The sequence below is a fragment of the Sturnira hondurensis genome, unplaced genomic scaffold (assembly GCF_014824575.4).
Source record: "Sturnira hondurensis isolate 20B ecotype Veracruz unplaced genomic scaffold, ASM1482457v3 Scaffold0006413, whole genome shotgun sequence".
Lineage (NCBI taxonomy): Eukaryota > Metazoa > Chordata > Mammalia > Chiroptera > Phyllostomidae > Sturnira > Sturnira hondurensis.
In genome coordinates, this window is record NW_028079044.1 from 4,298,801 (window position 1) to 4,370,889 (window position 72,089).

Consider the following 72,089-nt stretch of genomic DNA (forward strand, 5'->3'; position numbering starts at 1 on the left):
ACACCAATTCTGAATGGCAAACCAATAATCTGATTTGTCCCTTGAGCAGTAAAAAGGGAGTTCAATAGTCTCATTAGAGACACAAGTGATATGCTCATCCAGTAAGAGGGGATTCTTAAGGAAAGGCATAGAGCTCTATTTAACTCACTAATTTACCTTGATTAAAAATGTGGACATGATACAGGCATTAGTGCTAGCTAAGGAGAAATGGAAGAGGTGAAATTAGAACAGCTACAGAGTGATTTGACTTTTCTTACTTGGCCTACCTAGGGATCCCATAATTCCTTTTGTCAATAAGACTTAAATATAGTGCAAAAAGAAAAGTTTATTTTTTTTAATCTTCATGAATCCAGAGGTAACTGTCTATACAACAGTATACATGGCTGCAACTGGCCTCACCAGAGACGTGTATGACAGATGGAGCATGCGGTGATGATGGCTACGCTGGCTGACAGCCCTTGAGGTAAAAAATATCAGAGAGAGCTGTGGGGACTCCATGATGACTCGGGTCGTGGAAGGTCTGAGGCCCCACTCTGTACTGTGACATGCCAGCAACAGTGACGGGAACGAGTGTGCCACGGGATCTGTGTGCTAAGGAGAGTTGTGCATGAAAGGTGTCCAGCATGCCGCTCCCTAAATTAACTGCTATTTGAAAAAGAGGATACTACTTCAAACAGCAGCCATGGTCTTCTATGGCTCTGAGAGCTCCCGTATAAAGCATTAAGAGAGTGATTTATGGGTTAAAGATATTTGCTAGATGTCTGGGCTCAGCAATAGGATCTGATTCTCTCCTATGAGACAAGGGTGTATACACTTTTTTTATCAATGAACTGGCTACCCAAGCCATTGACATTATGCAGTGGCCCTATGGCATTAGTTGTGTATTGAGGATGTAGACATAATAGTCTGGGGGAGTAATGACAAGAACTTGGAAAAAATGACCTCATATACTTTGGTCTATACAACCTGCAGGCACAAAAGAGGTGGTCTTAGAAAAGCAGTTCTCATTTACTCTCTCATTTGAAATAATAACCAGTTGATTGTCAAAGCAGGATGGCATTATGGATAAAAGCATGACCCACTGGGCAAGTTACTCGTCTCTGAAACCCTGGTTCCTCGTTTGTAAAATGTGGATAACCCCAACTACCTAGAAGTGTGAACGTCTACCCTTGAGTATTATATTAGATAATCCATGTGATACTCTCAGAGACATAATGGGCACCTTATAAAGTCTTCAAAAATTAGCTTAAACATTGTGACCAAACTGGTTATAGAATGTGCATAACCAATCTGCCTTGAGTGTCCCCTGTTGATGTGTAAAGATAGGTCAAAATACCCCAACATTGATATTTCCAGTCTCCAACTCTTTATGTCAGCAAGGTAATATGTTGCAGTTATTTTTGTACTGGAGAGCACTGAGAGTCCATGGACATGTGTAACTATAACCCTGTAACTCGACAGGTATTTTCAGGCGAGGAAGAGGGGGGTAGTCAGAATTCTCTGTGGGGTTCTAGCACATTGAGTCCAAGCCAACAGCCTCTGCCCATCTCTGCCTGCCTTTCTCAGGCTCCCAAACTCATTCTCTCTCCCCAGTTTTCTAGAAGTGAGCATCTGCTGACCAGCTTTTTCTTATACTATTCTAACAGCACAGCTGTTGAGACCCAGTGACACAGGTCTTGACTGTGGAGCTTGTAGAGGATTCTTCTTTCCAGAGACCACACAGCAAAGAACAGGTTGAGTGTAGCCCAACCTCGTAACATACTTAGCAATTCCCCTGCTTCCTCTGAGTAGCTCAGCTCTGATCATGTCTGGTCTATTCCACTTTTGCTTCAATCCAAGAAACTCTTGTGTATTTTCTTTTAGCCCAATCACCTCTGGGGTTCTTCCAGTCCATCAGAGTAGTCAGCACATCTCAGAAACTTATTTCTGGACCAGGCTCAGAATCCTTCCAACTGACTTCCTGGGACCCCGGACATGTGTTTCACTGTCCCTTAACATTTCATGGTGTTAGGAAACAGCCTGAACATTCTAGCAGTTAGAGGACTAGTTGGCTCAGAGTACACTGAATACTTTTAAGTAATTGCCTAACTTTAATTGTCTGACTGAGATCATCTCCCCTTTGGCCCAACGAAAACATTTTGTGTAATTGAAGCAAAAATAGTGTTTCATGAGTCTTTTTAAATAGGCATATCTGTATGTTTTATATATGACCCAAAATGACTCAAGAGAACGGACTAGACCATTGACCAGAAGGCCAAACCATCACAGATGGGTGGGTGCTGTGTCCTGGTGCACGCACACGTGCTGCCTGAAGACAGGTGGAAGGAAGCTAGTGGTGAGCACACCCTCTAATGGACAGCAAGGTTGATATGCAGATGACCATTAGAAGGAAAGACCCTGAGAACAGGTGGTGAGGAATAAAAGGTAAATCGAGAGCAAGTATAACTACCAGGAGGTGTGGAATATCTCTCAATGACCCTTCCTATAAATAAAGACCTTTAGTGACACCATCACATGCACAGCCGTATGATGGTGGCACTGAATGTGTGAATGCAAGACACATGCATGTTTATGTGTCACATTTGTGTAAATGCATATAGTTCATTGAAATTTAACTTTAAGTTAGGAAACTATGATAATTATATTTTACCATCTTTTACACATTTCAGTGGCTATCATCAATGATTAGCTGGATATCCTATAGGGAAAGTCTCCTTTATATCTGGGAAGTGCCAGAGGAAATTCAAGATTTGTTTGTGCTAATGAAATGTATATAAAAGCATTTTAAAAAATACTAATGACAAATGTTCCTTTGTCATATTTTTTTTAAAAAGTGAGGATAATAATAAGGGTGCTAATAACATCCTTTTTTTCTCTGCTTTTCTGAAAATAAACATTACTTCATGAAAAGGAAATAACCGGATAATAATTTATGACATATTATCTATTATCTTTTTTGCTGGCTTTTTAATGAGCTTCTCACATTTCTTTAATATAAATAACACATTTGATAATTTAGGAATGTCAATCCTACAGTAATAGGTTAGAACCAGAATAAATTTAGAGATGTATCTAGTCCTTCTCTCACTTCAGAGGTAAAGAAATAAGCTGAGAGAGAACAAGAAGCTTGCTTGAGGTAACCCAGTGAAACGGTGTGTTCCTCCCTCATTCCAAGGAGTTCACTTGTTATTAGTTAATTCAAAGACCACATCGTTCTGACTCATGGTCCTGCACTTCAAACTGATTTTTCTTTTTATTATCAGTGCTTCCAGATTGACCCATTTTAAAGATTAATTCAAATGAAAATGCTTCTAGAAAAGAATACTGCTCCCCAAAACCAAAGTATAACTTATTTGATAATATCTGAGTACTTCTGCTTTCTTAAGCTGCGTATCTAGGGAAGTTAAACGTAATCAGTTCCTCCCTGATTATAGAATTTTTATGCAGTTGATTGCCAGTGATAATCAAATTACCAGTCATGATAGGCACGTTGGAGGCTTGCTGTTCTGCTATAATTTGGCTCTGTCCCATTCTCATGATATCTTTCAGGGCTAATGACTTGAGTTCCTTCCATTCTTTCTCCTGTTATTTGCTGAAATCTGACTTTAAAATGGTAAGGGCATTAATTCAGTCAATGAAGATTTGTTGAGAACTCTCAGCTACCAGAATCCGAATCATCTTTGCTATATCTCTCCCTCTTATTTTCATGTTCAGAATCCAAATACTACTAAGGCTCCTTTGGGGAAACTTTCATAAACACCTTCTTCATTTTTACTATCATTACCACAGACTGGCATTTATATTCTCTGACAAATAGTGATTTCCAAACTTGTTTATCTGATTCCCAGGTACTACACTAGACTTTCAAAATCCAAATATCCAGGGATGGAGCCTGGCGATCTTTTTCTGAAAAAAAGCTTCATGCTGACATCATCTGTTTAATTAAAAGCATGTAATACTTTTAAAGATTTTATTTATTTTTAGAGAGAGGAGAATGGAAGGAGAAATGGAGGAAGAGAAACATCAGTGTGTGGTTGCCACCCACGTGCCCCCTTCTGGAGACCTGGCCCACAACCCAGACATACGATTCCAGACACGTGTCCTGACTGGAAGTCAAACTGACGACCCTTTGGTTTGCTGGCCCATGCTCAATGCACTGACCTACACCAGCCAGGGCTAAAAGCATGTCATTATAAAGTACTTTCCAAATTATTTTTCTCCTCCGAGATTTTCCCAAAACCAACTCATTTTTTAAATTTTTATCAGAAATACTGGAAAAATCCCTGATGACCATAAACTTTTATTTATCATTCTTTTTCTTGTCCAGAAAATTTAGAATGGTTTCACAGTTGATGATCAATTACAGATTCATAGATAAAGATCTTTGTTCCTTAGTAATGTCAGACCTTTTTTATCCAGTCTCTTGTCCCACTGCTTCCCAGCAGAGGCTTTTAATATGTGCCCTCTCACTGAACTCACGTTTCATACGTCCCCAACATGTTGTCCCCCCTGTGGCTACTTACCTCTCCACCTCTCACTTCTTCTCATGTTAGCTGTGTATCTTATTCTTTCAAAAAAATGAACCTTTTTTTTTTTACTTTTTTGAAGACAAAAACCTAGTTTTATACTTTATTCCTACCATTCTGAGCACAGTGTTATGGTCTAGGAAATCCTTCTTAAATGGTATTAAGTATGCTCACAGGACAAAAATGTGAGGATTTGATTAAACAATGGGTCCTTTTCTATTCTCAAAATTTCTCAAACACTGATTTAATTCTTCATTTTGTCTTGGCACCCATCAAATCTGTGCCCACCTTCATATCATCGAACTTGGGGTTCATCAGTGATGAAAGCAGTGTTTATTATATGATGTGATATGTAGTTGATATGTGAGGACTTGCTAAATGAAATGTAATAAGGTATGTCATCATTCTAACAAAGATGAAGGTAGAAACCCTAAGTTTACTGCTTACTTTAAAAAAATTTTATTGTAGACACCATTACAGATGTCCCCCATTGGCCCCCCAGTTGCCCCCTTCCACTTAACCCACACCCACCCCCAGCCTTCACCACATTGTTGTCTGTGTCCATGGACTATGCATATATGCATTTATGTTCTTTGACTTTTTTTTTAAAGCAAACAGTGTACCTAGGAAAGAAGAAGAGTAATCAGTTAGTAGATGAAATAATGTTTAAAACTATGCCAATGTTAAGTCCATGAGATAGATTCTTAGCAAAATGGCTAAACTTTTTAGTAAAATAAGTGAGTAAAAACAATTCTACTAGTGTTCTTTTGCCCCAGGCCTGGGCAGAACTAAAATCTGACTGTTTTCTAGGATGACTATAAAAGTGACCCTTTGGTATCAGGGTTTTCCCAGATCAATGGTTGCTTTCTTCAATCAAAGACATAAGAAATGTGTTGGTAGTTGTGAGGAAAATATCTACAGAACACAACTGAGCCAGAAATCAGATGGCCTTAGTCCAGAGTCAGTGCTGCTAGAAACCAGGGAATAGGCATACGATTTAGGTGAATGCTGTTGCACTGAGAACTTTATCCATTCTGTCTGTTTGTGTAAAGTGTCAGCACTCACTCAAGCCATGTTAAATATCATGTAAGTTCTGGCCCCTTTCTCTCCTTAAAGGAGCCATCCCTCTTAAATCCTCTCACTTGGATTATTAGAGTTTCCTGGGAGCAGAAAAGGGCAAAGACACTGAAATGCTGAACCGGTGTTGGCTACTTTGCAGCCCAAAGCCGAAGCTGGGTTCCCACCATCATGTCTAGTAAGTTGTTGAAGGTGAATATTAGCATGACCAATAGATCTTTATTGAAGGTATATTTGATATCAGCCTAAGAGAAAGATGACTTTGAACTTCAGGATAAAAATAAAAATTGATGAGCAGAAATAAATTCTATAGAACTGAAACTTCTGCTTCTAGTTATAGCAGGCTATGGGATTTAGAGTGACTATTCTATTCAGAACAAACTAAAAAAGCACCAGAGTGTTTTTTAAAAGTGCGGAATGAACAGGACAAAAATCCCGAAATAGATGAGAAACCAGAGTGGTAGGGTCAGGTGACCTTTTCCCTGAGGGCCTTTTCCCATTTTGGAAAAAAAGAGGCAAAGTAAATGATCTTTTATTTTGCTGGCCTTATGAGACCAAGAGGACAATACTTCAAACACAGGGTCACCTTGAGTGGAGAGTCCAACTGATATATTAAGCTTCTGAATGCCTATACTGTCAGGGGAAACTTGAACTGGAAATAAACTTCCTTTTATGTGAACTTGCAGCCAAGATACTCTCCCTCTGGATGAACTGGGAAGCGTCCTCAGACTGGTAAGGAGCCCCGACAGGTGCCAGAAGGAACAGCAGCAATCTTCCCAGTAAGAACAGAGCTATATGAGAATCCTCAAATTATTTCTGTAGTCCTCCAATCTTTGTGTAAAGCAAACAACAACAAACACTAAAGAAAAGTGCAGGAAAAAAAAAGGAAATAGATTGGAATGAGTGGACAAATATTAAAAACAAAGGATCATACTTGTTATCTTGAAAGAAATCCGGCACACTTTTAAAAATCTGCAGGAAATCATGAAAAGGAAAATAGTTTTCCAAAATAACCAAGTAGGAGTTCTGGAAGTTAAAAACAAAACATCCCAAATGAAGAATTTAATAAATGAATTTAAGGCCAAATTACACCATGCCGAAAAAAAATTAGTGTATAGGAAACTGGGACATAAGAAATTTTCTAGAACTTTGATGCTCAAAGTATAGGATAGAGGCATCATTTAAGGTGAACATGGCTGAAATTTTCCAGGAAAAAGGAGAGACAGAATCCCATGGCTCCAAGGGTCCAAAGAATCTTAATCAAATTAAGTAAACAGAAATTCCTACCTAAGTATATTATAATATACAACTGCAGAAAACTAAGGGCAAAGAATATAATCTTAAAGGTAGCCAGAAAAATCAAAGACAACAGAAACAAGAGTTAACAATGAGTTGACTCAGATAAGTAATTATCATTCTACCACAATGTTTTTTAATTGATTTCTTTTTATTGGTGTTCAAATACAGTTGTCTTCATTTTCCCACCACCACTTTCCCCAACCCTACCCACATCCACCTCTCATCCTCAATCTCACACCCCCTTAGCTCCATTCATGGGTCCCTCATTCATGTTCATTTACATCCCTTTCCCTTCTTTCCCACATTATTTCCCTCTCCCCTCCCCCGTTTACTGTCTGTTGTCTATTTCAATGTCTCTGGCTATACTTGGCTTGCCAGTTTATTAATTAGGTTCCACTTACAGGTGAGATCATATGGTATTTGTCTTACACCGCCTGGCTTACTTCACTTAGCATATAATACTTTCCAGTTCCATCCATGTTGTCACAGAGGATAGGAGCTCCTCCTTTCTGCTGCATAGAATTCCATTATGTAAATGTACCATAGTTTACTGATCCACTCATTTCCTGATGGGCACCTAGGTTGCTTCCAACTCTTGGCTATCGTGAATTGTGCTGCTAAGAATATTAGGATGCATAGGTTCTTTTGAATTAGTGTTTCAAGATTCTTAGGGTATACACCCAGTAGTGAAATTGCTGGGTCAAAAGGCAGTTCCATTTTTAGTTTTTTGAGGAAATTCCATACTGTTTTCCACAGTGGCTGCACCAGTCTGCATTCCCACCAACAGTGCACCAGGGTTCCCTTTTCTCCAAACTCTGCCAGCACTTATTGTCAATTTGTTTATGATAGCCATTCTCTGACTGGTGTGAAGTGGTAACTCATTGTGGTTTTAATTTGTATTTCTCTGATGGCTAGTGATGCTGAGCATCTTTTCACATGTCTCTGGATCCTCTGTATATCCCCCCCCCTACCTTGGAGAAGTGTCTGTTCAAGCCCTTTGCCCATTCTTTAATTGGGTTGCTTGTCTTAGAGTGGAGTCGTGTGAATTCTTTATATATTTTGGAGATCAAACCTTTGTCCAAGATATCATTGGCAAATATATATCTCCCATACAGTTGGTTTCCTTTTCATTTTGCTAATGTTTTCTCGAGCCATGCAGAAGCTTTTTCTTTTGATGAAGTTCTATTTGTTTATTCTTTCCTTTATGTCCCTTGCTTTAGGGTACGTATCAGTGAAAATATTGCTGCATGGAACATCTGAGATTCTCCTGCCTATGCTCTCCTCTAAGACTTTAATGGCATTGTTACTTATATTTAAGTCTTTTATCCATCTTGAGTTTATTCTTGTTCTTGTGTATGGTGTAAGTTGGTGGTCATGTTCCTTTTTTTTTTTTTTTGCATGTATCTGTCCAGATCTCCCAACACCATTTGTTGAAAAGGCTATTTTATGTTTCTGCCCCCTTTGTCAAATATTTATTAACCATAGAGACTTGGGTTTATTTCTGGGCTCTCTATTCTGTTCCATTGATCTATATATCTGTTCTTATGCTAGTACCAGACTGTTTTGATTACTGTGGCCTTGTAATATAGTTTGAGGTCATGTATGATAATCCTACCTACTTTGTTCTTCTTTCTCAAATTGCTGTAGCTATTCAGGGTCATTTATGGTTCCATATAAATTTTCAAACTGTTTGTTCTATATCTAGGAAATATGCCATTGGTATTTTAATAGAGATTGCACTGAATGTATAAATTGCTTTTGGTAGTATGGACATTTTGATGATGTGAATTCTTCCAAACCATGAACATGGTATATGCTTCCATTTGTTTGTGTCTTCCTTAATTTCTTTCTTCAGTGTTGTGTAGTTTTCTGAGTACAGATCTTTTACTTCCTTGGTTAGGTTTATTCTGAGGTATTTTATTTTTCTTATTACTATAGCAAGTGGGACTTTTTTCCTGATTTCTGTTTCTGACATTTTATTGTTGCTGTACAAAGATGCCTTTAATTTATGATTATTGACTTTGTATCCCACTGTTTTGCCAAATTCACTTATTATATTAAGTAGTTTTTGGTGGCGTTTGTAGGATTTTCTATGTACACTGTCATGTTATCTACAAACAATGACAGTTTTATTTCCTTCTTTCCAATTTGGATGCCTGTTATTTCTTCACCTCGTTTGACTGCTGTGGCTAGAACTTCCAATACTATGTTGTATAGAAGTCTACCATAACGGTTTTAATTATTTATCTGGTTTGTTTTAAAAGGCAACATGTGGCCTCTCAAAAGTAAGTCTATATTAACACATGAACTGGAATAGAATGCTTGGGTACAAAGCCTTGTCTACAACCAACTAATTGCTTAACCTTGAGCTATTTACTTACTTAGCCTTTTTATTACTAACAGTACCTTCTACAGAGGCTTATATGATGATTAGATGTGGTGGTGTAAACGAGCATTTATCATAGTGGCTGGCATTTAGTTACCAGTACTCAGTAAATGTTCAGTATTACCAGGAGTATTATTTTGTAACACATTTTAAACAGTATTATCCATTTACATTCCATAGTACATAGAGTTTAATTGGCAATATTTTAAAAGAGGAGATATTTAAGTTTTTCAGTTTGTATATTAACACAATACTTCATTTATGAGAGAGAGGAACATGTGAAATATGTCTCTGGCGAACATATGAATAATGCTCTGAACATTGTAAATCACCTTGAAAACCCTAGTTGTATTAATTTACATCACATAAAAGTTATGTATAGAGTAGGTGCAGTTATCATCTTCATCTTCCGGAGCAGGACATGAAAGCCCAGGAAGGAGTCAGTTCACTCTAGAGCTCGGAGTTCGCTCCTTGACCACCTGACTTGAAAGATTTTGCCCTTTATCTTGGATGAATAAGCCCTAGAGTCTTCCTAGGATGTAGTCAATTGGGATTTGACATCAGTGCTTATGGTATTCCAGCACACTGCCCATCCAAAGGTTTATAAATGGTCACAATGAGTATTTAGATCATGCAACATATTACTACATAAAATAGTACTAAAAATTAGCAATTAAAAGGATTTAAGTGGCAATATACTTACTTATTCCTCTTTGTTTCCTTATACATATATACCTCCTCCTTCCATTTTGATAGGAGGGTTTATTTATTTTTTGAGTCCTAGATTAACTTTCTTTTTTATACTTGAGTGAGTAGGCTCTGGTAAAGTGTCATTTTTTTAAAACAAAACCTGAAAATAATTATGAATTAAATAGGGGAGGGTTGCAACACTGCTCTTTTGAGTTTGATGAAATTTCTGTGTAGAATGATTTAAAATTATGAGGTAGACAACTCAGGGAGAAGATACGAAAATGTTTTAGTCCAATGTTTAGAACACGCCACCTTGCATGTATATGCAATTACAGACTTGACAAGAGTTGGGGTAGTTGAATTTTAAAACATTAGCAGAGAATAAGGGAGACCATGAGACAGGTGGTCAAAAAAGCAACTTTTACTAAAAAAAAAAGAAGCGTCAGAAAAACACCCTAGAGAAATGGCGAGACTGAAATAGCAGAACAAAGGAAGTTAGATGTGTTTCATTGGTGTGAAATGCTACTGAAGCACTTTTCTTGCTTGTGATTGCCAGCTTTACTATTCATTAAGTTCTTACTTCTGACAGAATATGATGGTTCATTATCCTCAAATGGCAGGGACGGCATGGAGCCCGATGTGTCCCAGGCAGGGAGGAAGTTGTCAATTCCAGAAAGCTGGTTAGACAATCATCAGTCCATTAGGGAATGAAAAAAGCGATACTTTCTGCTCTACTTGGCATTTATTTTGCTTATTCTGGGAGAAAAACTGTTAGCTAAATTATAACCTGACTTGGCCTTTATCAAACATTTGTGGGGAAGAACATGACAATAGCGTTAGCGGTGAGCATAGTCGACAGATCTGATAACTTTCTTTTTGCAGTTTCCCCCCACCACCTTATTAGTGAGAGCCCTTAGGACAAAATACTGTGGTAGAAATTTAAAAATGGCAATGATTCATAAAATTCATTTCTTTGTAAAAAGGCCGTGGTTTTGTGGAGCTCTCATTTTGTCTTCATTTATGCCTAGTTAGCAATGTATTATTGAAACATTTTTTAGGAAGCAAACACTAGCAAAACACTTCAGTACGGCAAAACAGAACACTTTCTCTAATCTATTACCGACATTTGTCAAGGGCAAGAAAGAAAGGGATGAGTAACAGGCACCCTAGAGATTCACTTAACTTGTTCACTCATCGTATTCACTTGTGAGTATGTATTTACCTCAGTATCTATTATGTGCTATGTATCTTGCTAGGCACTGAGGCAAAAAAGAAAAATGAGCCATATAACACCTAGTAAAAGAGAACTCACAGATGAGTGGGGAAGCTGCCGTGTAAGCAAGCAATTGGGGTGCAGCACGATCGAGTATGCAGTCTGTCACCAAAGGAAGGCAGGGACAGGGCAGGGAGGACAGAGAAGACTTTAGGAGGACTGAAGTTTTAGCAACCACCCCCCCCAAAATATGCCTTTTGGAATATTGATTTTAAGTTGGTTATTAAGAAAGACTCATAAAGTAGCTGTAACCCTCCCTCCTTACCTGCCTAAAGTAATTTCAATAGAAAAACTGCTTTGAAGGAAGGGAGTATCACCTCATATTATAGTATAAACATAATGTTGCCAAGAGAAAATCTGACAAAATCGGTTAGATTTCCTTCTGTGTCTTCTTGTTTCCAGCTGGCCCAGCAAAAATTTAACACGTTTGCTCTTTCTTGTCTACCTGTAAATTGTCTACTTTTCTTTTCAAATCCCAGATCTCTGCACACCCACTTCTGTTTTGTCCAAAATGGCACATAAACCTCAACTGTCTGATGTGCTTCAGGTCTCATTAAGGTGCCTTCACGTGCATACATGTAATATATTTTGGACCCTAAACTCCTCGTAGTTTATTTGATTATTAGCCCAACTAAAAGAACTTAGACAATGGGAAAAAAGGGTTTTTTTTTTGTACCTTCACAACTTCATATTAAGAGGAGGTAACCTCTGCTGGTGCCCAAAGGGTGATTTGGAAGGGGGCTGCCAGACAAGCAGGGTCACTTGGGAGGACATCGGAAGCATAAAGCAGGAGCTAATCGAGGCTGGAGGGAGCATTTGGAGCTGGAAGCAGAGTCAGCAGTGTAAATACAGCAGGAGTGGAGGGAGTCAGGGGACAGAGTGGACAGGAGTTCAGAAAGATGGAAGAGGGTGACTATAAAGACCTCTCTAGTTGAAAAAAATAGATGCTAGATGTGTGTACTTTGAAAGGATGTTCAAATAAAATAAAAAATAAATAAAAGGGTGTTCAAAAGAAAACTTTAATCAATGTAGACACAGGATGTAAAAAAAAGGCTATTGTAGTTTCCCTTTAGAGGAGGAAAGATTATGCATTCTTTTGAAAAAAATTTTATTATATTTTTCCCATTACCATTTAGCTCCCATATACTCCTGACCCCCACCCCCATAATCATCACACTCTTGTCCATGTCCATTAGGCCTTTTTCCTTTTTGCTCAATCCCTCCACCCCTAACCTCCATCCCCACAGCCATCATCCTGCTCTCTGTCTATGAGTCTGTCTTTATTTTGCTTGTTAGTTCAATTTGTTCATTAGATTCCACAAAGGAGTAAAATCGTATGGGATTTGTCTTTCTCTGACTGGCTTATATCACTTAGCATAATGTTCTCCAAGTCCATTCATACTGTTACAAGGGGTAAAATTTTCTTCTTTCTTACAGCCAAGTAGTATTCCATCATATAAATGTCCCATAGTTGTTTTATCAACTTGTATACTGATGGGCACTTCCATATTTTGGTGATTTTAAATAATGCTTCAATGAGCATAGAGGTGCTTATGTTCTTTTGAATATGTGTTTTGGGTTTCTTCAGATACATTCTCAAAGTGAGATCAGTGAGTCAAAGGGCAGATTCATTCCAACATGGATTAAAGACTTAAATGACCTGAAACCATAAAAATCCTAGAAGAAAACATAGGCAGTAGAATCTTGGACATTTCTCATAGCAATATTTTATCTGATGTCTCCCCAGGCAAGGGAAACAAAAGAAAAATAAACAAATAGGACTACATCAAACTAAAAAGTTGTTGCACAGCAAAGGAAACCATCGACAAAAAGACAGCCCATGGAATGAGAGAACATATTCACCAAAAGATCTGATAATTGGTTAATATCCAGAATTTATAAAGAACTTATAAAGAACTTACAAAACTCAATAGCAAAAAAAAAAGACCAACCAAATTAAGATGGGCAAAGGACGTGAATAGACACTTCTCCAAAGAGGACATACAAATGGCCAATAGACATATGAAAAGGTGCTCAATGTCACTACTCATCAGATGAAAGCAAATTAAAACCACAATGAGATACCACCTCACACCTGTCAGAATGGCTATCATCAATAAATCAACAAACGACAAGCACTGGCAAGGATGTGGAAAAAGGGAGACCCTTGGACACTGTCAGTGGGAATGTGAATTCGTGCAGCCACTGTGGAAAGCAGTGTGGAGATACATCAGTTCTCTTGAACCACCACTCTGTAATCCTACTTTCCCCAACCTCAGTCTACCTGTTAAGGACTTAGGACCCCTAAAGCTGTTTCTCACTGCCCTAGCCCACAACTTTCTTCTCTTTTCTCATCCCCTAATTACCTGAGGCATTCCTTTGATACCTTAGAATCCTAAGACTTTTAAACATTATGCGTACTGAAATAAGCCAGTCAGAGAAAGACAAATACCATATGATTTCACTCATATGTTGAATCTAATGGACCACCCAAACTAACAAGCAAAATAGAGACAAGACTCATAGACAGAGAGCAGGATGACAGCTATTGGCAAGGGTCAGGGGATTAGGAGGTGGAAGGATGGAGCAAAAAGGACTCATGGACATAGACAACAGTGTGGTGGGGGGAATGGGGGAAAAACACAATAAATTTTTTTAAAAAAACACAGAAATAGTAAACAAGGTTCTAAGTTTACAGATCAATATTAAATCCAAAGAGATGAAATCACTTGCTGAGGGTTTTGACATTTTGTCTTACATTTTGGGTTAACATTTTGTATGTATAAATCTTGTCTCCCAGCCAGATTATAAAGAATCAAGGGCTGACTTCCATTTTACTAATTTCTACTTTCTTTTCTACAGTCTCAACTAATTGCTCACATTACAGTTTTTCAATATGAGTTTGTAGATTGATTAGTAAGGACACGGCTTCCTGGAATACATTTCCCTTAAAAGTGGGGCAGGTGCTTTGGGCACTCAAAAATAAATTAATTCTTAATATTTAAAAAAATGAAAACCATCAAACTTTAGTCCGTTTTTCTGCTTTCAGAATCTCCTCTTTTCTGTTCCTACCCTTAGCAGAAACCATTGTCTTTTAGGAGGGAAAAAGGAGGTGTATGTTACATCAAGCACCCATTTATCTAGAAAAAAATTCTCCCCCTCCCCAACTTACATCTGCAATGAAACATCAAATCAAAACATGACTTTAAGAGCAATCATTACCCACCTGCAGATTACTGTCAGGCTTTCCATCCCTTGCTTTCACATGTAGTGAATTTCATTTGATCTTTTTTTCCATCCCACAATTTGTCAATTGCCCAGTATAATTTTCCAAGTCTACCGTGTTGCTCCCTTAACTGATCTCCCTTTATTTCAAAACATGGACTCTGCTTTACATCTATGTTCTCCTTAGGAGATGAACATAGCATCTCCTTTATATAAAACCAGCTCCCCAACCTATATTTCATCAAAGATATGGAAATATCTCTGTCTTGTGAGTTTTGCAAGACATAAGTATAGTTATCTTATCATTAAACTCCTTGGAAAAAAAGATGATTATATCCACTAACTACATACTGTTATTCAGAGAATGATTCTCTTTGGTCTTAATTTCGGTCAGCATGCTGTTTATTTTTTAGTCTATTTGCCTAATTAATCTTGCTTGTAAGACATTAGTTAAAACTTCTTCCATCCCTATAGATATAGACTTGGGATTCTATTTTCTTCAACATTAAGAAACATATGGTGCTTTTTTGATAGAGACCTTTCATTTTGAAAAGCTAATCTTCAAACATGGATGAATGTTTAAAAAATGAAAGTTTGATTTAAAAGTGGTTTCCATGAGGAACTAGGTCTCCCTTTGTTTGCTACATTGACCAGACTCTGGTTTTAGATTGCCCGACCTAGAGACCCAATATTGTTATTCACTAAAAGTACGCCATATCTCAGAGCCAGGCTCAAATTAAATAAACTCATAGACCAATGCATAAAGCCAGAATACCTATTTACTGATTTACAGTGAGAAAAATTGCTGCTACATGGACTGAACTAATAATGTCAACTTTGTATTCCAGCAAACCACGTAACAACTCCTGCATGAGAGGCTAAATTATAACACAAAGATTGCTTGGTGAGCATGGGGTCAGAACAGGGCGTGATTAAAACCTTTCAAGGCCATAAACACGTAGCTTGCCTCCCACTTCTCTTATGTTACTCGAAATATAAACAATACAAAACTATAAATATGAGAAAAGTCCAACAAAGTTTTGTTTTTTCCCCATGACTAATATCTTATATTTTTCTTTAAAGTGTCAAATACCATATTCTTTCTAAAGTAATATTTTATAACCTTGTTTTGTTGCTGTCCTAAATACATGATCCGTCTACTGGGTTCAGAACGAGAGGAGCTGGTTCTAGTACTTGGAGTTTGGGTTGCAACAAGCCTGGATGTGGCCCTTCTAAAGGGTACCAAAGCCCTCTCCTCTGGACCCTACTTGGACAGATAGATGCTGCCCAAATTTGCCAAGTGATTTTCAATGTGCTTCCGTAGACAGTTTGATGAACACGTTCTCCCTTTAACCATGTTAATGCATTCAATTACTTTATAGTCAAGGAAGGCTGATCTGAGAATACTGTGTCTAAGGAGAGTTTTGTATCTCTGATCTGCTCCACTGTGCATCGGTTTCATATTGTAGAGCTCAATCAGAGAAGAGAAAGCCCCCACCTTCTTGCATAAAAATAACAGTTGAGAAGGGAGAGAAATCAAGTAGAACCCCATGTCACAGGCAAAGCTAAAAGATCTGTTCAGGATAACTATTATTATCTATAGATATTATGCATGATGGGGTCAAATTTATATTGGCCTAGGGAAGGCCACAGCCACAGCATAAATGATCACCAGTCTGAAGACAGGAGTTTCTGGAAAGTGTCCTAAATAATTAAAAAAGGTATTCATTGAGTGAATAAGTGAATTGATGTTCAAAAAATTTAAAGTCTTCAAAAAACAAGCACAGTTAAGTAACAAGTCGTTTGACGCACTACACATTTAAAGACTTAAATAAATTGTTAGATTTAAGAAAGGCTGAGGACCTGTCCCCATGAATATTGATTACAGGAAATAATCATAACTTTATTGTTGAAAAATTTGGCAGGCACCGCTCTAAGTAAAATTGCTTTTAAGAAGACACATAAACATCATATCCCTTCCAATACAATACAGTGAGAAAGGCACACTATAGCTTTTTGTGATACACTTGTCAAAAGTGCGTAACTTTAGTCCTGGAAATGCAATGGACTAAAAACCAGTTTGAGGGGCATTCTGCAGAGTGGCTGGCTCTTCAAAAACACCAAGATTGTAAAATACAAAAAAAAGAAAAGAAAAAAAATTAGTGGGAGAATTGGTGGTATTCAAATAAGATCTGTAGATTAGATTTAGTGAAGCAGTGTTAATGTCCTCGTTTTGATGATTATACTATAGTTACATAAGATGTTAATATTAGGGAAGTTAAGTGAAGTGTATATGTGAGAACTGTACTATTTTTGTATCTTTTCTGTAAATCTAAAATTATTTCCAAATAAGTTAAGAGAGAACAAGACAAATTTCACGAGAAAACAATTATTTTTATGTGTCAATAACCGAAGGAAACATATCTTAAATTGTGTCTGTGCATGTGTATAAAGGGGGTGAAATAAGCTCTGAATGATGTTTCGAATCTGTCATTAGTGCCACAAAGCTATTCCTTTTCCCCAGAGCCATTGGTAACTTTTCCACCTCCACTTTTTCAGAGTTGTCATTATACACTTTACATTTTCAAAAATGTACTTTTCGAATTGTGATTAAAATGCACATGCTTAAGACAAATCTAAGACTACAAAAGACTGTTCATGAAAAGTCAGTCTCCTTCTCCAAGCTTCTGCCATTTCTCAGACCTCGTCCCCAAATGTAATCATTTTAACACCTGTAGGAACTGCTACAGTGGTCCCTTCTTGTCCCTAAATACCACATCATCTCCAGTATCCTGATGGTTTTAGACAAAAACTTGCAGCTTCTTGCCGTGATAGATTAGTTTTAGCTTTTTACATAACCTCTTATATCCCCTTGTCCATGTTCCAGTAAAATTATATCCCCATTTAAATGACAAACAATGATTAGAATATTATTATGTGTTTGGTTCATTTTAAAGATAAGTTGTATGCCGTGATTTACTTTTCTTGATACAAGTTTTTTTTTTTTCTGGATATTGCTATATGCTTTTATTCTTTTTCTTATATCTCCTTTTAGTAGTTTCCCTCAAACACTCTATTATACTAGGTATTTTGTTACGTCTCCCCCTCTTTTTCCTGGAGACCTGCCCTAGGACTAAAGCTTCCTGCTACGGTCTGGGTCTGCTTCTCATTAATACTGCCGCACACCTCTCTTCGTGGGCCCTCCCTCCCCGATCTTCTGCATTAAATCCAGTGACTCCTGAATCTCAAAACATTATAGCTGAATAATGATTTGACTGGGTTTACAAATATAGATTATGAATATATTTTTCCTTTGCACTTTGAATAATTCCATTATTTCCTAGCATGCAGTATTGCTGCCTTCATTTTTATTCTCTTTTTAGGAAATGACTTCCCACCCTTTAATCTCCCTCCAAGGTTAAGAGCATCTCTTCTTAGATGTCTTGAAATTTCATAGTTATGTGTGTAAGTATACTTATTAATTATTCTGGCACTCAGTACAACCTTGTACTCTAGAAAATAAGTCTCTCACTTGGCATTTTTGTGATATAATTTCCTCTCTGCTTCTCTGTTCTTCCCTGCCACAGTTGTAACTCCTAGAATGCTTCTCCATGCCTTTATTTGAATCCTCCCAATGCTTTTCAAGTAATTATCTTGACTTAATATTCTGTTGCCATGAATTTGTTATTCTGGTGATTATTGTCTCAGAAATGCTTCTTGTTTTCTTATTTCACAAGGCAGCATGATCTTAACATATGAATAAAATGTCTTCTTAGATTGCTTTGCTCTGCACTGAATATTTTAATGCTTAAATTCTCTATAGTCCTTAATGTATTTCTGATATAAAAGGTCATTTTTTCTTGTTTATTCATATCTTTTTTAGTGGGTAGGCTTTCATCAAATATCAGGAAATATTTGCTTCTGTGTTCATATTTAGGGAACAATACAAAAAATAAAAGAAGTTGACTGGGGGATATGTATACATTTACAGGGCTTGTACTTTGACGGGTCTGCCTCAGAGTGTACAGGCAGCAGACCACTCAGATGCCAGGGGATGCTACAATGCTATATTGTGAAGATCATTCTTTCCTCCCTAGAACCAATTCAAATTTCTTAGGTGGTTTTGTTTAGTTTTGTTTTGCCTTGGGAAAAAACAGCTGTGAAAAATGATGCCTGGAGAGTTGAACAATGTAACTGTGGTTGAATTCAGAACAGCTCTATCTTCAGGAAATTCTCAGTCCAGCTTCCATACTAGTGTGTGCCGGTGCTCTCCATGGTTTTAGCGGTCTGACCATCTCTCTCACTGAGTGGGTCTAGGCTTAAATTTCCTCTACTTTCAGCAGTTGCCTTTCTCCTTTTTGATCTTTATTATCTAAAAGTGTATTGAAACCTCTTTCACCAATAGCTCCCTTCTCATCCTTGACACCATTGTTATAACATGCGTGACCCTTTGCTATCATCTACTCTTATTTAATGGTTTTAAAAGGAGAGGAGAAATGTGGCCTATCTCACCCTTCTAGCTAGTAATGAAAAGCAATGAAGAGTTTGTTCCAAAGCACCTGAATCACACAGAGAAGACTTGGCTATAAAATGAAACAAAACTAATGGTGGTAGCTATTTAAAAACAATGGTTTAATTTTTATGTTTATCTGGATCATCTGGAGGGCTTTTTAAAAAAAGTCATGGCCAGACAATATTCCAGACCAAATGACAAAAAAAATGTTCAAGGTCCCAGCCTTTTTTAAGCTCTCCTTAAAAATATCATACAATATTGTTTCAAAACAATTTTTGGTGACCGTGATCTGCTGGCTCCCAAAGCACATGCCTATTTTATTGGGCTCTGTGCAAATATAGGTACTGAAGGATCTCAGAACGAGGTGACATTTTTGGTGCCAAACAAAACATGAGCAGGTAGTGAAGTCAATATGATACCTTATACATCCCCAAATTTAATTATTCTATAAGAAGTGTAAAAGTCGTATTCCATTTTTTAAAAAATTTCTCCTCAAAGGGCTCTCAGAGGGTATGAACCAAAGAGGAACTCAGCTCCCTTCCACGCAGCTGGAGTTCTTCTCTTTAGGGGTCAGAGGAACTGAACCCTCATGCTTTGAAGCTGGGTACACTCTGATCTCCATGTCCAGCCACAGCACGCTGGAGTGCCAGTGTGAATGAAGAAATTGGTAAACACCAGCTGTCAGGGAAGATGATAAAAGGACTCCAAATACTGAGGCCAAAAATATAAACTAATGATTAGCTGGTATACCAAGGATTCCTGTCTAGGTTCAGGTGAGCTCTCTTTCATTAACTAAAGACAGTTATATGGAGGAATATGATATTATCGACTTTTAAGTTGAAAATAGTATAATTTTGTATAGCACTTTATAACAATGTTTTTCTAGAAGCATTTGATTTAATCATTAAAAATCACTTTGCAATAATGATTTTTTTATTAAATGTATTTTGATTATGCTGTTACGGTTGTCCCNCACCAGCTGTCAGGGAAGATGATAAAAGGACTCCAAATACTGAGGCCAAAAATATAAACTAATGATTAGCTGGTATACCAAGGATTCCTGTCTAGGTTCAGGTGAGCTCTCTTTCATTAACTAAAGACAGTTATATGGAGGAATATGATATTATCGACTTTTAAGTTGAAAATAGTATAATTTTGTATAGCACTTTGTAACAATGTTTTTATAGAAGCATTTGATTTAATCATTAAAAATCACTTTGCAATAATGATTTTTTTATTAAATATATTTTGATTATGCTATTACGGTTGTCCCATTTTTTTCCCTTTTATTCCCCTCTGCCCTACACCACCACCCCCCCACACCTTAGTTCATGTCCAGGGTTCATATATATGTTCTTTGGCTTTCTCCATTTCCTACATTATTATTAAACTCCCCTTGTCTATTTTTTACCTACCATTTATGCTTCTCATTCCCTGTACCTTTTCCCCCTCTCTCCTCCTCCCACTCCCTTGTTGCTAACCCTCCATGTGATCTCCATTTCTATGGTTCTGTTCCTGTCCTACTTGTTTGCTTAGTTTCTTTTGTTTTGGTTTTGGTTTGAGGATTGGTTGTTAATAATTTGGTTTTTGAAATTTGCTATCATTTTACCGTACACAGTCCCTTTAACATTTCATATAATAAGGGCTTGGTGATGATGAACTCCTTGAACTTGACCTTATCTGAGAAGCCCTTTATCTGTCCTTCCATTCTAAATGAAAGCTTTGCTGGATAGAGCAATCTTGGCTGTAGGTCTTTGGATTTCATGACTTGGAATACTTCTTTCCAGCTCCTTCTTGCCTATAAGGTCTCTTTTGAGAAATCAGCTGACAGTCTGATGGGCACTCCTTTGTAGGTGACTGTCCCCTTATCCCTTGATGCTTCTAGGATTCTCTCCTTCATTTTCATCTTGGCTAATGTAATTATGATGTGCCTTGGTGTGTTCCTTCTGGGGTCCACCTTCTTTGGGACTCTCTGAACTTCCTGGACTTCCTGAAAGTCTATTTCTTTCGCTAAATTGGTGAAGTTCTCCTTTATTATTTGTTCAAATAAGTTTTCCACTCGTGGCTGTTTCTTTCCCCCTCTGGTACCCCTATAATCCAGATGTTGGAATGTTTAAAGATGTCCTGGAGGTTCCTAAGCCTCTCCTCATTTTTTTTGAATTCTTGTTTCTTCATTCCTTTCTGGTTGGATGTTTTGTTCTTCCTTCTGGTCCACTCCATTGATTTGAGTCCCAGTTTTCTTCATTTCACTTTGCCTAGCCTTCACTTCTTCCTCTAGTTCATGACCATACCCAACCATATCTGTGAGCATCCTGATGACCACTGTCTTGAACTCTGTATCTGATAGGTTGGCTGGCTGTCTCTTCATTCCTTAGTCCTGTTTTTGGAGTTTTGATCTGTTCTTTCATTTGGGTCATATTTTTGTCTTTGCAGACTTATTATGTAATAAGGGGAGGAGCCTTAGGTATTCCCTATGGCAGGGCAACCCCGGTCACTTAACTGAAAGTCAAGCCTTCTGCTTTAAACTCTATGTTCTTTTCATCATATAACACTGATGAAATTTACCAATCAGAAACATTGATTCATCCTCTAAATTTCCCACCAATTCTGGTAGTCTTTCCATTATCCTGCTAGCAATGATCTAGGTTATATAGTCTATCGTGAAAGTACTGTACTACCAAACAGACATTTGGTTCTAAAATTTCAAAATATGATGGGGCTCAGAGAATTAAGTTCATAATTAGCTATAGAACTTGTGGGATGCCACCTCATCTGTTTAAAAAGCCAGGTTAATACCCTGCAGATTAAATTTCTATGAGGCTTTTAGCAAAATTCCAAATTCCTATTTGGAATCCCAAGTTTCAAAGCATCAAATTAGGTAATTAGAGACAAGTTAGACAACCATACCATAGTGAATCTCAGGATTCTGTAACTAAATAAAGTTACAGAATATCTTTGTCTTTGCCTAAAATTCTTTAAAATTAGGTGCAGATCACTATGATAAGTTTAGAAAAATATGATCAGCAAGCAGAGTTACAATAGACATCATTAAATATTACCTCTTATTAGGAGTTAAAAAGGAATAGTATTTTTATTATAAAAGTAGCTACACTTCCCAGATTTATAATTTTAGCAGATTAATTAAAATATATTTTTCTATATAAAGTTAGAGTTTAAAGTGGGAGAAGACTAGTTGCATCTCTAACTGTATGATAGAAGAAAAACCAATAAGTAGAAAATAATCAGATTTCAGCTCAATAAAAAAAGAAAGCCTCTCACAGCATTGGAATGTGTCCTATTAGTGAATTGATGAGCTTCTTATTGCCAAGATGTTCTCTGAAAGATCTTTAGAAATGTTAAGTCACAGTGTGGAAGGATTGGTCAGAGAACATCCGACCCTATGATATTGTTGCCTTTACACCAAGTCATCTAAATGACAAGGGACACTTAGGCTCCCATCTTCCCCTCTTACAAATGACCACTGATGCAAAATTACCTGTGTGTAAGAACAGTCCTCCTTGATATCAGATTATTTTAACATCAGTGGTATATAAGTGATTTTAGAGGCTTTATTCAGTTATCTACATTTGAAAAAAAATGGGACAGTGTCATTATGGTCTTTATTCCATTGCCTCCTAGTTGCTTGAACTTCTGCTCCCATCAGAATGGCCTCTCTAACCAAAGCATCCCTTGTAATTCATTCTGGTAACCTTCCCTCCAGTATTTGCCTACACTTATGAGAAGCACAAATGCCAGGTGTGTGGCAGTATGGCCCCATGAGCCCTGTGCACACTCTCTTGGGGGTCCATCAATGTAATAGAAAGGTTCTTGGCAAATTTTTGAACTTCCTATTTGGTGGTACTGGTTGCTTGTGGAACCTGACGTTTTACCTTAGTTTTCAATTTCAGACTAACGAAGACTTAGTCTGCATGCCTTTGTCAGTGGAGTGCTATAACCTGGGAACATTACTCAGCATGGAAGCACATCTTAGTTCGAGTTTCCCCAGTAGCAGACATTGTGACAATGGTTCTTGGACAATAGTTCCTTCATTCGGGAAATCATCCCAGGAAATGCTATTAGAGGGGGAGATAAGTGAGACAAAACAAGAGATAATGTCATTCTTTACCCACAAAGTTACTACTGAGGTCAACTGGAGTTCAGTCCCCCTGGGGAATTCTGGAGGTCAGTGCAGACCATGCCCCAGAGTGTTCTCACCAGATCTCCTTCTGGCATTTGTCATGAGCTGATTCCCGGGTCTTTAACTCTCCCAATTCTGGCTTGCCCTGTGTTTGTGGGTCTGCTCCCATAGATGAAAAATGAAAACTTTGGGCAGAGAGTCTGAGTTGACCCCAGACAACAGACTTCGGGCTTGTAGAAATGAACGCCAGAGCACTGACTGCGCCTGCCTCAGTGGCATAGCCTTTGGCTCAGATATTAGTTTAAATCAGAGTTAGAAATCTCATAAAGCAGAAACTGATTTGGAGTCATGGTTGGATGATACCCAGGAGATGACACATGCCTCTCACAGAAGTGGTCTGTGGGTACCAGACATGAGGAGTGTGGACAGCAGTGCATCCGATAAAAAACCTAAAGGAACAGTAGTCAAACCAGTTAGAAAAACATTGATTGAAACAAGTTTGAATAGGTCAAAGGACTCATAAACACAGATTAAACCACGTGCACACAGCTTTTTCCAAAGTAACTTGATATATGCAGCATTTCCCAAACTAATTTAATGAAAGAAACTTCTTTTCATGGCTCACCTCTTTGAGCCAATTTTCCATGGAACACACTTTGAAAAATGCTGATCTTCTCATGAAGCCCAGTCTTCTCACGTTACAAGTAAGGCAACTAGAAGCTCAGAGCCCTTGTGACTGGTCACGGTCAGGCAGATTATTGGTAGTTAAGCTGGGCCCTGGCCCAGGGCTTTTAAGTGTATCCTTCTATCTCTTCAGTTCAAGAAGCCTCTGGTGACCCATATCTCCTGCTTCTTGAGCTGTTTCAGAAGAACTTCTTAGGAGACATTAACTGTCTCTGAATGGCGAGGGTAGCTTCAGCCACTCAGTGAAAACAAGGTCATGAAGTCCACCTCATCTAGAGAGCTCTTCAAGATACAGAACCGTATGTGTTTGGTATTGGTCAAGAAGTTTAGCATGCTTACTCCTAGGGTTGATCAAAATGGTGCCTTTTCCTGCTATTCTGCTCTAGGAAGTAAGGCAATGGTATAAAAAGTATCTGTTAGAACAGTTTGATAAAATTGGCACCTACTGGAGAAACTGTTCCTTTTCCCTGGTGCCTACTAGGAGGGGGTCTACCCACTGACAGGTCCTGCAGCCAAGACTCTCTAGCCAATCAGTGACTTGCTTCAAAGTGCAGGTGCAGGAGATGCAGGTGCTGCTTGGTCTTGTCTAATAAGGAACGTGCAGACCAGCACAGGTGGAATGGTCTCAGTATTTCCTCAGAGGCCGTAACCAACCCCAGAGAGAGATTTGAATGGAATGAGAAGCTGTCCACTGTTCCTTTCTTATTATTAATAAGAGGTGTCTTATATTTAGGGTACTTCCTTGTGGTAGGGGTTGTACTTGGCAGTTTATTTAATTGAGCCCATTTAATCTTTAGCAGTGTGAAGAATGTACTATTATTTACTTATGTGAGCAAACTGAGTCTTGGAGAAGCTATTCCACTCCCCTATGGCCATGTCCCCAAAGGACACAGGAGATCCCATTCTAGAAATGATAGCCTAGGACACTGCATTGGTCTGTACCCCTTAGTGTCACACCCTCAATAAGAAGACAATAGATCAGGGGAAAAAATGAAGCAAATTCATTTGGCAAATGATAGAAATGAACAGTGGTTAGCGATGTGAACAGTTATCTCTCGTAAGAGAACCAAACATCCACTATTCCCCAAGATATTCAATATTGCCCCTAAGAAAGACACTGCAGTTTGATTTGCCAGATGAAAATTATAATGGCTGCTTTGTGTTCTCCTTTCCAGAGGAAAACTGAACCCTTTAACTTAACTTATGCACACTCAGAGAGAGAGAATGAGAGAGAGGATATAGAACCTCTACTTATTGCCCTCCTAGTGAATAGCAATACTGGGATTCAGCTTCTTTATAGCTGTTATTTAAAAATAAAAAACAAAACTGCATTCACGCAAGCTTTAATCTGAACAGGTACAGTCAATATTACTAAAATATGAAGCCATAGGTTTGGAGACTAGAGAAATAAGAGGACAATAAATCAGACTTGGGGGTTTGCACAGACAGCTGAAGGATGAAGCATTTGATACCGAGTGTGTGCCTTAGATGCCCTGATTGTGCTGGGTGCACTTTCAATAGGTGAGTAATAGATAGATAGTAGAAACAGGAATAAAAAGTTGGGGAGGGAAAATAATTTTAGAAAGTGTAACAATTCTACGAAACTCAAGCAGAAGCAATGAGAGTTCTTAGAGAAAGGGCAAGATAAATGGCAACTTTAGGATATTCTTAACCGTAAATGATACTCTCCTGATTCTGAGGACAGAATCGGGCTCAATAAATGCCATGACAATATATAACTTTGCTCTGGTTCTTTGGCTACCTGGGGAGCAAATGAGTCAATGTGAGATGTTCTCTAAAGACTCCTACAGTGCCTTATGCCTAATAGATTCACTACATGCAGCTGAGGTTTTTAATGACTGAGAACTGGGCCCCAGAGGGCGGGCTAAAATGAAGAGGTATGGCTTGCCCTCTCCCCAGACATTCATATTTCAGAGATCAGAAGAGAGTCTCTGACTAGCAAGCAGGTGGTGATGCTATGGTAGAATGAAGAGGAGGGAGGATACTGGAAATCTACTTTAAACTCCAACTTTGTGGATAACTGAAATGCACTGCATATGGTGAATGGCTGTGCAAGGGGACCTGAGGTCAGCCAGGAATGGCTGAAGGAGGAGGTTTGGGAGAAGAAAACGGTGGGTGAAATGGAACAGATGGAGGCTCTATTAGGCACTGAGGTCACACCATCTCTAAGGAGAGAAGTTGGCATGAATTATGTTGCCACATTGTGTGTGCAAACATGTGATTGCTTAGCAAATTAAAGAGGTAATGAATGAAGGATAGATTGGAAGGTGACAAGTCCAAGTTGCCAGTTATCATATGTCAGTTAATCATACTGACATTTCACAGGCAAGATGAAAAATGTGTTTAAGAGACAGCATATATCAGTGCAAAGAGCAAATGAATTGAACTGAGGCACCACTGACAGTTTACCCCATAATGACTATTTGAAAATGGGAAAATAATTTATCCCCTCTGCGCCTTTTTCCCCTTCATTTGTAAATGATGATTTTTATAGCAAACGTAACATCAAGGATGAGAAATAGAGGATTTCTCTAAACATGATGCAATTATTATCATTGAACTAAATATTATAAACAGAAGCCATTATTATCAAAGTGGAAAAGTTTTTTTTTTTAATTTAATCTTCATTGTATCTTTCCCATTACCATTTAGTCCCATTTACTCCCTGCTCCCCCGCAACCACGACATGGAATGGTTTTTAACGGAAAAGGGGTTAATCATATTTGCCAACATATAAGGTATAATAACAGCCCATGAATATTAGATCAAAGGGGACATTTATTGGGATGAAAGCAGAGGTTAAGGGCCTGAGTCTTGAATGATGATAGTTCTATAATCGAATCCAAGTTTTTCACTCACTAGTCATGTGATGCTGACATACATCTAACTTTTGTCTTACTTTTCTTATCTGTAAAAGTGGAGTGATCCCAACTTCATCCCTGTTGGTATTTACATCTTTAATCCATTTTGGGTTAATTTTTGTTAAGTGGCAATATAGGGGTGGCAATATATCCAATTTCATTCTTTTGCAAGTGACTGTCCAGTTTTCTCTACACCATCAATTAGACACACTATCCTTAACCCATTATCTTTGCTCCCTTGTTAAATATTAGTTGATTACATATACATGGGTTTAATTCTGGGCTCTTGATGGTGTCCATTGGTTTGTGGATTTATTTTTATGCCAAAAGCATACCTATTTGATTACCTATGCCATACAATTTGAAATCAGAAAGTGTGATGCCTCTAGCTTTGTTCTTCTTTCTCAAGATTGCTTCAGCTATTTGGGGTCTTCGTGGTTCCAGACAAATTTCAGGTGTTTTTCTCTTTCCATAAGAAATGCCACTGGAGATGTGATTGTGGTTTCATTGAATCTGTAGAAGGCTTTGAGTAGTATGAACATGTATTTTAACAATATTAATTCTCTCAACCCATGAACATATAATATCTTTTCATTTCCTTCATCAATGTTTTATAGTTTTCAGTATACAGATATTTCACTCCCTGATTAAATTTATTCCCGAGTATTCTATTGTTTTTGATGCTATTATGAATAGAAGTGTTTTCTTTTTCAGATATTTTGCTGTTAGTTTATAGAAACACGATATTTGTATGATGGTTTTGCATCCTGCAATTTTACTAAACTTATTAATTAGATCTAATCATTTTTGGTGAAATCATTAGGATTTTCTTTATAAAAATGTGATCTGAAAAGAGAGACAATTTTACTTTTTTATTTCCAATCTAGATGCATTTGATTTCTTCTTCTTACCTGATGGCTCTGGCTAGGACTTCCAGTACTATATTGAATTTTAGTGGCTTAAAATGGAGACCCTTGCCTTGTTCTTAATTTTAGAAGACAATATTTCAGCCTTTCACCTTTGAGTTTGATGTTAGCAGTATGTTTTCCATATATAACCTTTTTATTATGTTGAGGCACATACCTTCTGTACCCAATTTGTAACATATTATAAAAGGATGTTGAGTTTTATAAAATATTAAATTGATCACATTAATGTGGCATATCATATTTATGATTTGCATATATTGAACCATCTTTATATCTCAAGGATAAATACCACTTGATCATGGTATATAATCCTTTTATTTATTTATCTTTTAATTAAATACAGTTGTCTCCATTTACCCCCCACCACCCCTCCCTCAACCCAAGCCATCCACATCTTCCTTCCCTACTTCCACCCACTCTTGGTTTTGTTCATGTATCCTTTATAGTTGTTCCTGAACCACCACCACCACCACCACCCCCCAACACTTCCCCTCTGGTTACTGTCAGATCATTCCTTAATTTCAATGTCTCTGGCTATATTTTGCTTGCTTGTTTGTTTTTCTGATTAAGTTCCACTTAAAGGTGGAACTTATCATATGGTATTTGTCTTTCACCGCCTGGCTTATTTCACTCAGCATAATGCCCTCCATTTCCATTCATGCTGTCATAAAGGCTAGGAGCTCCTTCTTTCTTTCTGCTGCATAGAATTTCATTGTGTAAATGTACCATCGTTTTTTGATCCATTCATTTACTGCTGGGCACCTAGGTTGCTTCCAACTCTTGGCTATTGTAAATTGTGCTGCTATGAACATTGGGGTGCATATGTTCTTTGGGATTGGTGTTTCAGGGTTCTTAGGATATAATCCTGGCAGGGGAATTGCTGGGTCAAAAGGCAAGTCCAATTTTAGTTTTCTGAGAGTGTATGATGCCTTTAAACATGCTGTTTAATTCAGTTTGCTAGTAATTTGTTGAGAATTTTTACATGTATATTCATCAAAAATATTGGCCTATAAGTTTCTTTTCTCAGTTTTTTATCTGACTTTGGAATCAGGGTAAGTCTGGTCTCATAAAATTAGCTTGGGAATGTTCCCTCCTCTTCAGTTTTTTAGAAGACTTTGAAAAAATGGTGTTAATTCTTTTTAAATGTTTGGTAGAATTCACTGTGAGACCATCTGGTCCTGGGCTTTTCTGAGAGAATTTTGATAACTCAGGCAGCAGATAATATGGTGATCACGGGGGCCTATGTTCCCAGGAGTCTGCAGGGAGCCACCTAGGGCTGAGGAAGCAGGTCTCGTAGTAGGATGGGCTGGCTCCGGGGTCTGTGATGAAGTTGGGTGTTGATTTCACTCTTCCTCCTCCACAGGGAGGGTCCTTTCTTTAAACAGGGCTGTGGGCTTGGGGGATGGAATAATGTGAATCTGTCTTCACTATGCATCTCAATGCATCTTTTCTTATTCCTGTCCTTCACCCAGCTGCTGTAATCCTTCACCTGGAATTCCTAGTTCTTGTGAAGGTATTTTTGTACTGGAATAGTTGCTCAAGGTAATGTTTCCAGGGAGGGAACTAGCACTAGAAATTCCTAAGCCACGACTTTGCTCTTTTTTTTAATGCTGCATTCTTCTTTCCATTTTTTTTCATTACTGTGCAACAATCAGTCTCACATTGAATTTTCATTCACAGCTATTTTACTGTTACTGAGGTTATGGTAATTCATTCTCTGAATTATTAGTTTATATCCTTATCTATCATTTATTATATATTTAAAAGTTATACTTTTCTTTAGAAATTCTGCTGTATTATTCATATTGATGTTGGGATATTTGTTTTATGTGATATTTAAATTGACTATGTATTTGTTGTGATCAAAGTAGTATAGTTTTGAATAAAGAGTATAAACAGAAAGTCCATAAAGAATACAAGCATACATAAATGTACAGATAGATTCAGGTGCATAGGAGAAATTAATATATGATAGAGTGATATTTCAACTCCAAGAGGGAAAGATGGATTATTTAATGTGTCACTAGTATAAAGAATAACTTCTAAGAAAATAAATTTAGAACCTTGCATCACATCATGGAAATGAATAGTGGATCAAGAACAAAAAAAAGTAGAAAAAATCTTCAATTCTCTAACTTAGCCTTTTTATCTGAAAAATAATGATACAAAAACTCTCACAGGGAAGTTGTGACATATGAATGTGAAAGCTCTTATCAGCTGAACAGTATAAAGTCACCTGCAAATACAAACCAATATTATGTCATTTTTTATTGCTGCTCAAGCGCAGTTGTCTCCACTTGCCGCCCTACCTGCTCCACCCAACCTCAATCCTACCCCTTTTTGGCTTTTCCATGGGTCCTTTATACATGCTCCTTGACGACCCTTTCCCCATTATCTTCCTTCTCTTTCCCCTCTGGTTACTGTCGGTTCTTAATTTCAGTGTCTCTGGTTATATTTTGGTTGGTTGTTTGTTTTATTGATTAGGCTCCACTAACAGGTGAGATCATACGGTATTTGTCTTAACCAATGAGTTGCTACACATTAGTGACTGCTTTGCAGCTAGAGCTTGATACTCAGTGATGAGGCTTAGGCCACGGTGGGGGCTAAAAATATATCCCCCCCCACCTTCTAAGTTCTCCTGGCTGGGCTAATAAACATATTAACAGACACAATTAACAGGAGAAAATCAAAGTTTTAATACATGGAGTTCTGGCCAAGACGGAGGCATAGGCAGAAATCCCTTGCTTCCTCACACAACCAAAAGGAGGATAACAAATAATCCAAAATCAACCAACCAGAAGCACCAGAACACCAAACTGCATGGAATACCAACAACCAAAGAATTAAAGAAAAAATTAATCAGAACAACCAGACCAGTAAGGTGGCGGACCACGTGCACCAGCCTGCTGAGAAAAACCACAGCAAGGTGGCAGACCTTATCCATCATTTAGTATATATTTTATATTATTATAAAGACAATATATTAATATAAATTAATGTAAAATGCTAATATAGGTCAATATATAATATTAATATATAATGATGTGTTATATAATAAATGTGATCTACATTTATATATGTTATAAACATATAATAAATGATAGGGCAGGTGTGGCTGACTTAAGGGGAAACTGAGACTCATAGTTGATACAGTGGTTGCTATGGTAGGAGAAACTCCCAGTCTCACATGAGAGTCCATCAGAAAGTGCAACTAGGGAGGAGCTAGCAAGCTGCATTGTTCGATCTTCGGCCCCTCCCTCATAGGTAGCGCCACATTCCTAAGGCCCCACCCCCTTAGTACAACTTATCAGGTGCACCAAGACAAAGAAACATGGCCCAAGTGAAAGAACAAGCAAAACCTCAGAAGGAGAACTAAATAATGAGGACATAGCCAACCTAGCTGATGGAGAATTTAAAGCCCTGGTAATCAAAATGACACAGATCTGATTGAGCTTGGTTGAAAAATGAAAAATAACCAAATAAAACATGCCCAAAATGAAGTAAAGCAAAATATTCAGGGAACCAACAGTGACAGGAAGAAAACCAGGACTCAAAACAACAATTTGGAACACAAGAAAAAAATAAACATCCAACCAGAACAGAATGAAGAAACAAGAATTCAAAAAAGGGAAGAGAATCTTATAAACCTCTGGGACAACCTGAAATGTTCCAATGTCCAAATTATAGAGGTGCCAGAAGGAGAAGAACAACCGCAAGAAATCGAAACTTATTTGAACAAATAATGAAGGAAAACTTTCCCAATCTGGTGAAGGAAATAGACTTCCAGGAAGTTCAGGAAGCCCAGAGAGTCCCAAAGAAGTTGGACCCAAAGAGGAACACACCAAGGCACATCATCATTAAGTTACCCAAGATGAAAATGAAGGAGATAATTCTAGAAGCAGCAAGAGATAAGGGAACAGTCACCTACAAAGGAGTACCCATCAGACTGTCAGCTGATTTCTCAAAAGAGACCTTGCAGGCAAGAAGGGGCTGGAAAGAAGTATTTGAAGTCATGAAAGGCAAGGCCCTACATCTAAGATCACTCTATTCAGCAAAGCTTTCATTTAGAATGGAAGGTGAGGTAAAGTGCTCCCCAAAGAAGGTCAAGTTCAAGGAGTTCGTCATCACCAATCCCTTATTATATGAAAGGTTAAAGGGACTTAGCTAAGAAAAAGAAGATCAAAAATACAAACAGTAAATTGACAACAAACTCACAACAAATGAACCTAAAAGAAAAGAAAAACAACAAAAACTAAGCAAACTACTACTACAGGAACAGAATAGAGAAATGGACATCACATGGAGGGATTTCAGTGGGGAGGGGGAAGGGAGGAATGGTACAGGGAAGGAGAAGCATAATTAGTAGGCGTAAAGTACAGGGGGAGAGAGAAAAATGGTATAGGAGACTGAGGACTCAAAGAACTTATATGTACAACCCATGGACATGAACTAAGGGGAGTGGGGATAGAGGGAGAAAAGATTGGGAAAACTGTAACAGCATAATCAACAAAAAAAAAATATTTTTTGTTAAGACTTTCAATACAGGCACATGCGGAATTCATAGAGGCGTGACCATTCCAATGACAGTGAGGCAACACTGGGTATAGAAGACATTTGTGGAGAAAGTGGGAAACAGAGTGTCCAATTTCAGAAGTAAGAATGGGCAATTCATAGGTAGTTGAGGAAGAAGGAACATACGTGGCTGAAAATCTTCCCTAGGCAACTATGAAACAATGGACAGGAGATAACTAGCTAACAGTCAGCTGCCTGAAGCCCCCTTGTTTACTATACTTAACTCAGATTAGAGTAAGGCAACGTCCTAAACTGTCCTTCCTGGAGCCGATTTCTCTGTCTGCATCCATTGGGCAGGGAAGGGAGCTAGGGCCAAAGATTGCTTCTGAGTCTCTTGTTTCTTAGTAAACAGCTTAAAATCAATATCCCACAACAGCAGCTTCCAGGTAACAGAACTGTGGTCTGTTCCCCACTAAGTAAGGACTGTAAACACTTCCTTCAAAAGAGAATTTACAACAATGGAGACAAAAAGTGGCTAAAACTATGATAACAATGCAAATCATTTGCATAAAGGAATCTGAATAATAAATTTCTCCAGCAGATTGTAAGATATAATTAAAGTGTAGGAAATTTGTTTTCTTCTCGTTAAATCAGAAAGAAATTTTTCATCTCCATGAATGCAAATGAAAGCTTTCCAAATGGTGTGGTCATAACATGGTAATTAAATGCCTGAGTGCAGCCAGATTCCTTCATTTTTCTGAATTATAATAATTACCATTGACCATTACTGATAATTACAGTGATCAGAGGGTCAAATTTTAATTTTTCATTCTCTTTTCTGAAATAAATGTGTAATTCCTTCCAGTAAAATCCATCAAGTTTTCTTTTTCTGTGACCAATTCCTTTCTGATTTTTAACCCCACCCCATAGAAATGACTCGCTTTTCATTCTCTCCTTTGTTTTTATGCACCTTGTCATAGTAGTTTGTTTGTTGTTGTTGGGTTTTTTTTTTTCATTTCTCCCAGGAGCTAATCAGGAGGTATCTGGCTGCGCAAGCATTATATCAAAATAAAATTAAAAGATTAAAGATGTAAATTATTGTTTTAAAAGGGAGTTGATGTATTCTGAGTACTTGAACCATTGCATGCCCACTTATTATTCCTGTAATTAAAATAAGAGCTATCAAAGGTCCTAACCAATTCCTTGAGGAAATCATACCTGTTGAAGAAAAGAGATCATTAGCTAATTCTTTCACCTCTGCACTAAGGCCACGTTGCTCAGCCCATATAAAGACATCACTTTCCTAGTTTGCATAAATGGTGGCTTCCATTATGGGACTTGACAAGGAGTCATACAAATCACATCCTTGATGTTTCTTTCCTTTTGAATTAATCCATCCTATTCTCCAGGTATCTTCCTTGAAGATGTAAATGTCTCTGAGTAAGTCAAGCAGCCCTCATCAGCCGTGGCATAAACTTACCAATTTGTATCTTTTTTAAGAGTACTGACTCAGACAGGAAATCTGAAGGCCATTTTTTGGGGGGTGCGGCTTTGCACAAGTCCCCCCAGTTGCCACGATGAGAGTGAATGTGGCTGAGATGATGCGATCTGCTTGGGGAGGAGAAGTGAGCTGTGGCCAGTTTCTCCAAGGAGAAAAAGGCCTCAAGCCCCCTCATCCATAGCCTTTTATTGGGTTGTAACACACAGGAATACAGGGCAGCAAGGATCAAACAGTAGATAACATTTCAAAGAAATCTGAGTCAGTCTGTCAGATATAGAGTTTTAGGCTTTCCTGCTCGAACCCTTAACATATGAATGAAAGCACTCTTAGCAGAGCAGATTTCACAGGTTTATCAGGAAGTCTTGGTGATGCCAGATTTTTCCCCAGGACACACTCTCCAGCAAGCCAAGGAGCTGCACCTCTCCCCAACAGGTATTCAGGCTTAAGGGGATTAGAGCCAGGAAGCGCTTCTCCCAGAGAACATGGGGACTCCAGCTATGTCAAAGTGGAGGGAGGGGCAAGAGTCCATTGCTCTTTGTTGCAGCACCCCCCCAGTCCTTCCTTCCATGAAGGCCTCCCAAATGATCGAGTCTGGCTTAGGTTGCCCCCCCAACTGTGAGGGGTCTTACCCGTCATTGACTTCCGACCAAGCTTTGGGTGCAGGGAGAGGAAACTGAGGCAGCATTTGCTACCAGAGACAAGCTTTATCTCCTGTGGCTCACATTCCAAAGGTCATCCCTCGCCCTTAGCCACAAGGGGTCAAGATATAATTCCTAGAACCAGGCAGAGTGGTCTACAACACATTTTGACACTTTGAATCAAAATTTCAATACCTAGAAAGTTTGACCCTATAGTAAGTAATAGTTGTAAAATTTCACAGATAAATGAAGATTTACTGAAGTATGATTTGAGTAACAGTAATATTGTAAGCAACTTGCATGCCCATCAATGGATAACTAATCATTTAAATTATAGTACAAATATGTAATGAAAAATATTAGATACAATTATGCACACATACACAGTACATTCATTGACATGAAATGTTGTCTAACACATGATTCCATTTATATAGAACTTTATGTATTTATGTGTGTGAATGCAGAACATTAGAGAAAGGACAGAAAGAATAATAACCAAATGTTAGCAAGGTTTGATTGCAATGACACGATCTCAAGTATCTTTAATGTTTTTTATATCTTTATGCGGGTCTAGCATGGATTAGAATCATGCCATAAAGAATGATTGAGTATTCCCAAGTGGATGTTATTTAATTGTCTCTGTCATTTATAAATATAAAACTATTGTTTCTTTTCTGAATTGGTCAAAACATATCCTTATAAAAATCCACTATAGTCACAAAGGGAAAAAAGAAAACAAAAAAACCTGTTAGATTTGTATTCCCTACCTAGAACATTCCACCATATTTATCCAGTGATAAAATATATTTAGTTGAAACACTAATTTATAATTTGAATTATGCAAGACATTGCCATTTACTCAGAAACCTTACTCTCTGTATCAGACCCAACTCCCCCGGGGAAGACCAGAAGCACCTGTAGCAGCGGTAGAAATTCACTCTCTTTACATGAATACGGGTTTCAGTGAACCTCCAGAGGCAGACGTGCTGGAGAAATTTTCTGCTTACTCAAGATCGTTGTGAAAGCTGCCGAGGACAAGTTGTCCTGTGTGTTACACAATCCTTTGTGTATTCTTTTAGTTTATTTTTGTCTTCATACTTTTCTTGTTTATTTTAAGATTTGGCCCTGCAGGTTTAGTCTATACCGAGTGGTCCGTGCCTAAGGCTAGAGTTCACTAGAGACACATAAATAGTTTGGGGTTTTTTTTTTTTTCAAACTAGTGTGATTTTGCATTGCCTTTGGAATACTTCTGGGGACATTTTTGGTTGTCATGACTAGGGGAAGATGATGCCATTGTCCTCTATTAGGTAGAGGCCAGAAATAGTGTTACAAATCCTACAATGCACAGAACAACCTCTCCACCCCAAGAGTGCACAACGGTTGTCTGATCCCAAATGCCGAGAGTGCTGAAGTTACAGGACTCCTCTCACGTAGAAGCAGCTTTGGCTGAACGAGGAAGAAAACGGGGGTCTGCAAACAGAGGCTCCCACACTTCTAGGAAATGGCTGGGTGCTGCTCTGCAGCTGTGTTAACATGTGGCCACTAACACCAGCCCTAAACCCATTTATCCATCACAAAGTCTTTAACACACTTTTAAAAGCCAAATAATAATCAGAACCAAATTCATCTTAATAAACTCGTTACTACATTTACATCGATGTGGTCAAACCATTTACACCTCTGTAAAATCTACCTGTCTCTAAACTCCTTGCTTCTCACAACTATGTAAAATTAACAGGTTTCTTTCCTTGGGTAAATTGTGCCTGACCAATGTAGCTTTGCCTTCCTGTAGCAGGGCAGTAAATTTATCTTTGATTTCAGATACTGACAAACCCAGAATTGCCACAGGATTATGAGATTTCCTGTCAACACCTGAAATAAAAAGACCAATTATTGATTTTTTATAATAACGGAGAGTTATACTAATCAGGAATAACAGACTGCTAATTTTAGACAGTGGTTTAGACAGTTCCAAATGCTTTTGGAAAAAAGAGTTCTTTCAATAGGAGGTTGTAGCTTTGACATAGACAAACCCAAACCAGACAAGAAATGAAAGCTACGATCACTTGGCACATAGGTGCTTACAAACAGTGTCTTGGGTTCCCAACCAATCAGAGGCTGGAAGGCTCAATAAGATCAACAAGCTGTATTAACACTTAAATGCAGCCTAAAAGGAACTTCTTTAACAAAATGACAAAGCAAGGAAGATTCTCAGGGAAGATTTATAGGTCACCCAGGACCAAATGTGACCAATTAACTTTTCACAAATTAGTCACTGGTCTAAGAAATCATTAGCCCTCAGAGTGAACTTGCACTAGAATTGAGACTTATTGACCATATGTCTCTATTCCCTATGAAAGACCCCCTTATACATTCAACAGAATGAATAAAATCCAGGAAACAGCAAAAACATATAAAACCAGACTATGCATGCATACAGACAAGAGCAAAAGCAAAGCAAGCACCAAGGAATACACAGGGTAATGGCAAAGAACGTTTGCCAAATGGCATACTTTCCAACCTAAAGGTCTAATGACCTTCCACAAAAACCTAAGTCTCAGTACTTACCATATAATAATATATTTGTATAAATAGCCTTATTCAAAGACTGGACTGAATTATACAAAGACCTTGGTCTAACAACCTTATGCAAACCCCCTTTCGCTTATAAATCCTAGGAAAACAAGGTAAATTCAGCAAGATACTAGAAGGAACTCAGATGAATGTTGAAACTGACTCAAAGTACTGACTCAGAGTTTGGCACATAAGGCCCAATGAGAACACCTTTTGTTTGAGCATCTTTGTAATTCTACTAAGCCAAGGACCTCAAAAACAATCTCAGTAGAACCTTATAGATTCTGGTGCAGTTTTGGCAAAACTGTGGCTGTCAAAACTCAAGAAAGAAATGATGCTCTATGTGCTTCAACACCAAGAGAATGAAATATTTCATGTTATTTTAACAGCCTAGATGCTAAACCTACAGTTGCTAGGAAATGAGTTTTTTCTTTTATGGTCACGTTGCTATATTTATTCAAAAACCATATCATGAAGTTGCCCAGATTTCATAGCACATTTCTTGGGAAGGATTTCATTTAATTCATGCATTCATTTAAAAACTTGTATTGAATGGTAACTATTTACCAGGCATAGTTTTAGGTGCCAGATAGTCAACAATATTTATTCATCTATGGGTCACCATTTATCTGCGATTGAACTATATCATGCACTACATGACAATGTTTTGGTCAATGACAGACTGCATATCAAACAGTGGTCCCATACAATTATAACAGAGCTGAAAAATTCCTATTTGCTAGAGGTGGCATTGCTGTCATAATGCCATAACAGTGCATCACTCGTGTGTTTGTGGCGATGCAAGTGTAAACAGCCCGCTTCTCTGCCAGTCATATAAATAAGCAGCATCTACCTACAGTTATGAACAGTACATAATGCTTGATAATGATAATAAATGATTGTTACTGTCCTATGTATTTACTATACATTTTATTGTTATAGTGTAGTCTTTCCTACTTATAAAATGTTTGCTATAAAATAGCATGTTATGTTACATCGGGACCACCTCCATACGTGTATCTACTGTGTCTCTTGATTGCAACATTTTCTTTTGTGCTCGATTTCATCTCATGTTGTTTTGTACAGTAACATGCTGTACAAGCCAGTAGCCTCACTGGGTGGTAGGCTGTACCATCTTGGTTTGTTTAACTGCACTCTATGACGTTCACACAGTGAAAAGATAGCCAAACAATGCATTTCNAAATGTTTGCTATAAAATAGCATGTTATGTTACATCGGGACCACCTCCATACGTGTATCTACTGTGTCTCTTGATTGCAACATTTTCTTTTGTGCTCAATTTCATCTCATGTTGTTTTGTACAGTAACATGCTGTACAAGCCAGTAGCCTCACTGGGTGGTAGGCTGTACCATCTTGGTTTGTTTAACTGCACTCTATGATGTTCACACAGTGAAAAGATAGCCGAACAATGCATTTCTCAGAAGGTATCCCCACTGTTAGGTAAGTGATGCATGATTATACTTAGAAAGTTTTAAAATGAATATCTTTAATTTTTGTCAAGTAATCCTCAAAAAGAGAATATGCAAACTTATTCATTTAATAATAGAATATTCTGGCATTGTGACTTTTTAAAAGAAATATAGATACTAGAAAAGAAAGTTATTAAATGCTTTTGGAAATATCTGACCTTAAAATGGCCCATTTGAGCAGCAGAGGAAAAACAGTACCACTTCACTGAGGGTAATTTTAGTGCCTACATTTATAGATCTGTCAATACCATGAAGAGTAGTTTTATATTTTTATTATTTTATTTTTAGAGAGAGGATATGGGAAGAAGAAAGAGTAGAAGAGAAATATCAATGTGTGGTTGCCTCTCATGTGTCCCCTACTGGGGACCTGGCTTGCAACCCAGGCATGTGCCCTGACTGGGAATCGAACTGACAACCCTTTGCTTCACAGGCCCATACTCTATCCACTGAGCTACACCAGCCAGGGCATTGTTTTTTTAAGTAAACTTTTCTTTTATAGTGGTACAATCATCAATTACTTCAACCAAAAATTTATAGGTTCGTCTTTGATTTTCTGATTCACCTCTAACCCTTTAGTTAGTCTGTTCTACCTGAGTCTTCACTCCCAAGAGTAAGCCTGTCCCTCATTTTCACTGCTACAGTTAGTTCCCTAATCCTTGTCCAGATTGTAGTCACAGTCTATCTACCACATCCTCTCCTCTGTTCCACTATTGCCTTTCTATAATCCACATTCCAAAGAGCAGTCAACAAATCACATTAAAAATCCACAACATCACGTAATATCCTATTTTAACATCCTCTAGTGGCTGCCCATCGTATTTAGAATAAAACCCAAACCATATCCCCAGGTCTATCATAACTCTAATTTTCTGACATTTTTCTCCTTGTTCCTGCCTAATGGGCTTTATTTCTGTTCATAGAAAACACAAATGCTCTTATTTGTCTCACAGCTTTTGTACTCATTAGCACACATGCTTAAACTGATTCCTCCACCCTTAGCTGAAAGGCTGCTATAGCTTATTGATTTTTATAACGATAACCCATTCTGAGAGGCCTTTCTTTACTGCCCATATCATTTCATATCGCCCAGCTTTATGTGCAAAGAAGCGCATATTCTCCAGAGCACACTTAATTAAATCAAAATATGACATTACCTTTTTCAATAGTTTCTTTGGTTCCTTTCTTGTCTCACCCACTAGAATATAGAAAAAAATGTTTGTCTTGTTCATTTATGTAGCCTCGGTACCTACAATAACACCTAGAAGACAGTGAGTGCTCGATGAATGTTGAGTGAATAGATTTATGATTTACTGGCAGATGAAGTCATGCATGTGGGTGGGCAATGGGTTTAGGGAAGTCAGGAAAACATGTTACATGTCTGGACTGGGAAAGTCCTCCAAAAATAATGGCTTTATCTCTATTTCTGACCCTCATTGGAGTTCTTAAAATTCTCAAAAATGACAATTAGGTTTGGCTCACCAGGAAATAATAGTTTTCTCTTTTAAAAATCACACCAATTTTTAGAGCATTATTTTCCAGAGGTAAAAAAGGTTGGCACAATTCTGAACTCAGCAATAATTTTCAAGGGCAATTTATTAAGGTTAATAAGACCAACATGTTCTCTGAGTCCTGGCATGTGACAGGCAGACCACACCAAAGCCTTGAAAACTTTTAGAATTTAGTGCCAGTCAGTGGTTTATCTCCCTGATACACTGTTATCCTTCCTTTTTTGCAATTAATCACTCAACTACACAATGTTGACATTTTATTCTTTCCAGTCTATCTTTACCAAATGGATGTTGATTTTTCATTAATGTAGAGATATGTGGGAAGTGGCATAGTACTAAAAAGAGACTAAAAAACCTTCTAAGACTAAACCAGGAAGAAACAGGGAATCTGAACAGACCAATTACTAGAAGCAATAGTCAAAAAACTCCCAATTAACAAAAACCCGGGACCAGCTGACCTCACAGGTGAATTTCTACCAAACATTTTAAAAAGAACTAATATGTATCTTTCTCAACTCCAAAAATTTGAAGAGGAGGAATGCTTCCAAACTCATCCTATGAGGCCAAAATTACCCCGATACCAAAACCAGACTGAGACACAACAAAAACAAAAATTATGGGCCAATATCCCCAATAAACAAAAGTGGCAAAATCCTTAACAAAAGACTTGCAAACTGAGTTCAAGAATACATTAAAAGGGTTATATACCATGATCAAGTCAAACTTGTACTAGGGGTGCAAGGGTGGTTTGGCATCCATCCAAAAAACAGCTGATATTACTTATCACGCACATAAAACCAAGAATAAAATCATACGATCATCTCAATTGATGGGTAAAAAAGCATTTGAGAAACATTCAACATCTATTTATGATAAAAACTCTCAACAAGGTGGGTATAGAAGAACCAACTTCAACATATGAAAAGCTACCTATGACAAGCCCACAGCTAACATCATACTCAATTGTGAAAAGTTTATAGCTTTTCCTCCAAACTCAGGATCAAAACAAGGATATCCACTTTACCACTTATATTCCACACAGTACTGGAAATCCTAACCACAGCTCAGAGAAAAAAATGAAAGGCATCTAAATTGGAAAGAAGTAAAGATGTCACTATTTGCACATGGTAAAGTACTATATAGAGAAAACTGTAAATAATCCACAAAAAATAAATGAATTAATATAGAAAACTAGAATACAAAATTAATACAGAAATCCATCAATTTCCTATACACTGATAATGAACAATCAGAAGGTGAAATTAAAGAAAACAATCCCATTTACAACTTTATTTAAAAACATATCTATGGATAAATTTAATCAAGAAGGTAAAAGACCTGTACTCTGAAAACTATAAGACATTGACAAAAGAAATTTAAGTGGACAGAAATAAATGGAAGAATATACCTTGCTCATGGACTGGAAGGGTTAATATTGTTAAAACATCCATTCTACCTAAAGCAATTCCTATCAAAATACCAATGACATATTTCTCAGAACCAAAACAAATGATCCTAAAATTTACATGGAACCACAAAAGAGTACAAATTGCCAAAAAGTAATTTTCAGAAAGAACAAAGTTACTGGCATCATGCTATTTTCAAGCTACACTACAAACTTATAATAAAATAGTATGTTACTGGCACAAAAATAGACACATATATCAATGTAACACAATAGAAAGTTCAGAAATAAATCCTTACTTATATGGTCAACTCATTTAAGACAAAGCAGGCAAGAATATACAATGGAGGAGTGACAGTCTCTTCAACAAGTGGTGCTGGAAAGACTGGACCACTCTCTTACACCATGTATGAGTTCAAAAATAAACTCAAAATGGATTAAAGACTTAAATGGAAGGCCTAAAACAATAAAACCCCTAGAAGAAAGCATGGATAGTAAACTATTTGACATCAGTCTGAGAATTATCTATTTTTATATGTCCCCTCACAAATGGAAAAGCAAAAAAAAAATGGGACTTTATCAAACTAAAAAACTTCTGTACAGGGAATGAAATCAAACAAAGAGAAAAAGACAACCCACTAAATGGGAAAATATATTCTCAAATAATATATTGATTAAAGGGTTGATATCCAAAATACAAGGAACCCATATAACTCAGTAACAAAAAATAAACAATCTTATCAAAATATGGGTGGAGAACATAAAGATATTTCTCCAAAGAAGATATATGGCCACCAGACATACGAAAAAATGTTCAACATCACTAATTATAAGGAAAATGTCAATCAAAACCAAGAGAACCCACCTCACAGCTGTCAGAATGGTTGTTATCAAAAAGTCAACCCATGACACGTGTTGTTGAGGATGTAGAGGGAAGGGGTCCTCTGTGCACTGTGGGTTGGACTGCAATTTGGCACTGCCACTATGGCAAACAATGGAGATTCCTCAAAAAAATAAAAATGAATCTATAAGACCCAGCAATTCCACTTCTGAGAATTTATTCAAAGAAAATGAAGCGCTAATTCAAAACAGAGGTATACCCCTATGTTCGCTGTAGCAGAATCTACAATAGCCAAGATATGGGGGCAACCTAGGTGTCCATCAACACATGAATAGATAAAGATGTGATAAACACACACACACACACAGTGGAATACTCAGACATAAAGAAAATACAACTTTATCATTTGTGATAACCTAGATGGACCTAGAGGGTCCATCGTGCTGAGATAAGCCAGACAGAGAAAGACAAATACCATATAATTTAATTCATATGTGGAATCTAATGAGCAAATTAAACGAACAAGGAAGATAAAACAACAACCGCCCCTCCCTGCCCCCCAAAAACTCAGAGATCAAGCTAAACTGACGGTTACCAGAGGGGAGGAAAGTGAGGGGGACGAGTAAAAAAGGGGAGCACAGTCAATACTAGCCTGATAAGTTTGCACATTGACAGATGACTACTAGAATTAGTGTGGTAATCACATTAAGGTATATAACTGTCCAATCACTATCTTGCACACCTAAAATATACTATTTTATACCAACTATAATTAATTTATTTTAATCTAGGTGACAATCTCCATCTTACCATTCAACTGGATTCTCTGAAGCCTCCATCTAACTTCTAAGCTCATCAATGTAAGAAACACATAGGTTTTTAAACTCATCTTATTCCGGTCATGATTGGTTTAGGAGATTCTGAGAAGGTAATGGAGTTGGACCTGAAGTTATTACAGCAGAAAATTAATTAAACTGGCTATCCATAAAGGTGGGAGAAGAGATTAGTCATTTACTCATGTTTTCTTTCATAGTTTTCTTAACCAGATCAGAACATCTGTGATTAAATCCTAGTCTGGTGTGTACATGTTAGAAAACCAGGCCTCAATCACCATTTAGCAGCCCAAAGGGGCCCACACACTGGGTATTGACTTGTGTCTCTCTAGTGAGTGAGACTTAAACTGTGGGTGCTTGTTTTCACCTCCATTTGCTGGGTTTCCAATGGCCTCTAAAGCGTTGCCATGTAGCAACCTGCTCCCCAAGAAGTCCCTCCATGAGGGAGCCGTTAGGATCAGCTGTTCCCCAGCAGTTAGAGGCCCACTGGATGCATGGAGGTGAAGAGCTGAGAGATTCGGTGACTTTAACAAGTTCAACTTTTTGCAATGAGAGTTGAAAACAAGTCTATTATAAGGATCCCCTGTGTACTAAAGCTTAGAGAATAGAGCAAATACAGAGAACTTGCAATATTTTTAAAAACAAAAACAGTTGCACTTTTTAAAAATACATGAAGAAACTAGAAAACAGCAGAATTCCAGCTGAGGCACTCATTGCATTTTATGGATGTTCAGTCTGAAGCATTTAAATTTAACAATTAAAAAGACACTGGGGAAGAAGGTAATGTCCCATTTTGTTTGATCCTGTAAACTCGTTCATTGAGCTCTCAAAATTTTCAGCTGTTCCTGCTTAAAATCAAAGGTGCAAATATTTGAGATCTGGAACAAGATTATGAACCAAGACCCCTAAAGAAACAGAATTTCCAAAATTTCAGTGCACAGAGATAGAAAAAATCATTTTAAGTAATTATTCACATCATAAAACATGACAATGTATAAGAAAATACTCTATCACCAAGATGGGAACTCAGAGATGCTATTCTTTCAAAAACTAATTCAAAATAAAACCAGAATAATGCCTACTTGTTTATTTTTAGAGAGAAGGGAAGGAGAAAGGGAGGAAGAGAGACATCAATGTGTGGTTGCCTCTCGTGTGCCCCACACCAGGGACCTGGCCTACAACCCAGGCATGTGCCCTGACTGGGAATCAGACCGGTGACTTTTCAGTTCACAGGCCAGCACTCAATCCACTGAGCCACATCAGCCAGGGCATAATGCCTACTTCTATTTTTCTGGAATATATTCTCTTCATTAGCCCCACCAAATCCAGAGACATCTATTTTCTTACATAAAGATTGAACTCAAACACAGAATATTTTGTTACATTATAATATATTTATGAAGGAACTCAAATGAAAAGCTAGGAATCAAATCTTTTCAGTAAGACAACAATTTTCTTTCAAATACATCCAGCATGTCATTAATACCAAAGTATCTATTAGTCACATGTGCTCACAGTAGACAAAGTATAAATAAGTTAAACAAACATAGTACTTATTTTTTGAAAAACTTCAAAGAAAATAAACAAGTATGTCAAGTTCTGCTATTTATATTCACTCCTGGTCTGCTTCCACATTCTCTGTCTACCATATGTAGCTATCAAACTAAATGAAAGCAAATATTGAAAAAAGTAATAAAATCTTTATGACAGAGATAATATTAGCTCAATGTGTTAAAACTTCAGCCATATATACTAATCCTGTGTAAATACAGAAAAGGTATTAGCTTAACCATTTAGATTACTGTGACCAATGAGGAGTGAGTTACAAAAGCCATTCGTGTAAAATAGTATTTAAGGAGCTCTCATGTGCCATGCACTGTAATTGAGGCCAGACATATGGAGTGAACCAGATGGTCAAGGTCCTCACTTACCACTTATCTCAAATCCAGTGATAAAAATTAGAAGAAAAATAAACCAGGATAATATGAGAGAAACTAGTAACAGGAAGGAACAGAAGTGTTTGGGTGGTGAGAGAAAGCCTTTTTGAGGTGGTAGCATTTAAACTACAGCCTGATGGACAAGAGGCTGCAGCCGGGAACGGTTTTGGTAAGGAGAACTGCAGGTGCAAAGACTTGGCTGGATGGAAGAGAAGAAAGAAGAATGCTACAGTTTTAATATAATGAACACTGTCCCCTGAATTCGCGGTGCCTGCCTCTGCCATTGTCATCAAAACAGTCGAAGCACTTGTGTGTGGACACAATTCACTGTGGGGTTTCCTCCCATGGAGTACCAAAAGGGTCTAGGATGGGACACTTGATCAAGAAAAGGCTAATTGGATAGCCATGGTATCAAATTAGTTCCTCTTTAGAAGGTTCAGGGACTGTCTTTTCATCTTGACTCTCAAAGAGCGTCTTTGTACAAAGTCTGCAGAGATGAATATCAACACTTGGCATGCCATCTGCATGGAGCTAATTATATATACACTTTGTTATTTGTCACTATAAGATATTTCAGAATGAAATGTGCAAACCATCTGCCAACAACTTTATTCACATTTCTTAGACCATCAGCGAGAAACCTTATACTTCTTTTCTCCCAAGGGAACACAAGTTGTAATGTGCGAAATGGGGGTAGATAGAAAAAAATCTAAAAATGGCTTTGGCATGTACCAGAATATAGGAGGCATTTTCAGTAGAATGTCCTAAATCATTTGTATCCACTACTCTGCTGTGTCCTTGGTACTGTATGAGACAAACTAAACCCCCAGCATGTCAGACACCAGTGCTTTTGGCATTACATACATAAATTGTTGGGTAAGGAAAAACAGAGCATCCAGGAGCTTAAAATAAATAGCAGTTTGTCATCTGATTATGTAAATATGTGGTTGCATGATCCCCAAATTCTCCAAATCACGTTTGATGTACAAAGGCCAAACCAGCTTTTTGTGTTTTGAAAAGCAGGTATGCAATTAATCCTACAAAGAAAAAGAGTCCTTTGCAATCATTTGGAAGGGAGATGAGTGAGCAATTACAGATGGACATGCTAATTTTGTTTCACCCTCTGACCATCTTCTACTTGTAAAATGGACAGGCGTTTTCCCTCTCTGATCCCAGGAAGCAGCAGCGGAAGCAAAGGTAAGGCAGTTGGACAGTTTATGCAGTTGCCAGTGGACATCAAACTGGTGCCATTTGTTCAACTATTTCTCAGAGAGTACTTGTCATGGCCCAGCACTTAATAAAACACTCAGGTAAACTGAGAACCACACAATCGAGGTTCGATTCCCAGTCAGGGCACATGCCTGGGTTGCAGGCCAGTTCCCAGCAGGGGACTCACAAGAGGCAACCATACACTGATATTTCTCTCCTTCTCTCCTTCCCTTCCCCTCTAAAGATAAATAAATAAAATCTTAAAAAAAAAACAGGTATACCTATCTTACAAACAATAAGTTGTCCAAACACCCCCACAAGAAAGTCAGAGGTTCAGAATTGGCTGCAACATAAATAATTCTTAATTCTACTTTCTAATAGTCCATTTGAAAAGAAATTGAGAGGTGAAGGTAGCAGATTAAAATAACCTATACTTTGATTTGGAAATCCAGTTCACTTTCTTATTACTTGAGCTTCTCTCAAAAAAGTGGGGAACATGTATTCACTACAATATAAGATTAAAACTTGGATGATTCTAAAGGGCAGAAAAATAGCAGGAATAGTGGCCTTCACTAGTTCGGTTCTGAACATTTGCCAGGATTGGAACTATAATTAATACTATAAATAGCAGAATTTGTATTTCCAAAAGTTAAAAATTTATACAGTTGCAATAAGACTATACATGTAAAGTTTTTATGCATAGGGAAGAACTCATTAGGAGGTGATTCTTAAGACGTGGTGGAAGGGAAACAACTTGCTTGTTAAAGCCAAGGCAGTGAAGGGGGAACACTCCCTATGAACACGTGAATGGAGACGGGAGCTTTCTGTACCCTAGTGTTTGCTGAGTTGGCGTGGAGACCCCAGTGGGCCAGGACCTTCCTAGGGGGTCCCGAGCCAGTGAAGCCAGCTGTGTGCTCCAGGTCTGAGTGCCTTCTGCCCAAGGATTTGTGCGCATACATGTGTATGTGTACACACACATTCATATACACACAGGTCTGCATATTTTCATATCTGTATTTTAAGGATCAGATGAAGAATCTCTAATTGTAGAAAACTATTTTACATAATGCAAAATCATTAAAATGTCAAATACCTTTGAAAAGTATCCCATTGAAACTACTTGGGATATATTCAAATACAGATAATTTTACTAAAAATTTGATAGGACAACTGGTAAACCATTAGAATGGGAACACTTGGTATAAATAAATTAGACAAGCATCAGAAATAGTCAATCTTAATATCCTTGATAATAAGATGGAAAATGTATCTAGATCTAATTAACTCTAAAATAGATAAAAGTCCTGACCTAAAGGGTATAGACACATGAATCAATACCACTTGCAGAAAAGGCTCAGGGCCCATACCATTGTACCCCATCCCTGTCCATCTAGTCCACAAGTGCTTTGTATGAGGAAAAGGTGACATGCTTATTATTTGCTGATTAAAAGACATCAGCAAATGATGTAAGAAATATGTAAGAAAGAAATATGTAAGCCAAAGGGTGAATTAGAATTTAAAATGACAGGATAAAGTAATGGGCCAAGTTTATCAAAAAGAAAGTGAAAACAGTAAAATGTAGTCCGGATTTTACAAAAAGTGCACTTTACTAAACCTGTACAAGCCCAGGATAGGCTGGAATCTCTGCTGTACCATTTATATTCATGGAATGCACTGGGGCAAGTTGCTTAACCTCTTTGTGGATCAATTTCCTCATCTGCAAAGTGGGTATAATAAAAATGGGTACTGATTTATTATGAATGTTGTAGAATTAATGAGTTTAAGGGATGCTCAGGCACAGAGTCAGATCTCAATGAATGTTAGTTAAAATACTATTATGTGTGTGTTTTTTTAAAGAGTGAGGTTGTTTTGGCTAAGAGCTCCAGGTGAATCAACAGTGACATGAGATTGCCCAAACTGGCCAGAGACTTCATTAAAAGAAGTAAAATATCAAGACTGAGAAGTCTGTGGGAATGCAGATACGCACCACCCCAGCCCCTGGCGACACTTCCTTTCTGGTACATCTGCCTTCTGCTATGTCTTTCTTTTTTCTTTTGTTTTTTTTTTTTGTTGTTGTTGTTGTTCAAGTACACTTTTCTGCCTTTTCACCCCAGCCCACCCTGCCCACCTCCCTCCCTGGTTTCTACCCCTGCCTTGTTATTGTCCATGTGTCCTTTATAATTATTCCTGTAAACCCTTCACCCTTTCCCCTCATTATCCCCTCCCCTCTGTCAGCCTGTTCTCAATTTCAGTGTCTTTCACTATACTTTGCTTGTTTTGTTGATTAGGTTCCTGTTAATGGTGAAATCATATGGCATGTGTCTTTCATTGCCTGGCTTATTTCACTCAGCATAATGTTCTCCAGATGCATCCATGCTGTCACCAAGGATAGGAGCTCCTTCCTTCTTTCTGCTGGGTAGAATTCCATTGTGTAAATGTACCATAGTTTTTGGATCCATTTCATTTGCTGATGGGCACCTAGGTTGCTTCCAGCACTTGGCTATTGTAAATTGTGCTGCTATGAACACTGGGGTGCAGAGGTTCTTTTGGATTGGTGTTTCAGGGTTCTTAAAATATAATCCTAGCAGTGGAATTCACAGGTCAAAAGGCAGTTCCATTTTTAGTTTTCTGAGGAAATTCCGCACTGTTTTCCACAGCACCTAGACCTGTCTATATTCCCACCAACATTGCATTAGGGTTCCATTGTCTCTTTGTTGATTTGTTTATGGTGGCCATTCTCAAAAGTGTGAGGTGGTATCTCATTGTGATTTTAATTTGCATCTCACTGATGGATAGCAATACTGAGCATCTTTTCGTATGTCTCTGGACCCTCTGTCTGTACTCTGTGGAGAAGTGTCTATTCAAGTCCTTTGCCCATTTTTTAACTGGGCTGCTTGTCTTCTTAGAGTGGAGTCCTATGAGTTCTTTATATACTTTGGAGATCAAACCCTTGTCTGAGGTATCACTGGCAAATATGTTTTCCCACACTCCTGGTTCTCTCTTCATTTTAATGCTGTTTTCTTTAGCCGTGCAGAAGCTTTTTATTTTGATCAGATCCACTTGTTTATTCTTTCCTTTATGTTTCTTGCTCTAGGGGACAGTGAAAATATTGCTGCATGGAATATCTGAAATTTTCCTGCCTATGTTCTCTTCTAGGGTTTTAATGGTATCACAGTTTATATTTAAGTCTTTTATCCACCTTGAATTTATTTTTGAGTATGATGTAATTTGGTGCACAAGTTTCTTTTTTTGTTGTTGTTTCTCTGTATGCATCTTTCTTATACATCTTTAGCTCCCTGTCTTCCTATTTGCCTTTCTATACCACATCTTTTCTGTCATGTTAGAGGAAAACTCAGTGCCCTTCAGTGCATTTAAGGTAGAGCAAAGACTAGCTGGTAAAGACTGGAAGTGAGGGTTCCTGAATGGCAGTTCTGTAAATGGAGACTGATGGGTTCAGGGAGAAGACATGCTGAGCAGCAAAGAGAGTTGTTTTCAAGACCACCAAAGTCTCATAGTTTAAACCAGGTCTGTGCAGCTTAGCAGGAAACATGAAGAATAAGTGGCGAAGTTAAGAGAAGAAGAAATTTGGATTAAACCTAAAATGGTCTGGAATTAAGAATAAGTCTCTGTACACAGTGGGAATGTAAATTGGCACAGTCGTTATGAAAAACAGGATGGAGGCTTCTCAGACAATTCAAACTAGAAGTACCTTACGACCTAGCAATGCCGCTTCTGGGTATCTATCTGAAGTAAATGAAATTGTTATCCTGACGCGGTGTCTGCATCCCCATGTGCATCGAAGCATTACTCACAGTAGCTCAGACATGGATCCAACCTAAGTGCCACCGATAGGTGAGTGGGAAAAGAAGAAAATTCTGCAGGATGTGACAGCTTGTATGGACCTTGAGGGCATTGTACTAAGTGAAATAAACCAGACAGGGAAAGACGAACACTGTATGATTTCACTTGTATGTAGAGTCTTAAAAAAAAAGTCAGACTCATAGGAACAGAATGTATTAGTGCAGGTTGGAGGGTGGAGAAATACAGGTCAAAGGTACAAACTTCCAGTTACAAGATGAACAGGTCCTGGGAAATCTAATGTACAGCATAGCGAAGATAGTCAATACTGTATTATAAGCTTGAAAGTTAAGAGAGTAAATCTTAAATATTCTCACATAAAAAAGTAATTATGTGAGATGATAAATGTGTTACTCTTATCATAGTAATCATTTTACAATATATAGGGGTATCGAATGACCATACCATATACCTTAAACCAACACAATGAACAAAAATAATATGTCAATTATATCTCATTATACCTGAAAAAGTGAAAAATGGTTCCCTCCTAAAACGGTGAATTTCTGCCCACCCCAAAATTCAGAAAGTGGCTGGAGAGTGTGCGATTACAAGACAGCTGGGTGTGGACATCCTGGAAAATGCTTGTTGGTTTAACTGCTATTCCCGATTGAACAGAGAGCTGCGTTTGCTGTGATCTGAGGCACAATAGAGGCACCTGTGTAAAACAAGCTACTAATCAACAGTATTTGGACCAAAAATGGAACAAGATTTGAACTGTTCCATTGGATCAAGATATCAAAGGCTCTTGTCAAAGTAGAAAATACTCTCTAGAAGTGATTTTAATCATTACCACTTTACTGTAAATTTATTTCCCAGTTGGGCAAAGGAACATGTTTGGCAAAGGAAAATGGGATTCATATCTACCGGGTTATGGGCTTCCGTTGGCTTTTATAACATTCTGTTCAGGAAATCCTGGGTTATTTATGTGATCATTGCGAGACATGCCTCTGAAAAATGCACAAGCCACAGAGGCACTGCCAGTTATCTGACCATGCAGATATAAGAAACAATGTGTATAATTAAACTAAAATATTGCTATTTCCAGTATACCTAACGTTACTTCTTTGTTATGACTGAAAGGAAAAAAAAACACTTGGGCCTTCACTATTATCTGTAACCTCAGTGCAATGGCCAGTGGTACACAGTCTGTATTCCAAATATAATTACTCCTGAGACAGAGTTCAAAAGAAACATTCCGTGTATTTGCATATAGATAAAATCACGTTGAAATTTTACTATCTAGTAGATAATGAGCATATAGACTATTCTTTTTATATCATGCCTTAGCAAACAGCACCTTTCCATAACATAACATTCATCATGGAATATTCCAGTTCACTTAAAACTGCATCTTTATCACTTGCCACTTAGAAAACTGAAAGCGCAAACATTCCAGGAGAGAACAAAGTTGGAGAGCAGTGTGGCACAGCTCCTGAATGTTCTAGTAGCTCAGCCTTCTAGAATGGTGAGATCCTAGAGAAAGTTTTTCAGGAGGAGCTTTGAGAATCAGCTTTGAGGCTGTGAAGAAGATTAAGCGTGAGCCAGGAGCTTGCAGTAAGGCAGGTGAAGCGTCAGAGATGGATTCTGAAAATGCACTGAACAGTGAGACAGACAAGAGAGACAGTTAAAATGTCTAGTTTAAACAGACAGGAAAAAGAAGTAAAAATGCTACCAAGAATACTGTTGCATTTTACTGAGCCCGATATAAAGGTTATGAGGAGTATCTTGAGTAGTTCCCCAGAGTTGGGTTTTTTACTCTGTTCCTGCAGCCCTTGGTTTCATTTTGTTCGGAACAAACAACTGAACTTTTCAAAGATAATTAATGAAGAAACCTTTAAGGCCTTAGAACTTCATATTATTGTAACAAGCGCGATCCTGCCTCCTCCACACATGGTGGTACTAGAATATATCTTTTATTTCTTTGATCCCAAAGGTCACTTCTGCAAACTCCGCCATCAAAGGAAAGGAGAAACTGACTGATGGATTCTTTTTCTTGCTGTAGCAATTATTTCACAAGTTCCATTTTTGCCTTTCTCCTCCCACAAAAAGACTGAACAATACCCACTTACTAAATCTTCTGCCAAACCAGAAAATGTATTCTTTCCTTCATATTAAAGTATAGCTGACATATGTTATCACACCAGTTTCAGGAATAAAATGTAATGACCTGACATTTATATACCTTATGAAGTGAGTATCACGTTAAGCCTAGTAACCATCTGTCACCATACAAAATTATTATGATATTATCGATTAGGAAATCAGTTCCTGCCATGCGGTACGTTTGGAGATTGTAAAAGCATGTGGTCAAAACAGAGTGGAAGCCGAGAGACACGGATACAGTCCCTGTCATCACCAAAACCACATGACTCAGGGCAAGTTATTTCCACTCTCTGGGTTTCTGTTTGGTCCATAGAAAAATAAGAACCCTGCCCTGGCTGGTGTAGCTCAGTGGATTGAGCATGGGCCTGTGAAGCAAAGGGTCCCTGGTTTGATTCCCAGTCAGGGCACATGCCTGGGTTGCAGGCCGGGTCCCCAGTAGGGGACACATGAGAGGCAACCACACATTGATGGTTCTCTCTCTCTCTTTCTCCTTCCCCTCTCTGTAAAAATAAATAAATAAAATATTTTAAAAAAAGAAAAATAAGAATCCTTAATTCAGTGCATGCTAATGTCCTTTGTACTTGTAAAATTACATTATTTTCTAAGTAACCATATGACACTTCAATGAAGTAATAATTTTTGAAGAGTCATCTTATTCAATTATTTGACTTAGCACTATATATGCACATTTAATATGTATTTAAACACAGTAGACAGTGATCTTAAATAATATTTTCCTGATGGTTTTTCGATGCATTTAATTCTACTTTGCTTTTATAAGCACAGTTATGACTTAATAATTCTATTAAAGTGGAATATTTCAATCTATTGCAAAAATGGCACACGCACGAAGCATATTACTTCTTGCCATCAAAATAATTTGTCACACAAATGGAAGGAGGGAGATGCTACCACTTAAGTAATAAAACACACATAATTAGGTATGTCATAGCATTAAGACAAATATGTCACGAAAAATGTTCGGTTTGAGTATTGGCTGTTTTTGAGGAAGACAGAGCTTGGGGATATTCATGAAGATGTAGGAAAAAGCAAATGACCTTCAAGTCAAGTGCATTTTCCCAGTCATAACTGATCATTTTGTGAGAAGTGTAAACAGATCTCATGGCAACAATCTGTGGGAAAATTCCAGCAAAATTCTGCTATTGAAATTTTGAAAATGATGTCCTCGTCTCAAATTACGAAGACTGTAACCTAACTCATTGACTTCATGTCCAGGTAAAATCTGGAGTAATTACTAAACGTGAAAGTCTTCACCCTCAGAAAAGGCTACTCCAGAGTCGGACTCCTGCTAAGTTCAATTTGCTTCTTTTTCTGAATTGCTTATAAAGATTTTCAAGCTAGACTTTATTATGCACAATTTATTACACTGTTACATTGGTTTTACTGAGTGTAACATTCTCATCAACGACCTGAATGAGCACCATTATATATGGACAATCATATATGGCTAACTATTGTAAGAGATAAAAAAAATAAAAGGTAAACATAATATCAAAAGAATCCAAACACATAAAATTGGGTGTGGATCAATCAATGTACGCTTTGTATTGGACTCAAGAGCAAATGTCCATGTACACAGTCAAAGGTACACGTTCTGAGGTTAACTCTTACAAAAATTACAGTGAGGAGTAGCTCAAGCTGGAGCTTGCCCTATACACACTTACAGAGCCAGGGAGAATGGGGTCTTCCATTAGTGCCCTCCTGAGGTGAACTGCAAAACTAATAGCTAAGATCCTCAGGTGTTCAGAGAGTGCCAGGCAATGTGCTAAGCAGTTTATTTGCATAATCTCATTCAGTTTCACATTAAATTCATGAGATTAAAAACTGTCCACCCCATTTAGCAACCTAGGAAACTGAAGCTTAGAAGAGATTTATTAATACATCCAATGTCACACAGCTAGTAAATCATGACTTAAAGCCACTTGTGATGCTCAAATGCCCGTATTCTCATCACTACGATATATACCCATCCAAGTGTGCAGGTTATAAAGCTAAATTTTTAGATGAATTGTATATAATAGCTGAAAGGTATATAAACAATTCCTTTAGTGTTAAAGATATGGCCTCAATAATGTCACCTACAATGGCTTAAAGAAGCATTGTCCACTGGTATCATAGAGAACTCAATTAACTTAACATAAAAACATTTTTTCACTAACACATTTAAAAAGCAATCGAATTACAATAAAATAATACTACCTATAGACCTCTGGATGAATTATATTATACACTCTGGCGGAGTGGCTCTGGTGGTTAGAGCATCATCTTGTGCACCAAAAGGTTATGGGTTCAATTCCCAATCGGGGCACATACCTAGTTTGCAGGTTTGATCCCTGGTTGGGGCATGTATGAGAGGCAACCAATCAATCTTTCTCTCTCTCTCTCAAAATCAATAAATATGTCCTCAGGTGAGGATTAAGAGTAAATAAAAATAAATAACATTATAACATAAAATACTGGATTTTTAAAAAAACAAAAATAATTATTAAAAAGAGCAGCCCTGTTTTGCATATTTACTCACTCTACTAGTCTCTGATATCTTCTTCAGAATTAGATCTGATGCATATGCTTTTCGGGGTACAAGAAAACCCAGCCTCACACATACATGTAGCTAGAAAAGATGGGGTCACGTGCTTCCTGAAAGGATCTCATCCGTGGGCCTCAAACACATTTTAGAAAGCACTGGCTAAAAAGTTTTTAAATAAAATGGAGAGGGAGTAATGACCTGGTGCGTTTATTATGAAGTGGCAGTTACTAAAACAGTATGGTATGGGTAGAGAGAAAACATACCAATGGAATAAAGGAAAAATCCTAGAAACAGATGCACAGATATGACATGGACTCTTCGCTGGGTGGCCACAAGTGGCCTAGGGAGCCACGAGGAAAGGACATTTCAATAAATTACACTGGAATGCTTGGATATCCGTGTGAGAATAAGATAGAACTTCTCCTTTCTACCATACCAAAATTAATCCCAGATCAATTTTAAACCAAATGATAAAACTTTCAGAAGTGTAAAGAAGAATATTATAAAATCCTCAAGAAAAATGAAATGTTTTTGTTTTTAACAGAAAACCTAAAGCAGTCACCATAAAGATGATGATTGTTATTTTCGACTGTGTTACATTATTTTTCTCCAAAGGTATCATGAAAGTTGAAGGAAAAATCACAGAATGGAGATGCTGTTTGCAATTCAGCCATAGACCAATAAGGGAGGTGTAGATTCAGAATTCAGACACCACATAGTAGGATATATTCAAATGGCCCACAGTCACATAACAGCTGGTCTTCTTCTCTAATCAGCAGGGATATGCAAATTAAAAAAACATAATGATATACTACTAAACAGCCACTGGAATAGCTAAGATGAAAAAGACTGTGCTAGTGAGGATGAGGAGAAATGGGCACTCCATGCAGTTTGGGATTATCTACTCAAGCTGAACAGTCGCCCTCTATGACGCAGCAGTTTCATTCCTATGTAGAGACTCAAGCAAACTTCATTCACATGCACCAAGAGACAGACAAATGAACATTCATAGCTGCACTGACCCTCAGTGTCCATTCACAGTTGATTGAATAATTTCATTGCATTACATTTACTCAACAGAACACTGTAACACCAGTGAGAATAAACAGGTAACAGTTATATGTAAAAACACGGTTGAATCGTACAAACCAACATTGAGCAAAGAAGCCCTCCATGCAGAGAACACTTATTAAGGAAATCATTTATAGTCCCAATTTTTCTTCATAGGTGCTATAATTTTTCGTAAATTAGCACTGATTTTTGAAAAAGGATAATATTGTTATGCAGTAACTTTTATAGCCACACATGTACCAGAAGGATTTCAAAATACTTAATATGCATTATCCCATTCGCTCTAAAAATGACCCCACTTTACAGATGAATAATCAAAGGCAGGGAAAGGTTACATGAGATACGGCACTCACAAGTGACAGAACCAAAACTAACGGAGTTACTTTCCAGAGCTGACAGGGTAGACTGTCTTACATGCATTGCCTCATATAATCTTGCAAGGAAGATTAGTCTCATAGTCTTGCAAGGAAGGAGCTATCATTACAAACGGCACCTTTTTATTTTTCACTCTATACAAATCCACTGAAATAAATTAGCATCCTTGCTACTACTAAGTAACTTGGACAAAACATGGTCTGCTGAGCCATAGGACCTATTTATCCCAAAATATAAAGTGATGCCTGTTTCCTCAATGGGAACTGAGAAGTAACATGCACCTGTTTCTGGCTTTCCATGGCAGCGTGTGACTGACGGTTTCACCTGTGTGACGCTGGGGCCTAAACGGGACTAGTTTCGATAATTAGGAAAATAATTTGAGAGCCAAGTGCTGAGAAGCTAACCAGAAAGAGAAAAGTCAACACTGCTTCTGAGATACAGGTGGTTAATTCCTTGAGACAGAAACAGAATCTTGCATTCCTAGTGCCTTTATCACAAACTACAGCTGTGACACAACAAGAAACCAGGTGAGGAGGATTGAAGGGGAGGAAGAGAAGGAAACTAGGCAGAGAGAAATGAAGAAAAACAAAAGGAAAAAAGGGAGGAAACAAAGAAAGGTCGAAGAGAGAACAGTTTTAAAGCAGGATTTCCATTCCTCAATACACTGAATAGGAAAATGAAGAAAGGAGAGAGGGAGGGAGGAAGAACTCTCCCTCTAGGGAAAAAAAATAGAAAAAGGGATGATGCTAGGAGCCTGCCTCCTGAATTCTGTCATTTTGTGGAATTAGATCACATTTGCAGTGACTCCCAGCATTTAATCATCAGTCTCTGCTAACTATCTCAGCCTGAACGGAAAAACACCATCGCACATTCAGCTGGATGTTACAATAAAATGACTTCCAGCAACTTGCCTTGCAATTTGGGTGAATTACAATGGGCTCACACAGTAAAATAATGTGCGGCCCGTTGGTGACCTACAGGCTTAAAAGCACCATTCACTTGCTTCCCTGCTCTGAAAATAAATGGTTTACTACCAAATTTATTATTTCAGAAAAGCCTAGCTACCACTATTTGATCATTACAGCACACGGTGGTTCTTGTAATATTGACATCAAAATACTAGATGCCAATTTTAAAAACAAGATGAGCTTCATCTAACATATCATATCCTCTTCCTTTTGAGTTCCTTTAACTGCACTAACCATCAGTTAATGTGACACGTTGGCCAGAAGGGGATGTTCAGTCTCAGCCATCAATTTCGTGCAAGACCCCATTCCAAGAGATTTCCTCCTCTCAGTGGCATTTATCTTGCTTACAAACTCTATCTTGTGTCATTTGTAAATTGCATCCCCAAAGGGGGGAAAGCAAAATTCATATCCTATATTTTTATGATGTAATGCAGGAAGCTCAGCTCTTTTCTGGAACCTGTAAAATGGTAGAAATATCCTCTCTTTGTCATTTAAGGAAAAGATACTCCCAGTCTTCTCCAAGGGGAACCCAGCAATGGAGAAATGAGAATCCTTTAAAAATACTAAGTTGTGTTCTAAAACTTATAAATGGTCTGAAATAGGGAGTGAATAATTTTTTGAAAAAATTTATTGCCATGGATATTATAACACTAAAAAGAATAATATTAAATGATGGTGATTACTCTTCTGCCTCTGGTTGCCCTCCAAATTTTCTATATCATTCTCTTATAATTTAGAAAAACGTATACTTTGAGCTAAAACTGCACAAATGCTATCATTTAAGGGGGTCAGTTTAAACAACAACCTCTACTCTACCTGAAGTAAAAGGTCAGAAAGAAATTATGTCCCAATTAGTATCAAATATATCTACAAATGGAAAACCAAGAGACCTGGGTAACGTATGAGCTAGATAGTAACCATGCCCAGAATTAGGAGTAATAGTACACCTAGCACACTTTGTGTCCACCACAAGAAAAGGCCTCACACGTATTTTCTGTATCCAATCCCATTCAAGTACAGAAGAGGAAAGGGATCCAATTGGAGAATAACTTCATGTGTAATTTGGGGGTCCATTTACATAGGCATAAACTCAGAGAGGCACATCTGTCTCTCTCAGTATACCACCACTGGCCAAATCAAGGGAGAAAAGGACAACACCTTTGTGGGTTTATTATCTGGCTTTGAGTACCAATCAGTCTGGGGCAGCCAAACCAGATCAGGCCCATCAGTGCAATATACGAAATAGTTTGCAAACAGAAGTTGGTGGGGGAAGTAGTTTACCCCCTGGGGAACAGTTGGCAATGTCTGTAGCCTTCTGTGGTAGTTTCAACTAGAGCTCCCAGTGGAATCTAGTAGGTAGAGGCCAGGGATGCGGCTAAACATTCTATTGTACAACCAGAGAACAGCCCTCATGGAAAAAAATCCTCTGGCCTAATGTAGTGATAGTACCAAGACTGAGAAACTCTGGTCTAAAGAAATATGCATGTGTATAAATCATAGGCAGTTTAAAGTTAAGTGCACAACATATAATTAAATTTAATGAGATTTGTTTAAATGCCAAAAGCTTGTAAAACTGGGCTGTAGTTTAATTTTTGATTTGTATCATATTTCTATGTTAAAGTGTATCTTAAACCAATCAGTGCTTCTTAATTCATCATGTCACTTTAAAAATATGAGTCTGATTCAACACCAAAAATATGATTTTAAAAAATTGATATAGTTGGCCTTCATCACAATTAGAAGTTCTGCTCTTTAAAAGACACTGTTGCCCTGGCTGGTATGGCTCACTGGATTGAGCACTGGCCTGTGAACCAAACAGTCACAGGTTCAGTTCCCAGTCAGGGCACATGCCTGGGTTGTGGGCCAGGTCCTCAGTAGGGGGTGCATAAGAAGCAACCACACATTGATGTTTCTCTCCCTCTCTTTCCCTCCGTCTAAAATAAAATCTTTTCTAAAAAAGGCACTGTTAAGAGAACAAAAAGACAACCCCAAAACTAAAATAAAATATTTGTAAAGCATATATCTAATAAAGGGCGTGTATCCAGAAAATATGAAGAACCCTCAAAATTCAGATTAAAAAAGATTTTTAAATGTGTCAAAGATTTGAAAGGAAAATTCACCAAAGATATACACATGTCAAATAAGTATGTGAAAAGATGTCAACATCATTAGCAAACATGGAAATGCAAATTAAAATCATAGTGAAATACCAATTTATACCTTTTAGTATATCTAAAATTGAAAAAAAAATGGCTATATAAATTTTGAGAGAATGTGGAGCAAATGGAACCCCCATACATTGTTATTAGGAATGTAAAGTGGCATAATCACTCTGGAAAACATTTTGATATATGTGTCCATACAAAGAGTTGACCACATATACATATAGAATACTTATTTGTAAGAGCCAAACCCTGGAAATAATCCAAATGCCATCGACAGATAAATGGAAAATCTAACGGCAGCATGTCCATACAATGCAATACCACTTAACATCTGAAGGGACCAATAAACGTCGCATGATTGAACTGCAAAATAATTTTGCTGAGTAAATGAAGCGAGACTAAAGAGTACATTATTCCATTATCCTGTGGTCCATTCCAATGGACTATATTATTCCATTCATACAAAACCCCAAATAAAGCAAGCAAATCAATAGCAAGAGAAAGAAGATCGATAGCTGCTGGGGACCCAGGGAGCAGGAGACACAGGAGGGGCCAGAGAGAGAGGTCGCCATAACAAAGCTTTTGGGGTTTATGGATAAGTTTGCTGTCTCAACTGTGGTAAAGATGTCATGGACATCTTTATCCTACATGCATAGGTAGGTCCAAACAGAAGAAACTGTTCACTTTAGATATATGAAGGGTATCATATATCGATTATATTTCAATAAACAGTTAAAAATAAAAAGGACTATTTTTCTACAAAAGCCACAAAGTCTTTTTCATGTGTTTTTCTGAGATTTTTAAGATCAAATCTGGAACTTAACTGGACATTTCCTCTGCTGCCGTATAGCAGCAAAAACTTTTGATCAGCCAGCAAGGCCGACAAGAGCCCTTTCTAAGCTCGAGAAGCACAGAGAGAGGTTACTTAGTTCTCTATGTGATCACCAAATAGGAGTTCTACAAAGAAGTTCATACCGTTGCATATTAAAATATCACTCTACCAGTCCTTAATGTGAGAGCTTCAAAATTAATCAATAAATATAACAGTTACTGAAAACCAACAGAGTCCATTCTGAAATTTGAGCAATAGTTGATTCCTCAAGAAATACCAAAATGATCAGAAATGAAACTATACATACATAATACCATATATATAAACTCATAAAATGAACCAAAAAGTTCAAACAGAAAATGATTTGAACACAATCTTTACAAGCCTAGTGTTCCCAGAGGTTTGGATAGTAAAGAGCCTACATCGAGGAACTGAGGCCTGGCTGGGGTGTCTCCCTTTGTTTATTCAGCATACATTTGTTGTGCCCACTCTGTGAAAGGTGTGACTTAGATGCTAGAGATACAGCAGCCAATAGATGCATTCTCGTGGAGCCATGCTTTACGAATTTGATATCCAAGTGGAGCAGTGGGTAATATAAATTTAAAAGGCAACCATGCATGATGTCATATGGTGACAAGTGCTACAGAAGAAAACAGAGCAAAGAACTAGCTGAGTAGGGGGAGCACACGAAGGTCACAATTTTAAATAGGGTGCAGGGGTTCTAGTCAGTCCTCACTGAGAGCAACATGTAAGTAAGGAGTGGGAAGAGGTGAGAGAGTAACACATACAGATAACTAGGGGGAAAAGTACTTCAGACAATGAATAGACAGTTCCCTCTGAAGGTATCGGAGAGGTAAATGCTCAGATCACGTATAAAGACCTTAGAAAGACTTGTGTTTTGGTATGATTGAAAGAAAGGCCATTTCATGTTTGGCGCCCAGGAATGAGGTCATATGGCTTAATTTTTAAAAAGCTCATTCTAACTAATTAACCAGGCTAGAACCAGGAAGCAAGTCAGGAGACTATTTCAAACCTCTGGGCAAAGCCATGAGCTGTGGCAAGTACTTCGTCTGGGGCTCTCAATGACCTCTGCCTCTGGTATTTACACCTTCATGTCATCTCCGCCTTTGGGCATGGAGCCCACTCGCTTCTTAGCAAAAGAACGTGGCAAAGGTAATGACATGCCACCCTGTGATTAGATTACATTAGATGGCAAAGGGATGTCACTACCACGATTACTTTCCCATTTACATCGCCAGTGAAGACCTTCCCTTCACTAGCCTTGGGGAAGGGAGCTGCCACAAAGCAAGTGGCCGCTCTGTTGGAGACCCTCTGTCAGGAGTCAGCAGCGGGGGGCCTGAACTGCTAAGGGCAGCCCCCAGCAAGACACCAAATCCTCCAGGTCTGCAGCCAGAAGGAAAGAAATTCTGCCTGAGGACACTTGGAAGCAAATCTTTCCCCAGGTGAGCCTCAGGTGGTACGGCTCCTCCGGCCATCACCTGGACTGAAGGAAGGGAACTCGGAACTCGGAAGGAGAATGCGCAGTGAAAATACGCTTATACGCTGGCCTGCAGAACTGTGAGACAAGAAATATGTGTTGTTTTAAGTTGCAAAGTTACCGTTAATTTGTTATGCAGCAACAGTGGATCAGATTAGGGTGGTAGCTGTAGTTAGGCAACAAGATTCAATGACTGATACAAGGAAAAGTGAGGGTAGATTGCGATGTTTTTTTACCTGGACAACAGAAAAGAAAAAGCCATTTCCTGAGATGGAGAGAACTGTGGAAGCAACGGGTTTGGGGGAGTTGTTATCAAATGTCTGGTTTTTGGACAAACTAATTGTGAAATGCAATGGAGATAACAATTAGGGAGTAGTGAGTTGCACGTAGAAATTGGAGCTCAGTGGAAACAAGAGACCAGAAATATACATTTGGGAGTAGTCAGTATATATATGTTATATACAGCCAACATTAGCTCAGAGTGTAAGAGAGAGAGAGTGGAAGTCATAAATCTAATAGAAAATAATGTCATTCAAAAGAGGGCACACTGGCCGATGTGGCTCAGCTAGTTCAGCATCATCCCACAAACTAAAGGTTGCAGTTCAAGTGCAGGTTTGGTCCCAGGTTGGGTAGACTGGGTAGACAACCAATCGATGTTTCTCTCCCTCCCTTTCTCACTCTCTAAAATAAAAAATTAAAATTAAAAATAAAAAAAAATTTGCCCTCACTGATGTAGCTCAATTGCTTGGGTGTCCAACTGCAAAGTGGAAGGTTGCGGTTTGATTCACAGTCATGCCTGGGTTGCAAGTTCTGTCCCCTGTCAGGGCACATCCACAACTGATCGCTGTTTCCCTCCCTCTCCCTCTTTCTCCCTTCCCATGTCTCTAACACATAAATAAATAAAATATTTTTGTAAAAAAAATAGAGGGTACACAACATAAGCAAAAGCTTAAAGGAAGAAATACTCAAAAAGCTTGACTGTTAGTGACTTTAAGGCAGTGGGCATATTTTGTTTATCCAGTGAATTGTCAAGAACCTAGCATAGCACCGGGAAACCAAAATGCCCTAAAAAATGGCAGGTGGCTAATCAGCAAGGCACATGAAACAAAAGGAAACTTATAGGGGGTGAGATGGTAGGGGGAGGATTCATATTAGTGGCTCTCCCTCAGATGCCCCATCCTAACAATGCCGTGCATTCAGAACGTCTCTGAAGCTGAAGCAGCAGGAACCTTGCAGATGTCCTGGCTCAGATTAAGTGGGTGCCTTAACTTCTAGACTCATCTGCAAGGGGAAGTGGTGATGTGAGAGCCACCGGAAATTCTGTCTGGCAGAAGGGGAAGGATGGGGATAGGTTCATAACTCGAAGATGGAAATAGGTTAACAAAAGAGAGAATGCAGGTCAATTAATGAGTCACCATGCCCTCCAGACATTTTTGAAGTTCTATATTAGGGTCTTCTCTTACTCAAGCATCTTTTACTCGAGAATTTAAAATGCTGTGTGTTTTCAAGACTGTGACAGAAATACTGTGTAAAAAAGTTGTATGGTATATTTTCAGTACTGTACCATAGATATTATGGAAGATATTAAAAATAAAAAACCTATGTGCAAAGACACCACAGAGAATCAGGAGTCAGCCTATATCCATATTGTAGAGGTATTATTAAAGTTCATAGGAGTATTATCTTAATACTTCTATAAATTATTTAGAAGCACGTTTTAAACATTTCCAATAGATTGCCCTACTATACCTTGAATCAACTGTATATATGTCTATAAATATATAAGGTTTAAAAGTAGATTTCCATCAGGTTCACTGAAATACCAGAAGTAACTATCGGAAGCTACATTAATTGACTGCTTTCACCCGTTAATATGGCCATTTACTGAGAGGCGGGAGGACCGCACACAGGCTGCAGGACCCCACCCCGCTCTTCTCTCTCTCAGCCCATGGTCTCTGCCCCTGCGCTCCTTCCCTCGCACTCTGCATGTGTCAACTTAGATTGACTAATTGATATGTTCATACTCTTCCCTTTAGATAAATGCTTTAAAAATTTTTTCAAATAAAATCACCCTGACACATGACAATTTTGCAGAAGCACTGAAAGTTCTTCCACGTACTATTATGAGACAAATTATACACCAAAATACTGTGCTGACAGATGCGCACCTCCCTTGCTGCTTGGACAGATGTAACAGTGTAGTAGGTTCATTCTACCTCTAATTTATTGTTGGAATGAGATTTGACATTTTGTCTGGGTAAAAGTGCATCCCCAGAGGGAATTTTCGATGGGTAAAATTAATTTCAGTCATTTTGAACTTTCAGCAAGTCTAGGAAATTTTTGGAAAAAAGATGACCGCTGTCAACAAATGAGTCAACATTTTGAAAGCACACGAAAAGACAACTCGCATAGTTTTGGACACTAGAAAGGACACTCAGAGGTAAAATGTCGATCAAATGCATCACAAAAAAATAGAATAACCAACAGAATTTGCCCTTTTAATTAAACACAAATTAAAATATCCCCCAATTAAGAAATTAGGTAAACCCAAAGATTTAGAGACACACTAAGACAAGTCAGTCAGACCACCAACACTTTGTCCCTCCTTTGTGTACACAGGAACCCAGTCATCTGTGGTCATAGGTGCCTCCACATGAACAGGAAAAAGGCAAAAGGCCACTACTTTATTATCCCACTGTCTAAGCTTTGTAATTACCCAGTTCTTTCACTGAACTTTCCCCCCCTTTTTAACCAGGCATTGTTAGGCACTCTGTGTACTCAAGCTTAAGGAAACACCTAAGCAGACTAACACGGGCATACTTCTGTGCAGTATCATCGATATGATGACGGGACACAATGACAGTCTTGTGGCTCAAACAAAACTAAACGTTCCCTCCCTATTAATGGCTTTTCATAAGGAATCACATTGTGTGATTTTGCTGATTCTACTTGTTAGTATACCTCATCTCTTATTAGGCTCTTATTAAGCATGAAACTAATTCTTTAAACTGTATTATGTGTTAGTAGTACTTACTCTTATTTAACTCACAAAAATCTTATAAATTTGGGACTTATGCCCTGATTTTACAGATGACCAAGTAAGGTTTAAAGATGAAAACTAACTTTACCCAGTTGACTCCACAGACCTTTTAATACCCAAATACGTGCACGACTTTAAAAGGGAGGGTGCCTGAGAGGTTGAGGCCCAGGACACAATGCTTCGGTAGCACTGTTCTCATGCCATGAGGAAGAATATATTTTCTAGAGACGATTTTCAATGGCCAGCCACATCGTCCAAGTTCTGGAGAGCGCGCTTTCCCTTTGACTCTCACCTTGAATGCATTCTTACAAAAGGAAGATCTCAGTAAATGGTCTTTGAGGCATTACGGACTCTATCTCTACAAAATTAAATTCAAATTGGAGGTGAAGTTAAGAAGAGAGAAGAATCTGAAAGAGTTTCTCTACTGCATTGCCTGTTATTTCTCTGCCTTCGACTACACCCTCCAAGTCACTGGCGCTACTGGAAGGGGAAGAAAAGGTAGATGGGGGGAAAGGAAGAGGAAAGGAATAATGAGAGGAGATCAGGGTTTGGCACAGTTTCCAGGAGTTCAGAAATGGACTGCAGTTAGGCGTTGGAACCACAAATTGAGACTCTGTTACTGCCATGCAGACAATGAATAAATAAGTAAGAACTGATATGCCCATATTTACCAGATAAAATCTGTCGAAATTCCAAAGAAAACAAGGGCTTGCATATAGCAGGCTAAAGGCCCAACCCTCTCCCTAATGACTGTACATTTTCGACAGCCCCAAAGTCCTATCAATGTTTGGATTGTAGAAAGGGAATAAATACTTTTAATCACTGACTCCTTTAAAGATCATAATCTTACATTTCCTTCCCATTCTCTTGATCAACTTTCTTGATTTTCTCTCAATACATGAAAAAAAAAAGGAATAAGATTCAAAACCCCCTCCTTCTGGATAATACCAATAGAAGCCATAAACAAAGGCAAAATCTAGCATTTTAAGTTGTATACTGTGGGATGAAATCAGGTATCCCATTGGGGGATCACCATCTTAAGCAAGGAAAGTAAAATATCTATAAGTAAAAAGGAAAGATACACCTTTAAATGTGTTACTTGAAAATGTTGGTGATAGCACAATTCAACAGTCATATAAAAATTAAGATGTCCACTGAAACATGTAGCCCATCTGTCTAAAATATGGAGAAATGTTCTGTCATTTACTTCACCATTTTAACTGGATGTTTTGAATATGTAGAGGCTTAGGGGCCCCAGATGTTTACTTCTACTGTTAGCCAGATGTTTCTGAATGCAGCCTCTTCTTTCCTCAGTAGGTTATTTTGCAGGCCCTCTTCCACCCCTGAACTCCACACTTAGAATTATCTTGGTGTAAAAGTACAACATAGAGGAAACGGAAAGATTTAAATTCTACAGTAAGAACTCTCAAGTCCAAGGTTTTTATGGGTAGAGCTAAAAAAGATTTCCAAAGATTACATATTGCCTATATGTAATCCTAAATAATTGCTTGCTCTTATTTAATAAAAATAAAAATGTCAGTGAACTTCTTAGAGGATGGAAGAAAGATTATTTTTAAGTCAGAGAACTTACCAGCACGACTTTACCAGAATTGTACAAATAGCCTGATGCGAAAAAGTGCTGAAATACTCGTGGCTGCTAGACCAGAAGCCGCCACTAGGGTCTGTATTTTCAATGTGAGGCTCTTTTCTCCACAAAAGTTCATTGACTTCCTCTGTAGGTCAATTCCGTAGCAAGAATTTATCCCAAAGTCTAAAATCTACACCAGGTTGTTGAGTGCTAAATTAGGATACATTTTCAGACAATAGAGGAAAAATTGGGATATGGTAAGGAAATACTTAGCCTCAGCTAAGATCACAATGCGACAGGATTGTTTCCACGCCAACAAGTAGTAACAGTAGGTATTATATCCAGAGTGGTTTTCAAGGACACATACAGATAATTTAGTGTTTCGTACAAAAGGAAAATAATTTAAAGCATCTAACCAAAAAAGAAGTTTAAAAGAAAAATAGATTTTAATCTATATACTTGTCAAGAATATTCAGTGGATATACAAATGGAATGATATAGTGGTCCCCCTGAAATCATGAAACACATGGTAATTAAGTGTTAATGATGCAAATAACTCATAGACTTGCAGAGAAATGCTTCTGCATTTATTATTATAATAGTATTTTATTTATCCAAGTTTTGATATCCATTTACCTGAAATCCTTATCGATTCCACAAGAAATTCAAAGACAAGTACAGAAAATACATCAAGCCATTTCTCTAGATAAATAAAAGGCCATGAGAGAACAAAAAGATACACATATATAAATATAGATATATAAACATGTTTATCTGTAATGTTTATTGCATTGATGGGCTTGGAGGAGATAAAGGCTACATCAAGGACACAAACACAAAAAAGAGAACTAAAACCAGGGCAGAACATGATAAGCCAAATATAAAATCCAGACTTGCTTTGAAATCTCAGTGTTAGCATTGCAGTGAATAACTTTGCTTTTAAAAAAAAAAAGAAGAGAGAGAGAGAAAGCTGAATGCAAGATACCTAGATTAAGCCAGGGCTCCAGGAAGAGAGCTGAAGATTTGTGTGTTTCCTGCTGCTTAGTTAAACAAATGCAGATCTTCTCTGAGAAAAACGTCTACATTCTGGGCTTACAGGTTTTGTGTGTGTGTATGTCTCATAACATATATAAAATATATGTGTTTATAGACCATAGATCATTATACACAGAAAATCAAAATCACCAAACATGCAAGACATTACAACAAGCAAACATGTATGTAGATATATAAAAGTATAAGCAGCAGTTTTAGATATCCAAGTACTTAATGTATTGCAATGGTCAGCTAGAGATTATAATATACCTATGGAAGAGATATTTAAAGAAATAATTAAATTTTTAGAATGAGCAAGCTGTAAAATACCATCAAAAGCAATCAGGCAAATCTGAACAGAAAATAAATAAGTATAAATTTTAGAAATTAAAAAAAATCATGGAAACAATGCAATGTCCGCAAATAGATGAATATGTAAAGAAAAATTAATTTTAAGTATAGTATATAGATACGATGGAATACTATTCAGCCTTTAAAAAGAAGGAAATTCTGCCATTTGCAACAACATGATGAACCTAGAGGACATGTGCAGAAGGACAAATACTGTATGATTCCACTTATAAGGTACCTAAAATAGTCAAACTCATAGATGCAGAGAATAGCAATTATTAGGAGTTAAGGGGAAAAGGAAATAAGTTGTTTAATTCGTCAGTCACAGAAGGACAAATACTGTATGATTCCACTTACAAGGTACCTAAAATAGTCAAACTCATAGATGCAGAGAACAGCAATTATTAGGAGTTAAGGGGAAAAGGAAATAAGTTGTTTAATTCGTATAAAGTTTCAGTTAAGCAGGATGAATAAATTCCAGAGATTTGCTCTACAACATTGTACCTATAGTCGACAATACTGCATTGCGCACTTAAAAAATTTTAACAGAGTAGATCTCACATTAGGTGTTCCTGACACATACACACACACACACAAAAAGACAAAAAAACTTTTGAAGGCAATGGATATTTTTATCTCCTTAATTGTGGTGATGGATTCATGGGTGTACACATATATCCAAACTCACCAAATTATATTATATACATTAAATATGTGAAGTTTATGCCAATTATGATTCAATACAGCTGTTTTTTATAAAAATAAAAAACATAGCTGAAATAAAAACATTATTAGGTAAAAATCAACATAGGCAAAACAAAACTCATGAATACAGAGACAATGCTGAAAAGCAGATGGGAAATTTGAAAGAGAAGTTAAGATACACGGAGGATAGAAAGGGAAGAGCTGGCATTTATTAATTTACCATTCCTTAAACAACAACAAATGTATATTAAGCATCAATTGTGTATTAGGCACTTTTTTAGCCTCTCAGAAAAAAGTTAAAATAAGTAGGAAATAGAGAAAAAAGTAGATCAGATGAAGGTGGTTATGATGGCGAAAAAGAATGAATGGAAAAATAATGCATTCAAGGTTCCAGAGGTGAGGCGAGATAGATCAGAAGAGATGCTGTATTTAAAGCAACGATAGCTATAAATTCTCTGCAGCTAAAGAAATATCTGAATCTAGAAATAAGAAAGCATAACCTATACTAATAAGAACACATAAAAATAAATGTGTGTGCACTTTGCAGTGAAACAAGAAACTACAAGAACATCTTTAAAGTAGTCGGAAAGTATTTTTATCCACAAAATAAAAACAAGCATACTGACAGATTTCTCAACAACAAAAATGGGAACTGTAAGACATTTATTCACATCTTCTTAATCCAGTCATTCACTGAAGGACATGCAGGTTGTGGTACACCCAGAGGTTAATAGTTGTATGTGAAACAAAGTTTACCCTTATTTATTAATTATTGTATTATTTATCTGTATTATGAAGGTAAACCTACTTTTCCCCAGCCCTCATACCCAATGGAATACTACTGAGCCATAAAAAGGATGCAACATCATGTTTTGTGACAACATGGCTATATCTTGAGAGTACCATACTAAGGGAAATAAACCAGATGGAAAAGGACAAGAACCACATGGTTTCACTCATATGTGCGATATAAAACAGAAAGCAGAAATGAACAAAAACAAACAAACTCATAGACACAGGCAACAGTATGGTGGTTACCAGAGGAGAAGAGGACGGGGGAAGATGAAGGAGAGACAGGAGTTCAGATACCTGGTGACAGAAGACTAGACTTTGGCTAGTGAGCACACAGTGTAATAAAAAGATAATGTCTTATGGAATTATGCACCTGAAACTTATGTAATGTTATTAACCAATATCGCCCTAATAAATTTCATTTCTTAAAAGACACTTATTCATCCATTGAATGAATATTTGAGTATTTGCTCTGTGCTATGGATTAAACAGTAAGCAAAATAAACAAAAATGTCTGCCCTCACAGAACTTACATTTTAATGATGGTGGATTGACAATGACCAAGGTACAAAATAAAAAATATATTAGTGACAAGTGATATATTGTGGAAGATTTTTTAAAGAGATAGATAAGACAGTGATTGCAAGAAACAGGGAAGGGTGTTTGAAGAAGTTGCGTTATTAAATAGAAAGTTAGGAAAATAACCTCACTAAGAAGCAATAAGAAGGGAACATTTGATCAAAGCTCCAAAATAAAGCAGTGAACTTGGAATTGAAAGCCACAGTCTTCCTTTAATTTACTGCCTTGTCGGGAGCATGACTGCTGTGTTTCAATATCAAAGGATGCTGGTGTAGTTGAGGTAGAGAGAGAAAAAAGAAAATTAGATATGAGGTCAAACAAGAAAGACAGGGAGAAGCCAGGCTGTATAAGAACTTGCAGTCTATTGTAAGGACTATGCCTTTTACTCTAAGTTATATATGAAGCAATTGGAGGGTTTTAAACAGAGAATTGGTATGGTGGGCTGAATGGTGGCCCACAAAAAGATATATCTGAGTGCTAATGTCCAAAACTTGTTACTATTACTCTATGTAGAAAACAAGTCTAAAAGTGAAATATACAACAATAGTGCAAAGAATAGAAAAGATAAATGAAATTATGCTGTTTAAATGTGATATGTAAAGTACTATAAGATTTATTAGGAATAACCTGTGGCAATTTATGGGTAATATTGTTATACCTACAGTGTCTTCTTTAAAAATGCAAAAAGTTATAGTTAAGAGAACAAAAGATAAAATTCACAAGGTCATTTGATTAACTTTAAGAAGGGAAGAACAAAAGATCACAAATCATTGGAATAAATAGGAAGTAAGTAGGAAACAGTATACTTAAACAAAATTGCACTACATTAATAATTATATTAAATGTTAGTAAACCTAAATATTCCACTTAAAATGAACAGACTAAATAAAAAATAAGATTTCTCTTATAAATATGCTAAAGATTATTCAATCTTAAAGACAAAAGCATGGAAAAGATATCTTTTGCATATCTGACCTTTTCTTTATACTAGGTATGCAGTTAGAGCAACAGACCCATGCCCACAAACTTATTAAATAGAAAGCTGGACTTACATTATTTGGGTATATCCAAAAGACAATAACCGCTGTAATTTTGAGGAAAGGATGTTAAAAGTTTCCTTTTAAGCTAGGATGCAGTATGATTTGGGACTATACTCTATCTAGGTCTGGTGAGTTAAATAGAATAAATTAGTCTTTGATCATTTGCTTATATCTGCAATAAGAAAGTGTGCTCCATCGCCCCTTCCAGCTGTTCAATCTAAGAATTTATTTTACACTGGACAAACCTGGGCTGCATTTTCAACTGTCCTTGGTTAATGTTTGGATTTTTACCAAACAATGTTAGATACAGCCTTTTGTGCTAACTTTTGAGTTAAAAATTTTGATTGACACAAAAAGCCCCACATAGCAACAGCAATGCTAAGATACAAGAACAGGCTGGAGGAATCACACTACCTAATATCAAACTATACTGCAAGGCCATAGTATTCAAACCAGCCTGGTACTGGCATAAAAACAGACACATAGATTAATGGAAGAGAACCAAGAAGTGAACCCACACCTTTATAGTCAATTAATCTTCAACAGAGGATGCAAGCATACACAATGGATTATAGATGCCTATTCATTAGTGGTATTGGGAAAATTGGACAGACACATGCAGAAAAATGAAACTAGACCACCTTCTTACACCACACATGATAAATTCAAAATGGATCACAGACTTAAATGTTAGATCTGAAACCATAAAAGTCCTAGAAGAAAACACAGGCAGCAAAATCTTGGACATTGCTCACAGAAATTTTTTTATCGGATATATCTCCCCAGGCAAGGGAAACGAAAGAAAAACTAAACAAATGAGACTATAACACTCAAGTTTTTGCACAGCAAAGGAAAACATCAACAAAATAAAAAGACAACCCACAGAATGGGAGAACACACTTGCCAATACATCTGATAAGGGGTTAATATCCAACATTTATAAAGAACTTACAAAACTCAACACGAAAAAAAAAAGAATAAGAAAATAGGCAAAAAAAAAAACCCAAATAGATACTTCTCCAAAGAGGACATACAGATGGCCAATAGACATATGAAAAGATGATCGATGTCACTAACCATCAGAGAGATGCAAATCAAAACCACAAAGAGATATGATCTCACACCTGTCAGGATGACTGTCACTAATAAATCAACAAACAAGTGCTAGTGAGGGTGGGGGAAAGGGGAACCCTTTTTGCACTGTTGGTGGGAATGCAGACTGGTGCAGCCACTGTGGAAAGTAGTGTGCAGCTACCTCAAAAAAAAGAAAAATGGGGGAAAAAATTCAAGGGCAGCATACCTATTATGTAAATAAGACACAGTGTAAAAAGCAGTGATTATTCTCTGCATTATAGTGTCTTAATCTACAAATGAAATAAACAATATTTTTAAAATGTGAACTATTTCAGGGTGAGCAATATTCCTTTAATTTTAGAGCCAAATGGAATTGGCTCTAAAATTAAG